This window comes from Mirounga leonina, unplaced genomic scaffold (genome assembly GCF_011800145.1).
Source record: "Mirounga leonina isolate KUSES-001 unplaced genomic scaffold, KU_Mleo_1.0 Mir_55, whole genome shotgun sequence".
NCBI lineage: Eukaryota > Metazoa > Chordata > Mammalia > Carnivora > Phocidae > Mirounga > Mirounga leonina.
The window spans coordinates 9,410,656-9,466,561 of NW_023270816.1; the positions used below are offsets into that span (position 1 = coordinate 9,410,656).

Sequence of the window (55,906 nt, forward strand, 5' to 3'; positions counted from 1 at the left end):
GGGGGAGGAGCATCAAAGCCCAGCCGAGGGTTAGACGTGCCCCCCGCACGGGGTGACCAGCACCAAGGTTGTCCATGTCAGCGGGGTGGTGGCTGCTTGTGTCCCTGTCCTTCATATGTCTTGTATGATTAAGTGCCACGTGACCTTTTTAGGAGAAGGAGCAAGTGGCCCCAGAGGGTCCGGGCCTGGGTGGTTCTGGACGGAAGCCGGGGGGCCCTGCAGAGGAGCAAGAAACACCCATGAGCACCACTGGGGTGCACGACCTTTGGAGAGCCAAGAGTGGCGGGGCCCCCGGCGGTGGGGCCCGGTCGCGGGCGGGGTCAGGTTGTGTGGGCTGCGGCGAAGCAGCATCAGGTGCCTCTACAGCCGTGAGGGAAGGAGGCTTTGTGTCCAAGTACTGTCCGAGTCTGACCCTTGCTGTGCTGGCCACGAGAAGAACGCTTGTTTACCCCGAGGAGCCAGCCTGCTGGACTCAGAGGCCGGCAGGATGCGGCTGGGACAGAGTCCGCGCCCCCGCGCTCCGGGCGCACCTGCGGCAGGCCTGCTGGGGCTGCCGGCGGCCCGGCCGGTCCAGAGAGCGTGGGGTCTGCGTGTCTGCGCTCCGAAGGGGAGGTCGGGGTGCGGGTCGCCAGGGGGAGTCTCCCCTCTCCAGGGGCTGCAGGCCAGCGTTGGTGCCCCTTAAAATGAGCACTTCCTCCTTTACACCCACTGACGTGGCCATCCGTCCGCCTCACCCACCGAAACAGGAGTTAAACCTCAGGGCTGCTTTTTAATCCCTGTTCCCGCATTGGGTGCCCTGTTGGAATAAATGAATGAACCAGCAGACCAGTGTGGGGTTGGGGCAGGGGAGAACATGGGGGTTACATTTTTTCCTGTACATTAGAGGAATACAAAATGTCATACATTTTTCCTTCATTTCAGCCGCAGGTAAGTAACACTGAGTACAGATAGACATAGGATTCCTACTCCATTGCTCATTTCTGCCCAAGATTTCCTCTCCTTTTTTATCACATTATAACATCTCATTTATCTAGGTCAGAAGCCAAGAGGTTTATGGCTAATTTAAGCTTCTCAGTCTTGAACCCAAAATTCAGTGGAAAACTCTATTCCCAATTAAAATAGACATCACCAAACCTGACATTGTACCGAATAAGCACTAGACCTTTCCACCTTTTCTCCAAGTGCTTAAATCCGTAACTGTATGTTTATTTGGGTGTTTGGACTTGTAAGACCATGACACGTAAGCTGTACTGGAGGAAAATTGAAATGACCGCTATTGCACGGAAATTAATTAAAGATAAAATAACTTCTATAATTAAGGCAGTGCTGGGTATTTTATTTGCACAGAGCCCAGGCTATTTTGCAGAGGCATCAATTTATGTTAATTGATGTCTATAATAAACAATTAAAATATTAACTTGCGCTGTACTAAGATTTAAAAGGCAAAGTAATGTGTTACGCCATGTATCATATGCAAACACACATGCGTGACATGAAAATAGAATATGACATGTTCATTATTTTAAAATATGTGCCACTCATCCAGGACGGAAGCGGAGGTCCTGGTCAACCTAACGGCTGTGGTTCTAAAGCGGAACGTAGCTGGAGCTCCCGTTGGAAGAGCTCTCGGGGACCACGGACTTTATCCTGAAAAGAGGCCGTTAAACATTCTCTTCCAGCCTGAAAACACTTTATTTGGAGTACAGTTCTCAGCCTCCCTGGGCAGTCACGCGGATGTATCACGATTGGCCCAGAAATGTGTCCAAGTAATAGTAATTACTAATAATATGTACTCTCCACCAGTGCACTGCAAAGAAATTATTATCTATACACAGCCATGTAGACAGAGTCGTGATCTCCCACCTGCATTTCCACGTGCTCTCTCCGTGGGATGCACGTGGCAGGTGCACGGCCACAGACCTGAAGACACTGGAAACAGCCCGTCCGCCAATGAGGCTTGAAGGATGAAGAGTCCCCGTGAGGCATTCCAAGCTAAGGTCAGCCTCCACATAAAAACTTCCAGAAGGAGACCAGAACGCACTCAGCTCCTCCCCGAAGGGAGGGGCATACCCCGGCCCGCAGGACGAAGGCCATGTGCTTTCACCTCCGTCAGGAGAGGGACGGGCTGTGACTGGGAATGTTGCCGGAACATTCCCAGGCTCAAAGGCCTCGTCTGGAGGAGAACACACCACACCTGGGACAGAATGACCATCTGACACCGTGTGTGAAGCAGGAGCAAGTAAAGGCCCAGAGAAGCTAGGGGACGCACAGCCGGAGACCCACGTCTCAGGGCAGGCCACGCTCTCGTGTCTTCCTTGGCTGGGACTCGGCCGATGTCATACTCCGCTTCGGAATAGCTGTAGCCTGATGCTGAGAAGCTGCACCCAAAAGTCTGTTTGGGTCGTTACTACAATCACGGGGCTTAATGATCTCTTAGAGCCTGGTCAGCCCCGGTCACGCTCTGTCCCGGCACACTCTTTCCCTCGCCGTGAGGATACCCCCCGGGCACGCGGGGCCCCGTTGCCATCACTGGGGGCCCACTGCTTCTCCTGGAAGACTGATTCCTGAGTGGGAATTCTCTGGGAGGGCCTAGCTCCCAGCGTCCCAGCCCTGAGGACCGCTAGATCTCACACTCTCTCCTTTCCAGCCTGGGACCCCTAGAGAGAATCGGGCACCCGGGCGCCCATTCTCTCTATGCACACCTCCTTTTCAGCTCATCCACTCCTGTGGGACGAACAACCCCAGGCCACTTCTGTGCGAACTGGTTTCCAGCTAGTGTTAAACGACGCGACCGAGTGCCACGAATGTCTGTTGTCATTGGACTGAGACAGGAAATATTTGGGGGTCAAGGAGAGGGATCCTCCTTGGATGACCCTGAAACCAGACACTGCAAGAGCAAACACAGATTCCACCCATGCAGAGAACCCGTTTCTTAAAGAACCTCAGTCCATGGGTTCCTCAGTGGTTCTGTTTACATCGTACGTGTACAGATGAAAGGAATAAAACCACACGTATTCCTGTAAAAAGGTCTCTGCTTTCAGAACCTCAACCATTAATTTCAAAAGCATCTGCCCTGCCTTCATTGGAATTACTGGGGATTTGCTATATGCAGCCTCGATGTTCATGTGTCCCACGTGGAAACATGGTTTCGTTAACTTGTTTCGCTGTGCAGTCTTGCCTTCAGCCCTACCGCAAATATGTAAGAACACACGCCGTCCTACTGCGCACACAACGGACACGTCACACCGCTCATGTGCTGTTCACACATGCAAAGCACTCTGTTCATATTAGCTAGGGACAGGCCGTGGCTGTGGGGTCCTGTGTAGTTCTAGGGGGCGAAGCCAGGTGCTGGAGGAGGGACCGTCCCCTGCAACCTTTTTTTTTGGGTGGGGGGAAATGCGTTGTTATTAAATTCAGAACAATTTTTAATTATTCTAAATCAGTGCCCATGTACTATTTTTTGCATTGATGATAGGTTCTGTTTTATCGCTAAAGCCATCAGTTCCCCGAGGGAAAAGGCCACATCCCATAACGCCTTACCCCAGACCCCTGAGCCGCACATCCATCTGCAGGAAGCACCAATGGAACAGAACTGACTTAAAGTGAAAATGTCCATCTTCCCGGGACTTGCGGAGCTGAATTTGCCCCTTTGCAAACTGCATATAAGAAGGTGGTGGTTTTCTCTTTTTTTGTTTTGCCTACTGGAAAGCCTTCAAAATGTCCTGTCTACGTCTGAAGGCCACACTTCCTAGCGTGGCATTCAAGGCCTTCCCATGAGTCCTCAGCCTCTGTTCAGTGGAACACACCTCCCGGCCCGACTTCCAGCTCGGCACGTGAGTGTTGTGAGCCCGGTGTCCGGCACCAGGCCCTCGCTGTGGCCTCTGTGCATCCCTACTTCATGCGCCCCCTCACCCCCCTCCTCTGGGGTCCACACCCTTCACACTCACCTTAGGGAAAACCATCCCCCCCTACGCTGCAGTACCAGGCAGCGTCCTGCTCTGCCCTGAAGCCGTGGCATCCGTCAGCTCTTGGAAAACACAGGCTGCTTGGGATGTTCAGCTTGACCGCCCCCTCTCACCATGGGGTGCCGCTGAGTTCCCTCCTTCGCCCACTTGTCACAGAATGTGCTTACCCTGTCTGTCCTCTTGCTGCAGATGTGCACACAGTAGGCACTCTATGTATTTTCTGGACGGTTGAAGCAATGCAGCCCAGCTAGGGACGGAGGGCTTTTCCTCCTGAGTCATACGAAGTCTGGAGCACAGGGGCCCCGCTGGTCAGAACGCACACTGGCCGTTCCTGGCAGCCCGGCCCCCTGAGCTCTCTGGGAGGAGTAGGTCCTGGGATGGAGGCACACACTGGGGCCCCCTCCAGTGCTGGGTGTGACTTGCATGCACTTGTCCCTGAGCCCGGCTTGGGGTGAATGATTCCAAGGGGGTCTGTGGTCCGCCTTTAGCCGCTGCAGAGCCCAGTTGAAGGGGCAGAACTGGAAGGACCCATGCTGGTCACTCAGTGATGCAAACCTGCTCTCCTCACAAAGGGGGGCACACATCATCTCAGGGGCAGGGGCTGAGGGCTTCAGAAGCCCTTCGGATATGGACCCAGGCTTCATTTGCATCTCCTCCATCTTCCTCCCGAGGATCTTCTGCCTTCTGTGGGGACTACATTCAGCCCAGGGCTCCGTGGCCCCTGTCAGCTGCAGACCAGAGTTCGCAGAGGGGCTCGGGGCGTATGACAGACGAACAAGAAGAGGCGGGTGAGCTCCTCTGTGGGGCTACCTGGGATCTCCTTGTGCTTTTCCCTGGTGGGATCTCAAAACAGATCATTTCCACATAAAAACAGTTGAGTTTGCAAAATGAATCTTTGTTTCTTTAAGCCAAGTTTATACCTGAGCCCCCAGTCGGCACCATCCTTCCTGCGAGGCTGTGCCCTTCCCCGACGCCCTCGTTCTGTCCCCCGGGGCCTGCGCACCACACCTGTGGACTTCGGGAGGACACCAAAGAAGATCCGCCCAGCATTTCAAGGCGAGGTACCTCGCTGTAGGATCTTTGTACTCGGCTCACCCAGGCTCCGGCGTCTTATTACTCTGTTGATTAATGTTTGATGTTTCGATGCCAAGTATTTAATTACAGACACTCTTACACCCTTGCAGGACCAATAAATTCCTTCACGTGATATAAGAAACTGCACAACAGAACAGCCAGAGACGTGTCAGGCGAAGGGAAACGCTGCAGATTTCCTAATTAGCAAACCAAGAATAAAAGTAATTTATTGTCTGTAGCCTACAAGGCATTTTTACTTTCTGGTTTGACATGTTCATTCGTAGTTAATTACCTACTGTTACCTGCAACCATATGTGCCGGTAAATAACGTTAAGAACAGAGTAACGGAGTCCTTCCCCCAGCTGTCTTCACGAGCATCAGATGACGGGGGGTTTGGCCATGGTTTTGAGAGATGCACAGAGACAGGGTAACTCTGAGAAAGGGGGGCAGGCTGTCAAGATCTAAGGACATTCTAAGGGCACACTTCCCAGATGGAACGTGTTGACTTCATCCAAAATGAGCATTCTTTCCCACATTCTTTCACTGGGTGGTTCCTCTGAATGTCTCAGTGGGCTCAGTTCTCCCTTGGCTCATGTTCCCTGTGGGTCCCGTCCCCCTCAGACACGGAAAGGCTTAGGGAAGGCTGGGTGCCTCCTAGTGGTTGACCACACAGACCCTGGAGCTTGGGCTCAGACGATGGAGTCAGAGGTCCACTCACGCGCTCGGCCGCGCCTCTCCAGAACCACTTACTCCTCTACTCCAGGCTGGAGCCAACAGCTTTGTGGTTTGGCGATCCGTGGCTCTGGGGCCTCATGAGTGTCCGTGTAATCTCACCTTCAAGTGCGAATGCTCCTTGTCCAGGACACATTTACCTCCTCTGGTAGGATCCAGAGGAAGTTGGGCTCATTATGATGTTTAAATCTAGAACTTTGGAGGAGTCCAAGGAAACACTGAACCAATAGGTAGAATTTTCACTTTTTTAAAATACCTCGGTCCTACCCACCAAATGAGCGCCAAAACTCATACCCCAGGTGGTTGATAGAAAAAGAATCCCCTCTACCATCTGCTGAGCCCAAGGGAGAGCGATGTGAAAAACAGCACGATCTACAGGAACCTGGAAATCTTTTCTGCCCCTGAAGATCTTTCCAACCAGTGACCAAGCTCTTGACACTTTCCAGTTAAGATTCACTGAAAACTATACCAAGCATAGCACCTGGTTCACTGGAAGGAGGGTGAATGTTTATTGAGAATGAATTTTTATTTATTACCAGGATCACTTCAGTACTTCTTGAAGGACATTTACAAACATAATACTTTTACAATAAAAGCATAATCAAGAGAGAAGTACAAATAATTAAGAACAACAAAAAAATCTATGGTTTTGGAAGTTGTTGCCCTTAGAGGAAGCCATAGACTGGGTCCCCATGGGGCTCCACTCAGGTGTTTTGTTTCCTGGTCTGGGGGTTGGTTATATGGATGTATTCAGTTTGTGAAATTTTATCAAACTGTACTTGTACAATTATACATTTCCTGTCTTTATTTTACAATTCAATAGAAAGCTCCAAAAAATTAAGCGCATATATCTCAGTTGAAGAATAGCATCTGGAGTTACTCTCATCAGCTACCCTTTTAGTAGAAAAATGACCAGGAGTTAAGAAATCAAGTTCTGTCCCAATTCTTCAACTAACCATCTCCGTGACATTAATCTTACTGACTGTTCTTGCTTCTCTCATCATGATCACGTAAGGAATCTGAACTAGAATAATCTTAATGCCCAACATTTCAGCTGTGTAATGATCCTCGACCCGCACCTCAGGCTCCAGCCACTGCCTCTTTTCCAGAGAAACCCTCCGCGAAGGGCTGGAAATCCTCCCTGAATCCACTTCTCTCCTCTTTTGAGATACTTGGCCCAGGTCTTCATCCCCAAGACACCACTGAGCTGCTCTGGCCACAGACACAGGGGACCTCATTGTGCCAAATCGGGGATCCGTTCCCCACCGTCCTCTGACCACACACCCCAGCGGCCGACACCAGAGCTGACCCATCTCTGGGACACGGTCACTAACTGGGCTCTGCCGTGTCACTCTCTCGGGGTGCTCCTTTGTCCCACTGGTCACTTTCTTCCAGGCTCCTCCTGGTTGCCCTGACCTGTAAGACTAGAAGGTGCAGGGATTCAGACCACAGGGCTTTGCTTTCGCCAGGCCCACCCACAGGGCTGGTCTCCTTCCACGCCATGACCTTGATATACTCTCTATGGTGCTGACGTCCCAGTTTCTCTCCCTCCCTACAGATTCCAGCCTCCAACGTCTCACACACTCCACCCCAGGCTCCTGATTGCTGTCCCATGAACCCGCTCCTCTGCCAACCTCCCCAGTCTAGGAAAGTGGCCACTCAACTCTTCCAAACTTCTGGAGTTTTCTGTGGCTCAGCTCCTCTGCCTTAGCACGTCTCCTAGACTCTGCCTTGCAAGCCCATCCTCAGTCTGAGCCCTTCACACCCTTTCCACTCCCTGCCCCTGGGTCCGCCCTGGTACCAGCCACAGTCCTTTCTTGCTCGAACGATTCAACAGCTTCTCGGTTCAATGGCTTGTAAGTCTCTGTCTTACTCCTGCGCTGACTAGTCGTCTTTGCAGCAGCCAGAGGGAGCCTTTGAAAACTAAGGCATATCATGTCACTCCTGTCTCTTGTGGGTTCTGTACTGGGGTGCATAGGTCCCCTGGAAATTCATGTCCTTCCCAGAACATTCTGAGGTCATTTCAGGGGTAGTTGAGACGAGGTCAGGCTGGATAGGGTGGGCTCTCACTCAGTATGCATGGGGTCCTCATCAGACAGGAGAAAAGACGCAAAGACAGACAGACACAGAAAACACAGACTCATGGAAGCCCGCCACGTGATGCATCCACAGGCCATGGGACACCCAGGACAGCAGGCAACACCAGGAACCGGAAGAGCAGGAAGGATTTTCCAGTACAGGCTTTTGGGGGGAGAGCGGCCGTGCCCACACCTTGATTTTGGACTCCCAGCCTGTAGACTGGGAAAGAATCAATTCCCACTGTGGTAGCCACTCACATTTAGTTTTGTGTGCTTTATGGCTCAGAATAAAGTCCAGAGTCTTACCTGGCCCATAGGCCCTCCGTGATCTGCTCTGCTTTCTGGCCTTGAGTCCGGCCTTTCCTCCCCACACACCCGTCTGGCCCCCGGGCTGCCGCGGGCTCTTGGCGGCTCCCCGTGCCTAACTGGGCTGTGTTCCGCTGGGCACCCGCGGTTTCCCTCCTCATAGCACCTGTCAGAGAAGCGGGACCCTTCCACTGACACAGAGGAGCGACTTCCCTCCACGGCTGCACCAGCGTCACTCCTGACGCCCGTCCTACTGCCCTGCTCCTCAGACAGACTTTCACCCAATGACCTATTGTACGTTCTCGGCTTAGAGCAAATTTCTTGAGAAGGGAGACTTGCTGTCAGGGTCCCTGCTGTAGGGAGCATGCGCAGAGCAACTTTGGGCACTTAACAAGCACTTGCTGAGTGCATGAGTGAACACCTTCTCGTTTGCTTACTGGACAATTTCCTCGTGTGGCAAGAGTTGTTCCGGGCAAACTGGGCCTGCTTGGGGTTTGTTGGGGTCGAGAATGGAGGCTGCACAGATCAGGTGAAGTCTCGCGCAGTATTTGCTGGGACAGCAGAAATCAGGGTTGTCATCTCTAGAAGCGTGTGGAGTGGAGGTGGCGGGGACGCCAGGCAGGAGGTCAGCGAGGGGCAGAGGGACAGAGCAATGGGGAGCATTTGGCTGGTGCTAGCGGAGGTTCTCATAGAATGAGATCCGTGGCCCTATAGTGAACGCAGATCCGCTTTTATTTAAGGGCATCCCACTCACACTGGCCTCAGAATTTCGTCCATGGGCTCTGCGGCTCGCTGCGGGTGTGGACAGGTCCCAGCGCCCCTGCAGCTTGTCCCCGGGAACCCATGTGGGTCTCCGCTGGGTCTCTGAGCCCCTGCAGGGTGGTGATGGCTGGAGCGGAAGAAGCTCGTGCCCCCGGCGGCCGGAGGCTGGAAGGAAAGAGCCCCTCTGTAATATGAATGCCTCGGACTTCAGGAAAACATCTGCGGGACACGCAGAGGCAGCTCTGCTCCACGGTTTGAATTCCTAGCTAAAGCGCTGTACCTTCCAGAGCAGCCTGGCAGGGAAGCTTCCTGCTGTTTTGCTGTGTTTCTGTAAGGAAGTCAGGGGCGGGGGGGGGGGGGGGGGCAGGCGAAGGGACATCACATGGAGTCAGGTTTCGGTTCTCTGTGAGAGAAGTAACCAGCAAGGCACCGTCCAGGAAGGCGGGTAGCACTCCAGAGAGGGGTCGGAGCGGGCTCGGAGGGCCAGGCGAAACAGGTGAGCAGGGGTCACCCTCCAGGGACGGGATGACAGGCCCTTCTCTGCCCACACGGCTGGGAAGGCGGTGGTGGCCTCCCCTGCCCGCCAGGGGGCACTGTGTGGCCGCCGTGCTCCCCTGCTCCTGCCCGGGAAGGGGGAGCCCCGCGGTGGGGTCAGAAGGTGGAGGACCTGGGGTTCCACACACTGGGCTCTCTGGCGCTCACCGGGCAGTGCGTTCTCATCCCACATGGGTGGGAGGGAAGAACAAACAGGGAAGGGAGCGAGGCAAAGGGCCTGATTGCCAGACTCAGGTACTCTCCAGCTGTGTCATCAGCCCACCTTCCTGCCCTCACGCAGGGAGGGGACAGGTCGTCTTAGGTGCCAGCATGGAAGAGAGGACAGAAGGCGCTGGGAACGCGTTGAGAGGGCACCTGAGGCAGGCAGGCTGCTGCCTGCAGGGAGCAGGGCCATTTTATAGGATCTCCCCGAAGAAGGGACCTCTCAGCTGAATTCTGAGCACTCCGTTAGCCAGACAGAGGAGGAGGACAGGAATTTTCGTAAAGCTAGCGATAACTGCGACATCGCAGAGATGAGAGAGGCATTTATGTTGCTCTTTGGGGAAAGGACAGGGGTGGGGGGCCAGGGTGAGGTGGGACAAGCTATGGGGAGCCCTGTACACCAGGTGAGGGCGTTGGGACTTCATCCTGAAAGAAAACAGTCATTGCTGGTGGATGGGGAGGGACAGCCGTGTGTCATCTTTACACTCTGAGGGACGGTCGGTCGGGTCACCCGCCAACAGAGGCCACAGGGAGAGACGGGGCTTAGAAGATTCCCAAATAGCAGGTGACCCAAACAGGGCTGGTGACTGATGGGGGGTGACAGCTGGGGTGCAGAGGCGTCCGGGAAGAGCCTCCAGCAGTGGGCCTGATGCCTGTGGGTAGCTCTTCAGGGGAGGGGGACCAGAGCAGCAGGGTGGTCACTGGATGGGCTGGACATTGGGATGCCCACCTGCCTGCAGGAGCGGGGGACACAGGTCATGTGGCCCGGGGAGGGAGGGGCTTCTGGGAGAAGTCTGGAGTTGGGCCAGTGGAGGTGCACGGAAGTGAGCCTGGAAAGGGTCTCAGGAGGAAGAAGCCTCTCTGGCTTTGATTTGGATGTGAAGCTGGAAGTGGGTGTCAAATACCTTATACTCACTCAGCTCTCATTTGATGGTACCATGTGTCTTCTCTCTGGCCGGTGTCATGCCCTGAATAGGAAGCCCAGGCTGGAGCAGACCCTCACCAGCCAGAGTTAGGGTTAGGGTTAGGGCTGGACCTCTGAAGGCCCTTGGCCCCAGCTCTGGAGTAGAAGCTTCTGGTCTCCTGCAGGGTAAAGCAGAGAGTGACCAGGCCCTCACTGAGTGCAGCCCCCTTCTCCGGCCTCCTAGCCCTCCTCGCCCCACCTGTTCACAGAACCCCATTCCCACTGCACGCCCTCTGCCTCTGTCAGGGGTCCCGGATGTCATACTGCCCTAAAACACACACAGACTTCTGTTGGACTGTGCTTGCCTGCATTCTTTGCTGAACATCCCTTTATGTTTTAGGATCCAGAAAATGATTCTCTTTGAAAACACTGACAAGGCTCCTTTCATCCAATAATGATGATTATATAATCTGTGGTTGTTTTTATTGCCTTGGCTGCCTGTGGACTTGGGCTCATTTTAGCAAATTAGAGGGACTCTCTAGATTTCTGACCACATTTCTCTTTATTAGGTGCTTTTTAACTTTGTTATTTCTACATTTAGCATTTTCTTTCAGATATATCTCCAATTTTCAGGAAGTTTTTTATGATATATTGTGACATACATCCCTACATTATGGATTTTTAAAATCTTGCCCCTTTTAATTACTCTAAGCAAGTAACACAAGTATGCATTTATTGCTGAGGCCTGGGAGTTGGGCCAAGAGAGTTGGGATTGTTGGATCAAATCCTAGGGCTGCTTGGGAAGCCCTGTACTTTAACCTTCATCCAGGGGTGGGACACCCCATCATACACAGCACTTCGCAGACGTCACAACAACACTTTGTCTTAATGATTCCTTACGAAATGCCAAGATTCTCACTGTAGAAAAGGAGCACTAAGAGCAAGATGAAATCACTTACTTTCTGCTACAATCCAATACTGGTGTGACCTCGGGCGCTGGCCATTCATCCTTCACCCGCTGACCAGGCAGAGACCAGAGCGGGGCGGGGGGGGGTGACTCTCTGTCCGGGCCCCGCATCGGGGTTCTTGGGCACATTCTCAAACTCTTCTCACCAAGAAGTTCGAAGCAGGAAGAGGAGAGAGAAGGCCCTCGTGCCGTAGGCGATCTTCCAGGGAGAGCTGGGGACGCAGCCGAGTGGCTGGCTGGGCAGATGGGAAGGTGCTATCTGCCGGGAACCTCCGCTGGCACCAGCCAAATGTTCCCCAAGCAGCCGCCGCCCGTGTCTGCATCAGGCTGACCTGCAGGCCTCCCGTCCCTCGAGGAGGCCTGGGCTCTGGGCAGCCCTGGCATCAGGCACACTTTCCCATGAGCATCAACAGGAGCAGACAGGATCATGTGCTCAGCGATCTGATCAGAACTCTGGCGAACACTCCGCATCGAGTGAAATCATCCACGGCAGCAAAATCCCTGCCGTGGGGACACTCGGAGACTCTGCGCTGTTGCTCGCAGTCCTCACCAAGCTGGCCTTTGCTCTCGGTGTTGGGACAAGGGTGGTCTTTGGGCCTGAAGTTTGAAACCAGGCTCCTCTGCCCACATTCTCATCTTCGAGGGTCTAACGGATCAGGGAGACCCTCCGGGCAGGGAGGGGCCGAGCACCCCTAGCACCAGGACAGAGAGTCCAGCTTCTGCCCTTTAAGCCAGGTCAGCCTATCCCCTCCCTCAGACACTCGACAGCAGGCGGCCTCTGGGTCAGGAAACCACAAGGTCCCAGTCACAGAGGACACATCCCCAGCCTTGCAAAAAAAATCTTTAAAAAAATAAAACAAAATAAATAAGATAAAATAACATAAAATATCAGGACAGCTTGCGTCCCCTCTGTGTCTGGGCTCTGACGCCGGACATGGGCTTGGACTGGTGGCCCTAGTGTTCTCTGCAGCGCTTTGCCCGTACTTCCTGGACCTACTCTCAGCCTGTGGGTCCTTTTCCGTGGACCTTTGGCTCAAGGCGCACTCCTCAGTGCCATCTATGCCTCAGCAGACTCCTAGCGGGGTCAGGAGAATCCGGCCCGTTATCTCTAGGACAATCTTCAAGGGCCTCTCTGGAAGGTATGAGGTATTCTTAAGTAAGTGAAGGTGTCTCACTTACAAAGGCTCTGAGCTGAGAGAGTAACCAAAGGTCAGTTGCAAATCAGCCTGTCTTATCCTGATTTGCATCCAGGAGCTGCACATCCTTTATGTCCGGAATCCTAAACCTCCAAGTTGGAGGGACCATGCTTGTCATCTACCCCTCGTGGAAGGCCTTCTATACAAATACCTTTGAGTTTTTGTGAAATAACCGAAACTCCGTGTTGGGAGATGGTCAAGAGTTCTCACAGACAAATGTGACGCAAAAGGGAAAACAACATCACGAGATTCAGAGAACATGAAGACTCAGTTTTGCTGAGACCATGGAGAGCTTCGAGAAGTCATAGGAGGCAGGATGGGAGGGCAGAAATGATTCAGATGGAGACACAAGGGGAGGCCCGGCCCCTCCCTGCAGAAGCAGAGGAGATATGAGGAGGATGCGAGGTGGGCAGAGGGTCCACAGAGGCCGTGGAGGAGCAAGTGAGCCAGCCGGAGGGGAACCACAGGACCAGGCTAATGGACTCAACTCATATTGACTGCGGGAGCAGGTGAGGGAGGCAGGGTTTGGCTGGAATTTCATGGAGAGACCAAGGAATGGGTGAATAGTTCTTTGAATTATTGATGGATTTTCTTCACTCAACAAACATTCACTAAGTGCCTGCTGGTATTGTATCCCAGACATGGCAGAGCTCAAGGTTCAGTTGAGGGAGATGCTCATACAAAAACTAAATACAACAGAATATAAGTTGCGTAGGCTTGTGAGGACAGTCACATAAGCTGGGTGCATTGGTGTGGAGGGGCAGGAAGGTTCTCAAGGTCGAGGAAGCGTGTGAGCAAAGGTCTGGAGCAGAGTGTCCTGGAGAGGAGCCTGGCAGCCTCCTGTGCGCCCTGGGACTGGAGACACTTGCCTCGTTGAAGAGGGGGGCACGAAAAGGTTTTAGGGAGATGATAGGACTTTGTTAAACGCCCAGAAGAATGCTGGGCTGGGGTGGAGGCTGGGGCCAGAGGGGGGCTGCCCACTGGGAAGCAGGAGGTGTGGGAATGTGCAGAAGGGCCACCTTCTTGGGACACGGATGGAGCAGCCTTGGTGAAGGGCAGGGACCAAGGAGGAAAGATGGCACCTCAGGGTGAAGGGGGAAAAGGGACACCCCAGGGCTTCCGTCAGAGGCGCCAGAGGGTGCTGAGCTCCAGGGAGAAGGAAGACGTCTCAGAAGGAGGCAGAAGCCAGCATTAGCAGGGGTGACAGACGACGAGGATGGGAATAGACTGTTGGTGGACGTGGGTCCTGATCAGAATGTGTACGTGTAACAGGTAACAAATCTGCCCACGGTCCAGGTTTATCTTGTTGTTAGCCTTACGCATTGTAGTCGCAGGCATGCTAACTCACTTATGTGATGACCGTGGTGTGTGTGAGCTAGGTGAGTATTTAGAATAAAAGTATCTGCATGGGAGATACGACCATCATATAGTTGCATTTATTTAGAAACTCATAGTCTGTAAACTTCAAGGGACATAAACTCTCATCTGCTTTGTCACTCACTGACTCTGAGAGGGAGTCAGCTGACTTGCTCGGATGTCAGTTTACCCATTTGTAAAATCAGAGTGTCCGACTCATTATTTTCACAAACAACAACAACAGTGAGTACAGCAACAGGTGGGAGCTCTTGGTTCTACCTAAGCAAGTTGCCGTTGGCTGATGATGCACTCAACTTTCTTCTTTGTGTCCGACATTAATGGATTCCTTCATGCATACTCTCCATCTCCACTGGTGACATGGTGGACTGAAAACTTGTTAGAATAGGAAAAAATTATACAAAAAATGTATCTACGTTCTGTCTTCAGGACGGCTAAATACTGCTGACACTGTTGTGAAGAATCAGCTCTAAAGCCTGAGGCCCGCCGGGTAGAGCTCTCTTGGGACACCCCATCACATGGCCGTCTCTGCTCCTGCCCCCTCCGCTGGCTTTGTCTGTTCTGAGGCAGCTGGCCTGGCCAGGTTCTTGGCCTCCAGGTACTCCACAGCCCCGTACGCCAGCATGGTCAGACTCAGGACTCCCAGGAGGATGTACAGTTTGATGTTGACGCACAGGAACGTGCTGTATCCAAATGCAATGACGAACCCCAGCGCTTCCCACAGGCGGTAATTCGCAAAGGCAGCCTCCTTGTTCTTCTCGAACAGAACGCCGTACAGAGCTGCAGAGGACACACCGCATGAACATGTTGCTACAAAACCTCAAATGGTTTTTTTCAATTATTGCTGAAAGCAGTGCAGCTTCTCCGCTGACCAGTTTTGTCAACAAAGTCAGGAAAGTTTCCTTCTTAAAAGGACAGAATTGTTTTCTGTTGGGGATTATGGACGTCTGGAGACAGTCGTTAGCAGTGAAGAACCATTATACATACAGTTCGGGACTCAGGCAATGTTAGCACTGGACGGAGTTAGTCCAGCCTATCACTCGGGGAGTGAGAACGTAGAAAAGTGAAGCAGAGCTTAGAGGCCTGGCCTGTGTCAGATGAGGCCTGGCCCTTTGCTGGAGTCCAGAAGCAAAGACAAACACAAGCAGTCCTAACCCCAGGACCTCAGGCTGTGACTGTATTCAGAGACGGGGCATTTAAAGAGGTGATTAAGGCAAATGAGGTCATTAGAGAGGGCCGTCATCCCATGACTAGTGTCCTTATAAGGAGAGAGGGTCAGGACACAGATGTGCACATAGGGACGACCATGTGGGGACACAAGGAGAAGGCAGCCGTCTACACGCCAAGGAGTGAGGCCTCAGCAGAGGCCAGCCTGCCCACCCCTGGGTCTCAGACCTCCAGCCTCCAGAATCGTAAGAAACAAAAATGTCTGTTGTTTAAGTCACCCATCTGTTGTACTCTGTTGACAGTCCTAGCAGGATAGTACAGTCTGATAAATGCTTCTAGGTGAAAGTAAATGATTTTTGTTCCAGTTTGCAGGATGGTAAAATATTTGATATACTTGGATGAGAACCAGAAGCTCCCCATCTCCTGAGCTGAGTGAGGTGGCCGATGTATAGAGGGGGTTAACAGCTAGGAAGCTGAGGCCCAGTGCTGGCCCATCCTGCTCTGTCGTCCTGAGCTGCCCGGGCCACCTCCCCTCCCCTCTGGCCGGTGGCCTCGCCTCTTCACCAAGGATACCTCCCCTTGTGCACTCCATCCACCGTAACCCGGAAAGGGCCCTGCACAGAGGCCCCCCTCTGCTACCGTCCCCTCGGGGACTTCACCCCATCATGGAACCCCTGTCCTGCACCTTCAGCCTGACTCCCTCTCTTACCTCCTTCTCTTCAGTCTAGAAACAAAGCCGGGTCTTTCCCACATGTCACACACGCTGGGTTCAGATCCCTTGTGCCTCTGTCTACACCGCTGCCTGTCTACACCCTACTGCATGGCAGGCACAGCACTGAGTCCTGCAACATGAAAAGGCATGACGCCTGCTGTCGAGGAGCCCACAGCCCATTAGTGGATTTGGACTCCGAACGTTTGGATCTCCTCTCCATGTGACCCACCTGTCTCGCCTGGACTGTTCACTGCCTTGTCTCTCGTCTGCTCCACACTGACCTATTTCCTCCTTTCTTGTCTTACTTTGCTCCGTGTTACTCCCCACATTGCGGCTAGGATGATCTTTGCAAAGTGCAAATATGTCATGTCACTCCCACTCGGGGAAGTCTTCGGCAACCCCGCCCGGCTCTGGGGTAGATCAAGCATCTTCTCCTCATGGGGGCAGGTCCCTCTGTGACCTGACCTTTTCACTCCAGGGCACCGCCTGTCACTGTGGAGCGTGCCCCCCTGCTTCGGGCCCACTGACCATGCTTCTGGGCCTTGTGCCTTTGCATGCGGCAGGCCTGGTGGGAAGTGCCCTTTGCCAGACCTCTCTGGTGATGGTCCCCCTGTGGTTCTTCTGTCAGGTTCTCCGTGATGCCATCCCACCAAGTGTCTCATTCTTACCCAGAATAATTCCAATGCTCTCATAGTGTCAGCCAAAGCACTTAGTGAATGACCAAGTGGACCAGTGGATGGACAGTGACTTCCTGAAGTCAGTAGGGCGCCAACGGGTAAAACCCCAAGCCCACATCCTGCGGGGTAATCGCAAAGGGAGCTGCCTGTTCGTCTTCTCTCCTTCTAGTTATTACCCAAAAGCCCACCCCAGGATGGAGTCGAGGTAACACAGGACGTGCAGCCAGAGCAGAGCACAGGCCAAGGTGCCGTGTTTGCCCATGAATGAGACAATAGGTAAACAGAAATATCAGTGTGGTCCTGTAGCATGCGGGGTGGGGGGAGAAGAACAGCAAGCCCTACGTCTGCCCCCAGCCCCAGGGGCACCAGCCATGATCTGCACCAGAGACTGTTCTTTCTGGGGCAGCTGGAGTCTGGAAAGTTGTAGGATTTTGCTAGGACTGCCCGTCCGGCAGGATGGACAGCTGTGGGAGGGAGAGCCCACGTGGAACGTTCACACACATTCCTTTGCCTGCTCTCATCCTGTTCTTACCCTTTGCCCCTTTCCTCCTCCCTACATTTCGCAGGGGAGGGACGTAGGGAAGAGAAGCCTCTCTGGCACTGGTTTGAGGCCAGCAGCAAGGTCTCTTGCAACCCTGTCTGGAAATGTCAACACTCAGAAGGTTCTTGGCATTTGGTTACTCGGCTGTTTGCCTACCATGGGAAGAACTCAGGAGGACGAGGCCATCAGAAAGATGTAAGATCAGATATACGTCATAAACAACATTCGTGTGCTTGGGAAAACAAGAGGCTGTTTGGAAGGCTCAGAAGAAGGTGCCCTTGTTGTCCGAGGCTGTGAAGTGCCACCTTAATGAAAGCACACCCACAATGAGAGTCTAATAACAAGATCTGGGATTTAGTAACTCCTAAGGTTATTTTAAAGATTTCTTGTCTTTCTACAGATGGCCAACAGATACATGAAAAGATGCCCATCATCAGGAAATGCAAATCAAAATCACGATGAGATACCACCTCACACCTATCAGAACGGCTAAAATCAATAACACAGGAAACAATAGGTGTTGGCGAGGATGCGGGGAAAGGGGGACCCTGGTGCACTGTTGGTGGGAATGCAAGCTGGTGCAGCCACTCTGGAAAAGAGTGTGGACGTCCCTCAAAAAGTTAAATATAGAACTGCCCTATGATCCAGCAATTGCACTACTGGGTATTTATCCAAATAATACAAAAATACTAATTCAAAGGGCATCCCTATGTTTATACCAACATTATTTACAATAGCCAAATTATAGAAACAGCCCAAATGTCCACTGACTGGTGAATGGATGAAGAAGAAGTGGTGTTTATATACAATAGAATATGATTCAGCCATAAGAAAGAATGAAATGTTGCCATTTTTTTTGGGGGGGGGTGGTGAAGCAGAGGAGGATGGAGAGAGAGAATCTCAAGCAGGCTCAACACCCAGTGCAGAGCCCCAAGTGGGGCTCGATCTCATAACCCTGAGATCATGACCTGAACCAAAATCAAAAGTTGGATGCTTAGCCAACTGAGCCACCCAGGCTTCCCCAAAATCTTGCCATTTGCAACGACATGGATGGAGCTAGAGAGTATAATGCTAATTGAAATAAGTCAGCTGGAGAAAGACAAATGCCATATAATTTCACTCATACATGGAACTTTCCAAGCAAAACAAATGAGCAAAAGGAAAAAGAGAGACAGAAAGAGAGAGAGAGAAACCAAGACACAGCCTTTTAACTATAGAGAACATACTGATGGTGACCAGAGGGGACAAGGGTGGGACGTTGGGTTAAACAAGTGATGAGGATTAAGGAGTACATTTGCGATGAGCACCGGGTGATGTGTAGAAATGTTGAATCACTACATTGTACACCTGAAACTAATATAACACTGTACGTTAACTGGAATTTAAATAAAAACTAACTCACTAAATAAAGATCGCTTGTCTTTTGTTAGAGGGTGACACTTAAAACTGGATCCAAACATGAGATGCTAGTGAGGAAGATCCACGTTTGAAACACAATGGCTGCGAGAGGTAGGTGTTTCCATGATCTGTGGCCAACAGGTACAAGGGTGCCTTTAGCAGATACAGAGCAAACACACCCCAATTCCATGAATATTCTAGTAATATGGCAACGCTAATTTTAAAGTAATGTGTTTGATCTATAGTTTGGCAGCTTTAGATTTCAAGATTAAATTTCGATTGTGATGATTATAAATTACCGAGTCGGGCTTTTCAGGAAATTACTCATGATCTGGATCCTATTTTACTCCGAACATAAAGAAAGCAACACATTAATTGTGTCAAATTCCAACAGTTACTTAGGGACATAGTGGGCAGAGGAGAAAGACATTCAAGAGAAAAACAAAGTAGGTAAAATCATATTTCAGCAATTCTGAAGTCACTTCACACGTAGACTAGGTTTGAACAAATAAGCAATGTGGCGCGCACAGGGGGAGCCGGGCTTCTCCTTGTCAGAGAGGGAAGTCACGGATCAGCAGGGGGAGGGCCAGAATGAACCCGTGGTGCTGGAGGGGAGCCGGGGACCCCAGTGGGGACTCATCCTCACTTGAGGTCCCTACGGACAGGCAGATGCAGAAATGCAGACGTGTGCGCATGTGGGTCAGCACGCACACATCCATCTCCCCACTCTGGCCCAGAAGCCTTGTCATCTCAGATGCAATGAGCATGCCCAGCATGCCAACCTTATTTTCTACCGCTGTTATCCAATCAAATGAACCCAGGGTCCGTGGAGAAACGGGTGATGCTAGTGCTGCCCCAGGAGATGGATCTGGAATAGTTTGTGGCACCGGGAGGTAGGGAAGTACTAAAACGGAAACAGATGGCTGGCAGAAGGCACAAGTGCCCCCAGAAAGATCCCAACGGCCAAAGCTAAAACAGTTAGAGCAACAGAACAAGTAACATCGGTTGGACTGTGACCCAAAGGGCATAATATGTACATGAGCCCATAGTAATGAAGACAAATGGTTGAGTAAATAACTAAATAAACTGGGGAGAAGGGACAAACACTCCCGATGAAGGAATTATACATGATTTTTATACAGACTCTCCCTCTAGTAAGTGGAGGTTTATTAACTCCCCCTTGATTGTTGGCTAGATGTGGTGACTGGCTCCCCAAAATTGGCTGTGGAAAGGGAAAAGCAGCAACCCTGCTCTGGAGAGGTCTGGCAGATACCGGGCTGGCCAGCAATCAAGGTTCACATCGTCAGTGATGGATGTGATGAGAAGAGCACTTCACCCTGGGGTCTTCCTACCCAAAGCCCATAACTCCAGCCTAATCATGAGAAACATCAGACAACCCCAAACTAGGGACACGCTACAATACCTGACCAGTATTCTTCAGGAGTGTCAAAGTCATGAACAACAAGGAAGAGAAACTGTCACAGATCAGACCAAGGACATGAGGCAACTCAATGCAGTGGGGACCCTGGGTGGCACCCTGGATGGGACTGCGGGGGGGACCATGGGAGGGATCCTGGGTGGGATCCTGAGTGGGACCCTGGGACACACAAAGTGGGAAAACTGGAGAAAGCCAAATAAAGTCTAAAGTTTAGTTGAGTCATGTACCAACACTAATTTCTTAGTTTTGACAAACATACCACTGTTTTGCAAGATATTAGCATTAGGGGAAACTAAGAAAATGGTATATGGGAACTCTCTGTACTGTCTTTGCCACTTTTCTGTAAACTCAAATTATTCCAAAATAAAAGGTTTATTTAAAAAGAAAAGAAGCCTTGCTCCCAGCCTCGTCCTCCCCAGGAAGGCGCGGGTGGGAGTGACCAGAGGCTGACCCCTGTCTGCGCATGAGGGGTGGACTTGGCATCGGGCAGTCTTGTTTGCTTGGAGAGGACAGGTCAGTGAACTGAGCATGTAACACAGGCAGATTTTCTGTGTGTATGAACCCGAGACAGCCCCTCCGGCGGCTACCAGGGCAAGCGAGCACTTTTAGACCAGATACTCTGAATCTCAAACGCAGCGCCTTGGTGTGCAAGGGTTTCTATGGCAATGGAACCCCTCTTTGCCGAACTGTCAGGGCGACTGACAGACTGGAGCCGGTGGCCCAGATCCGTGGCTCCCAAGGCTGCTGGCGCCCCAGCCCCGTGGGACCGTGGAGCAGCGGTTCCACAGCCCTGCCCCAGGGAGGAGGGCCGGGGTGCGCGGGCATCCGGTCTGCTTCCACGCCAGGTTCTGAACTGAGAGGCAATGGCAGAGAGGAGGGTTAGGTTGCACCGAATCCTATTCGGCCTCATTAATTAGGAAAGGGCGTGGCTCCCCTCACGTGTCCTCCCAAATGAGAGACCCACGTTCCGGGAGAATAAGATGACAATCCAACCTGCTACTTAAAAAAACAAAAATGAGAGAGAGCTGCTCTGGGGGGTGTGGCGGGAGCTACGCAAAATTTGCAGTCTCCGTGAATACAGGGAGCCCGAGGACAAGCCGCGTGGCCGGGAGCCCGGCGCAGTCAGCCCGCAGGGGACTGGGTGATGAAAACATCGCTCCCCGCGAGGATCACTGCGAGCTTCGACTCCAGAAGAAACGCTCGGATAATGAAAAGAACACTTTCCCCCAACAACCGATGTTTCCTTGAAAAAAGTTACTTTTTGTCGGCACATAAAGACAGAAATAATTCATTTTAAATTAGTACCCTTATTCCAGGGGGTCTTTCTTCAGCCACCCCCTGTGCTCGACTGTCCCAGGTGTTCCTGGACCTCACCTAACCTCGTCCGCACAATCTCGACAAGGCTCTGCCTGCCAGGCTCTTCTGTCCTTGGCAAGAAAAGGACAGTGAAAACCGTCGTCATTCCTGCGTCTCGGGGAGGAAGAAAGCCAAGCATGGTCACAGCAGTCGTCTGAAACATCTAGAGGATTACTGCATGTGGCATTATGTGACCCCGTACCCCAGTCCCCTGCCTGGCTTTTAATGTGTAAATGCTTTAAAATTGCCCGTGAGCTCAGCGGCCTCAGCTAACACCGTGGGAGGCAAGACGGCGCGCGCATGCCCTTGGGAACGCACGGGTCTCACTCCTGCAGGCGGAGGCTGAAAGAAGTTCTCTCCCGATGCTCCCCGGGGGGCGTGACTTGTCCCTGGTCTCCAGTTCTGGACTGCCCAAAAAGCTAAGGTGCTTCCGACTGCCGTTCCTCGTGGAATCGGTACTTCTCTGGACTGACCCTGCGGGTTTCTGCGAACAGTTTCTGTCGCCGCTGCAACCACATTCCATCACGGCTCGGAGTCACACACTCGTCTGTCACCTGCTTCGGGAGCTGACGAAAGCCACCTGTGCCCCCGAGGCGGTAGGGAGGCCGGGAAGCCCGGACGCCTGAATCCAGCAGACCGGATTTGTGCGAAGATGTTTATGCAACTGTTCTGTGAGCTGGCCACACGCGGCTCGTGAGGAAGGAGCCACCGCAGGGACACCGAGGCCACCGTGGCGGTAGGGGCAGCGGCCAGGCCCCGGCCCTCGTGCTGTTTGCGGATGGCCTGACCCACTCTCTAGCCCCCACGTGTTTCCCAGCGCGGGGCTGGCCGTGATGTCACGAGGGGAGGAGGCTCTCTTCGGAGCCAAATCCTGGGGCACCTGGCACCCCTTTCCCGTCCCAGGCTGGAGACGGGCCTGTGGGAAACTCAGGGCTGTCATTCTCGGTCACCTCCTCAGATGGAAGCCCTCGGGCAGCGGCCTTGCATGCGTGCCATCCACACCCCTGCTTCCTGCCCCCTCCTAGCGGCGGCCCCGACACCCTCAGCTCGTCTCACCATGGAGAGCGCGGCCCACGGCCAACACAGGCGCCCCCAGCACGCCCACCGCTCGGCTGCCGCAGACTCCCACATCAGGACATCAGGCCCCCCGCTCCGGTCGCCGCCAGGGCTCGCCGGCCTCCTGCAGGACCTCTGCTCGAGGCTCCGGCCACTCACTGCGCACCTGGTGACCTGGACGTCCCTCCTGTGGGCGGCCCCCCGTGTGGCGGGGGCGACCGCCTCCTGCGGGACTTCTGCTCCGAGGCTCCAGCCACTCACTGCGCACCTGGTGACCTGGACGTCCCTCCCGCGGGCGGCCCCCCGTGTGGCGGGGGCAACCGCCTCCTGCGGGACCTCTGCTCGAGGCTCCGGCCACTCACTGCGCACCCGGTGACCTGGATGTCCCTCCCGCGGGTGGCTCCCGTGTGGCGGGAGTGCGCTGTCCGTGCACAGCACCCCATCCAGAAGCCTTAGATCCGGCAGAGCCCAGCCTGGGCACCCCCGCTGTCAGGCCAGGCCCTCTGAGCCCTGTGCAGCCACCCGCCCCTCCTCCGCTGGGTCTCTCTCGCTGCCCAGCCCCATGGGGCCTTGTGTCCCCCACCCAGACCCCCGTCGCCTGGTTCAACCTCGGATAGCCTCTGTCCCACATTGTGTCCTGTGTAAGCTCACTGGTGGTGTGTCAGCACCTCCTGTCCTCCGCTCTGTGGGCGGTGAGCCTTGGGGGCACCAGGTGGCTCCACACGGGCTCAAAGCCCCCCCACTCTCCTGGCCAGCTCCCGAGACTGCCCAACGGGACGGCAGGGCTCTGGGCCTGCACCCAAATCCCAGCTCTGCCCTCAGAGCCCGCCCATGCAAGCGCCCCACCATCTGCGCTCTGCTCTGCGGCCCCACGCGTGTGGGGAGAGTGTGCCTGGCTGGCAGGCTCTGTCCGCTGTCCCCAAGGCTGACCGTGTAGCTCGGTAACGCTGTCTGTCACGGTTGCCGCTGCCTGGCGCTCCGTGGGAACCCTGCTGACTCCTCTTCCCGTGGTGACAAGGCTTCCTGAGCTTCTTCCTTCCCACTCCCTTCCCTTGGTCCCCCGAAAAAGGGCAGCCCTCCTCTGGGCCAAGGGGGACCCCTCTGTCCTCCTGTCCCCCCATCCTCGTCCTCATGTCCTCATTCAGCTGCCCCACCTTGTCCTTTACCGGCCCCGGCCCCCCATCTCCCCTGTCCTCATCGGGGTCCCCGACTCTGCATCTAAAGCAATCATGGTGAGTGGTGAACCCTACAAACAACCACCTCTCAGAGCCGAGTCCCCCAGCAGTGTCCTCTCTCGGCCTCCGCTTCGTCCCCCCACCCTGGGGACGCTGCCCCGAGGCCACACGCCCCGCCCACCAGCTGGCCTGGGCGCGTCCTGCCTCGACCCGCTTCCCCTGGCCTCCTGCTCTGCACTGTGCCCCCTCGGGTGGCTGTTTTGTCTTCCCCAAGTGAACCCGCAGCCCCTTGTCCCCCCATAATGCGATGGAGCTGACCTTGTCGTTTCCCCCCTGGACCCTTTCTGCTGCTTGCACCAACGCTGAGCAAAGCTGGACCCCTCCCCAGGCAGCCTGGGCCCCCCTCAGGCCCCCATCCTCTCCGCCTCACCCCCAGCACCCTGGCCCAGCCTGTCCCCTCGGCGTGTCCCATCCGCTGCGGCCAGAACACTTGTGCCCCAGATTCATAGGGTGAGCCCTAACCCCATGGTGACAGTGTTAGGAGGTGGGGCCTCTGAGGGACGAGGAGGTCTTACGGCGGAGCCCTCACGAGTTGGATCTGTGTCCCCGTGCGCCTGTCCCGAGCACTCCCTTGTCCCTCCCACCACGTGAGGGAGAGCAGGAAGACAGCTCTATGAACCAGGAAGCGGCCTCTCGGGACACAGACTCTGCACCGTGGTCTCAGACTTGCAGCCTCCCTCCCGGCACCCCGGCCTCCCCCCGGCCCCCCACGGCCTCCCACACTGCAGCCCTGCCTGAGGACAGCCAGCCGGGGCCCCACTCAGGCCTGACCTCCAGACAAGCCCCGGCTGACCGCGCCTCCCGCCCCCAACTCAGTTCCTCAGAAAACTGCACCCCGGTCCCCGTGCCCCTTGCTTGGTCGCTGTCACAGTGACCTGCCTGCTCTTCTACTCAGGGGTTACACACCTCTCTCCCCATCGGGGCCGACTGTGCCTAGAAGGCCCCTCCAGCCCCGTGGTTCCAGCATCTAGCACGTGGGCCGTGCCACTGCTCAGGGAAGCTCTTCAAACAGAAAGCCACGAGGGGGCCACCATTCTTAGGGAAGAAAGTTGTGCCCGCGGCTGATTTCCTTCTTTTGTGTTCTGGGTCTGAATAAATGCTCAAATCCACGTAGGCACCTGCAGCACCCTTGGCCCCCCTGCTTGCCTCCTGCTCTAGGCTTGCTGTGTGGTGCGTCACCTCCCCGGGGGCCCCGGGATGGCAGATCCTCTGCCACCACGTGTCCCCCACGCTGGCCTAGGTAGGGACCCCCGAGAGGAGACTCACCGTTGTTCTGTGTCTGCCAGACGGCGTCGGCCACGCCCCAAAGGCCAGAAAACACGAAGAACACAGCCAGCTGGTGGGGGTGAGGTTTCCACAGCAAGAGGGCGATGATGCAAGACAGGTGGGTGACCGCGCCTGTGGGCACAGAGGGCAGAAACCAGCAGGAAGTGAGCGCAGCCCAGGGGAGGCTTGGACCAGGTGACGCTCAGGGAACCGCTTTGTTTGCTTCAACATATAAGTAATCTTTCCTGGAAACACCTAACAGCCTTCCTCAATTGGACTTTGACACTGCAAGTGCCTGCAGACCGGCTAGTGTGCCCTTCACAGTCTCTCACTGCAGGGCGCACCTGGCGGGTGGAGACGCTCTGCTCATCTTTGGCCCCTCACCGTCCAGGCAGGGCTGGGGAGACGAGCCCCTGCGCCTTGCGGGGAGTGTCATCGTGCCCCAGCTGAGGAGACCCAAAGGGGCGGAAGGGAGTGCTGGGCTCTCAGTGAGTGCTGGGGGCATGGGGATGTCGCTGGGCTCCCCAGCAGGTGCTGATGTGAACAGAGAGGTGGGCAGAGCCACCAGGCTCCTTCCTCCTGACTTTACCCCAGTGTCAACAGTTCTGGCCTAGGGATGTCTGGGTGGCTCAGTCATTAAGCGTCTGCCTTCGGCTCAGGTCGTGGTCCCAGGGTCCCAGGGTCCTGGGATCGAGCCCCGCATCGGGCTCCCCCACTCCCCCTGCTTGTGTTCCCTCTCTCGCTGTGTCTCTCTCTGTCAAATAAATAAATAAAATCTTAAAAAAAAAAAAGAGTTCTGGCCTCATGATTCCTGCGGACACTGTGGCGTCTATGACTACAATGTAGCATGGAACAGCTTATGACGTTGCAGAAAAGGGAGCTGCCTACTGCATTCACCGTGGCTGTGTGGCCTGGGGCCACTCGCCACCCTCCTCTGTTCCCGAATTTCTTCATCTGTAAAGTGGGCAGTGTCCACCCAGGGCGATTGGAAGGATGAAAGGGGAAAACCTATGCAGATGCCGCGGCCCCTGGTGGACGCTGACTAGTGCTTATTGCTTCCCCTCCTCGCTGTGTCCCGGCTGCAGACACGGGAGCCTGGACTGGGCACCCGGGTCACAGGCTCGTCAGTGCCCTTATTATTCACACGGTCTCTGCTTCTTCTTTCTCCTCTTCCCAAGAGACACAGAGGGTGAGGCGTGCTTAGAACACAGTCTTGTCCCGCCAGGTGAGGACAGGAAGCCTCCCCGCCTGCCCTGCACACTCAGCCCACACACCCTGGCTGAGCTGAGCTGGGCCCCCGTCTGTGCCCCGCCGTCCACCCGCCACCATTCCCACCCGCGGGTGCCGTCGGGTCAACCTACCCAGCGCGTAGAGAGCGATTCTGCCCGTGTGCTGGGAGAGACTTCCGTACAGCACAGAGCACAGCGAGTTGGTGGCCGAGAAGCAGATCATCATGTACCCGACAAATTGGATCCCCAGGGCGCAGGTGGTGTAGGACTGCAGGGGAAGCACAGGGGAGGTTACCCGGCCGCGTGTGGTGTGCTGGCAAGTCTGGGCCAGGGATCACGGGTGACATGCGTTCTGCGGTGGGACGGCCGACGTGCTGGGCTGGCCCGGACCTTCGCCTAGGCCTCCTGCGCGCCCCCCCTCCACCCCCGGTTCCGGGGAGGAGAACACGCCCAAGGTGGGTGGGAACTAACAAGGACAGACACCTGCACACAATTCTCCCCACGCAGCCTTTGCTGTGTGTTGTGGGGTTCTTAGGAATTACGCGGGGCCCATTGGAGCCGTTCCCGGTGGAGTTGGTCATTTCCTGTTCTGCTCACCAGACAGTTGACAGAGGGTGGGGAGGCATGAACAGGGGGAGCACAGAGCACTCTCGGGGCAGCAAAGCCTCTCGGCGTGACACCATAATGGTGGACGCGTGTCCTTACGCACGTGTCCGTACCCACAGAGTGCAAGCACCAGGAGAGACCCCTAATGTGGGCGATGATGACCTGTCATGGCAGATTCACAGGTTGGCACAAGTGTTCCCTCTGGGCAGGATGTTGGTAACGGGGAGGCTGTGCATGTGTGGGGCCAGGCACCTCTGTCAACTTTGCCATGAACCTGAAACAGCTCCGCAAATAAAATCCTAATAGAAAGGAAGCAGTTGTGAAGAAAATGAACAGGCTCTCTGTGCAGACAAGAAGAAAGAGGGGAGCTCCTGCACCAGATGGTGGGGTACAGAGTGGCCCCAGCCTGGACCCGGGACAGCGTGTGCTACCACGGCCCGCGCCCTCACACCCACACCCGCCACTCCTGTCCTCAGGCAGAATCAGGACAGACACACAGACGAGTGGGCTGGACAGGAAGCTCTGCTGCTTTGGGATGGTGGGGGCTGTGGCTGAGGTCACATGCCACGTGGTCAACAGCAAAGCCCACGGGAGGGGCCGCGGCCAAATGCCAAAGGACTGTTTTGTCATTTTTGTCTTTAGTCTTTGGAACTCCAAGACTCTCCGTCAAGACTGTCCCAGGAGCGGGGGGGACCAGAGAGAATCTATGACGCACGCATCCTGCATGGAGCATATGTGTCCTAAAAGATATTTGTGGTTAACCTGAAATTCAGATTTAACTGGGCATCTGGCTAGTTCGGCACGTCTACCTGGGAGGGAGCTGTGGTGGGCACAAAGCTAGAGAAGTTTCCTGGTCAAGGAAGGGCAATCCTCAAGGAGCAGCCTTGGTCCTGGCTCTCCGGCCCCTTGGCACCCCAGCTCCCAACCAGCACTTCCTGGAAAAGGGGGTCTCCGCTCTCTACCACCCCTGTCTGAGGCATCCCTCCCATGGCACCCCAGGACGATCTTCAGGACACAAAGCACGTGGGTGGGGAGCTTTGGAGGCAAAACCTCCGTGAGCATGCCGCGGCCACGAGGGATGGTGGTGGACGGTGGCCTCGCATTCCTGCTGTGCCAGCCCTGGGGGACAGGTGTCTCTCTGCTGGCCTGCCCCCAGAGAGGCCTTCCCTATGCACGACGTGGGCAGGCAGGCGTCTAGGGAGAGACAGGGCGACAGTGCCCGAGAGCCAATCCATTGCCAGATTGAAAGGCATAATTTGAAAACTAGCATGGGAAGGAATTCCAGTGTTCCTCGTGGGTTTCATGTCTTTCCCTAAAAGAAGGGCAAAGCGTGAGCTGCAGGCAGGCTTAACACAAGGAAGTATTACAGGTGATGACTCCCGGAGAGCTTGGGCCCTTTCCCTGAAGATACCTCTGCAGTGAGAGCTGGTCCCTGGAGATGAGGCCGAGCTCCGGGGGGACGGGGGCAGTGACCTGGACGCTGAGCTCCTGAACCGAAGGCTCCGCTCTCCAGCCCCAGCAGCTGCGCCCCCCACCCGGCCCCAGGGCAGGGGCCCCGAGACGCACGGGTGTTGGGGTGTGCGTCCCGTGCAGTTCTCTCGTACCCTGGTGTAGTCGCCCGCGAGGAAGGCTTGCTCAAATCCGCTGTACAGAGGCAGCAGACCCAGGAGGCACAGGCGCTTGTCTCGAAGAAGCCTGAGGGTGGACAGCAGGGTGGACCAAAAAGGTAACTTCTTCTCTCCTTCACTTTCCTGCTGAGCATCTTTGATGGGTTCGAGAAACATGGCAATGAGCAGGACCGCCAGGATGCCGCTCCCTGGAGGGAAGACAGAGGGCTGGTGCTGGGGGGCTCACAGGAGCCGGGAGCCACCGGCTACTCCTCTCCTTTGGGGCATTGGTTTCAAATCCTGCTCTAAGTGAAGCAAGGCTGCCGAGCCCGAGCAGAGCCTCCGGCCCGCACCACACAAGACACCGGGGCCCTCTGCGCCCCTCACCGCCACTGTTCCCTCATCCTCACCCTCAGGTAACTGCCAGCAAGAGCCAGTCTCCCTTCTCGGGACCACAAGTCCTAAGAGGTTATCACTTGCTGAGCTTTATGTTTATTGTTTCCCCACAACAGGGGAGGGTGGGAACTGGGTGCATCCCGAACACAAGGGGATACCGCTCGTTCGAAGACAAGGAACGAAGCAGCTCCTTATACGCTAAGGTGGGCAATCCCCATGGGGAGCAGCTGAGGGAAAGACCCATGCAGAGCTGCTTGCCTTCAGGGAGGAAGGGCGTGAGGCACGCTGTCACACGGCCGCTGGGTCCAGGAACGACCGACTGGGGGTGGTCTCGGCCAAACCGGCCAGGAGGAGGGACAGAGGGGGCTTTCCCTCTCCCTGGGGGTGCGTTTTGAACCACGTGAATGGGCTGACTATGCAAACACACTCCATTCAAGACAACTGTTCGCTCCCCCAGAGGTACACCTGTGCCCTCCTAATCCCACGGGTGTGACTGCCCCTCTTTCTGCACCCCTGTGTTATTTGGATCGAGGGCTAGTATTTACTCCTTTTCCTCTTTACCCAGAAGCCCTCTCAGTCCTCCCCGGTTTTAGGATGTCCGTGTACCAGTGTCAGGTTTCCGTCTCTGGCAACTCTAACGACACTCAGTGCTCTGGGAGCCACAGATCAGCCAAGAGCCTGATGCTTTTCCCGCTTCTCTGAAAGGCAGTGAAAACCCCTCAGAACGGTTTTCAGCCGCCATTATAGTCTGAGAGCTTAGGCCGATCATCCTCTAAAGAGGACTTGAATTATTTTTTCTCTTTGCCTCATCTCACCAGCCTGATGTGACACCGTGTGGCGGCCGGGGGCTTCCTGGGACCACCAGGTTCACAAAGCCAGCCCCTCCCAAGCTGTGGGCAGAGCTGGTGAAAGCACGCAGCGGGGAACCTCATGTGGGGGCTGAGGATGCAGAAAATGCATTTCCATGGCCTGGGCTGTTCCTTGAGACCAACAATCCCCACCGTTGTAACTTTGGAACAGTATTTTTAATTTGTGAATAAAAATATAAATAAGCACACATGGCCACTGGCTACTGTATTGAACTTTGCAAAAGAAAAACGATTCTATCATCACAGGAAACTGTTAGATAGCCCTGTTCTGCTGTATTTGATTTCATATGAAGAATACCTGAGTGCAACCCAGCTGAACACATTTTGCAGGAATACTTGCACTTTGGGAAGATACTGTTTTTCAACACAGGAAAGAGTTAGGTTTGCTTTCCCTGGGGCTCCACCCTCTGTGAGCACGTACCCGTGTAGATGCCCAGCAGGGTGTAGACGAGCATCTGCGAGGGACGCTGGGTGCTGTTGGTGGACGCCGCGGCCATCAGGCAGTCACTGGCCCCACAAGACAGGAGCTGCTCCTCTGGGATGGCCTCTGTGCCATCGGAAGCAAAAAGGTGACACGAGAACACAGGAAACGGATAGGACCAGGGGCATGAGGAATGAATTGCGTGGCTAACAGGAGCCTGGACACCCCACAGGCAAGAGTCACGATAGGTCAAAGTCAGGGGATGTGGGCTTGTGTGACCAAGTACCTCAAAACACACTTCCTCTTGGGCACACATCTGTAGGCGTGATTTTAGACACGAGACAAATGAGCCATAAATGCTGGCTGCTTGTTGTATGACTTTCTGGACATAAGGAAAATGCTCACCGTTTCCAAACTACTCAAGAAGAAATAAGGTACATTAGCATTAGAATAGGCGTCAGACTCTCAGACCACGTCAGAGTCTCTGGAGAGAGGGGGGAGATGTCACGGGAGAAAGAACAGTTGTCATAATAGAAATCTCATCACATAGAACTTGGCTGGTGATGTCTGCAGCACAGACAATGAGAGGCGGGTTGGAGGGAGGCGGAGGAGCCTTGCAGGGCTCTTGGGATGCCTCACTCCTCGGAGTCTGTGTCTGGAGATCGCTTGGAGAATTAAGCTCACTTGCCTGAATGTCTTTAAAAGTAAAGCTGTTCACTCCATTTCACACCAGTTGTGTTATAGAGGCTGAACCTTAATCCCAGTTTCTGTTGCATTACTGCTGACCTTGATAAGCAATATTGAGTAAAAATGGGTCTCCATCCACCCGATGGTTTCCCTTCTTCAGATGCACTTAGCAAGTGATGACATCACATGAGAAACAGGAGAAGGAGGCTTTTGGAGTTTCCCAAAGGTGGGACTTCATAGGGGATGGCAGGATGGAGGACCAGGACAGAGAGATAGGGATAATCCTGGTAAGAGTCAGGAGTTAAGACCTTCCCCTTCGTCTCACCCCATGAATAAAGGTTGCCTGTGAGAATTGGAGAGATTTATTTCCTCTGCCCTTGGTTTAAATCCTCAGACATCAAAGGGTGCAGACATTAAACAGATACACACTTTACAGCCATGTCTGGGCAAGGTCAGGTAAAGACGTGAGTTAAGACATCAGCCATCAGATGTTGAAATCAGTTAAGGGACAACTGGTCTTATGTGGAACATTTAAGACACTGGACAGTGGATCAGTTCAGTGGGACAATAAATCAGTTGAGCCTGTTCTTGGTCTAAAAGGATAGTGATGGCTCCATGAACCCGAGTTCCACTGTCAGTGGCCCTCCATTTCCCACGGGCAATGCTCTGCAAGTGTTCCGCCTGCCCCTGGGAGGGCAGGGTCAGAATTGCTGGGGCACTTGTGGACAAGACAGACCCTCAGACCTGCACAGACTGTCCTGGAGAACAGCTGGGAACCAGGAGAGGCCGGGGCACAGGCAGCTGAGAACCACGTCTTTAGGTAGTTCACCTGCCCGAGTCATGGAATAAAGATGTGCGTGAATGGGGTGGGGGCCCCTCTCAGGGGCCATCACTGAGCCCTATTCCCTTTTACCTTGGGTAGGCATCTGGCCAAACACCAGGGATGAGATCAGGTTGCCCCACACACCGGATGACTGGAATATGAGAAAGAAGATGCCAAAGTACTGATTCAGCACGTCTCTGCCAACTTTTCCCACCTTCTCTGCTTGTGTGTTTCCCGTGATGGTGAGGTACGTGCACTGAGCGGACCACAGCGGGGCTGCTCCAAGACCCAGCAGTATGGAGGTGGGAATCAAGGTGTACCTGTAAAGTAAAACACAGACAATGCCTCTTCTCCCTCCGCTCTTCCGCGCTTCTGTGGAAAGGAGGCTCCGTGCCTAGCACATCATAAGCATTATTATGTCGATGGATTCACCATCCATCAGACTCAGATAAATGATGAAACCCAGTGCCCTTTCTGGTTCAGGTTCATTAGCAAGAGAGAAATTCACTGCCAGTGAACTTCTTTGTGTTTGAAAGCAACTACAATGAGCTGAGATTACAAGTAAGGCTGGGTGGCTTTTGAGTATTTCCGACAGCTGTACGTTTAAAATGATTTATTCATTTTTGAAACATTGATTGATTGATTCACCCTCTCCATTGAGGACTCTGTATGAAAACTCTAGGGCAGTAATAAAAAGAAGAATATGAAGTCACCGTAATCATTATGTCCTGGATGATAACGGGCATCCCTCCAAAGAGATGTTTGACAGGTGTGTTCTTGGGAATAAGAGCGAGGGGCTGGTGCCCTTACGGCGTGGTCCCGGAGGATCCCTCTCAATCAGGGAGTAAGCAGGGCTCAGGCTGGGCCCCTGCACCAGCTCCAGCCCTGCCATGTTCACTTTCTGTGATGGGATGAAGGTATGGTGGGACCAATGGGTCCATTGGTCACATTCTGCTAAATCCCCTGAAATTCACCCTGGATATCTTAGGGTCTAGCTCTCATTGCTGGAGCCACAAAAGTGCCCTGGTGCAGGGAGGGAAGCTCAAGGCCCACAACAGACTTGAGGGAAGGTCATGGCTGGGAACTGGTGGGAGGAGATGGGCCCAGCAAAAGGGACAGAGACATCTTGATGAGAAAAAAATGGGAAGAAAACCTCCACATTATCCTGTCCAGGAGCAGAGAGGAATTTCAGGAAGCAGCACTCATGTTAAAGGGGATGCAGTGGGGTGTCATCGGGCAGCTGAACCTGAGGCCTGACCCAGAAGCAGGGTGGGAGCTGTGCGGGCTGTACCAGCTGGCGTAGAAATTGCCCAGGGAGAAGGCCACGTAGCAGCACATGGAGATGACGATGGTCCACTTGCAGCCAAACTTCTTAATCAGGAGCGGCGGGAGGAACATGGAGGACAGGAGCACCCCGCCATACAGCGTGCTGAGTGCCGTCACCCCCAGGCCTTCCTCACTGTACAGGCTGCTCTGTGGGGGACAAAACCACCCTGGTCAGAGGGGCCGGTGGCCAAGGGGAAAGAGCTCTAGGTCAGCACTAGTTTCCTGAGACCACCAGCAATAGGCTTTCCCTGGCGGGCGGCCCCCTCCCAGCTGACAGGTGCAGTGTGGGGGGAAACCAGCACAGTCCCAACAGAGAGTCAGCTGCTGCTAGAGACTAGGGAGGGGAAACCTGAGGCCCTCGGTGCTGGGGTCACGGTGGGGCAGAGGGCCTCATGCCCTCTGTGGCATCTGCTCCCGTCTATAGAACAGCTTTGCATTCCTCCCCTTTAAGGCTGAGAAATGGGTGTGATTTTCCCCATGGAAGAGATAAAGATGGGGACATTGTCTCCTTGTAGATTCATATGGACAGCTAGATAGTTAGATGATCTGGAAGCTGGTACTTTAATGCCTGGACTGTTCACATTCCTTCCTATCTGGTCCCCCTTCTGACAAGACAATGTTCTGAGGCAAGGTAACCTGCACAGGGCAGGTGCAGCCCCCTGGCACTTCCTCACTGTCATTCTGTCTACTGTGGACCCCAAACCCTTGGGCTGAGTTCTGACTGCATAGCACCCACCACTCCCAAGATTCTCTCTTCTTTCTCTCTTCCTTTCCTGCCCCACCCCTCGACGTGCTCTGACCTTCCTTGTCCTTGCTTTTCAAAGGGTTCCCATTCTTCAAGTGTAGATCAAGCGTCTCCAAGGGCTCCAGGATAACTTCATCCACAGAGACCGCTGCTTTGATCCTATGCTAGAATTTCACCTGACCTCTAGCACATGCCACCGGTGACCCGCGATGTCACCCCAGCTGACAACGATCCCCCAACATGGGCAATATTCTATTCTTTCCAAATCTCTCCCGATGCCTTGCCCAAAGCGGGTACATAACTGTATTTGTGGATTATTTGATACTGAAAGTAACCACAGCTAGTCATGAAAATTCTGAAATCTGGTTGGAAGATGGAAATTGAGCACTCTGCTCTGACTTAGGGGTTATCTAGAAATTTCCGCTTATGACTCTGGTTGCTAGGAGTGTGGAGTGAGAGAGTTGGTTCAACCTGAGCCTTTTGTTTCCTTAATACAAACGTATGAAATTCTCCTGTGTTACTGAGCGTGGCTCCTCGTATGTTCATGAGAAGCATGCAGCACTTCTGTGCGCTGGAATTTCTCCTCCACACCCAGTGCTGCTACAAATCAGCAAGGTATGTCGGTCACTTAGAATGAAATCTGACTGCAAACCACTGAAAAGGAAGACAGATTTCAGTAGCCAAAGTGGGAATCAAATTTTAAAAGCAAATTTCTTTTCTACGTGAATGCCGGTGTTCAAACACCTGCGTCTGCGTGTGTTAGAAGAGCAGACCTGCAGAATACTGTATGCGGATGAGTACGTGTGCGTGTGAAATTTGAATTATGCAAGACCTGCTCACATAAGCAAGTAGGACATTCACTTAAGTCACCCAACAAATACATCCTTAAGCACTTACCAGGAGAGGCTCTGTGCACTGCTCTAGCGAAACCAAAGGAAATTACAACAGCCACTGCCCTCCAGGTGTGCATAGTAGACAGGAGCTGACGGGGGTCAGTAACACCAACGAACAGGCCATTGCAACTGGGCCTGAGTCCTGCAAGGGACGCTGGCCCAGTGCAGTCAGGAAGACCTTCTAGAAGGAGTGAAGACCAAATGAGATCTGGAGGATGAGGGGGTAACCTGAGGAAGGGGGGGAGGTGTGGGAGGCAGGAGATGTGGGGGATGAGTTTGCATGGGCCTCGTCCTGAGCTGAGAGGCAGCAGGGAACATTTAAGTGCTTTGTCCAGAGCCTTGAAGCTCTTCTGGGAAGATGAGGCTGGGCAGCCTGCCAGACTACAACATGAGGAGTCCCGGCTCAGTCCTGGGGAGTAGGGTCAGATCTTTAAGCCCGTGGAGAGCCTGGGAAGGTAGGTAAGCTGGAGATTAGCATGCACCGCTGACTTTCATGCACAGAGTTATCCACTGATTGCCTCCTGTATGTTGAGGACTGTCTTAGTCAGGGGAACATGGTCACGGAGAGTGACCATCCTTCTGGCATCAGGGACTCACGGGCTTACTGCAGAGCCTGCCACAGCACCAGGGGAGTACACACAAGTGTGCCCCATCCAGACTTTGGTTCCAGGGAGCAGGGAAGGTGGAGAAGGGGGGGACATCCAGTGGAGACCTGAATGACTAGTAGGAGACCATTAGCCACAGGAGTGAGAGGGCCGCAGCAGGGGGATGCTTGTAGGTGGGCGCCCGGGTCCAGGGGTGAGTTCGGATCAGGGCTGGGACCCTGGAGACACCTGGGACCATCTGTACCACCCCCTGGAGGCCTGAGAATGAAGCTGAGCAGATGAAAGCCAAAGGAACAGGCAGGTGCCCCCAACATCGTGGGGACACAGCCATGCCTAAGGTCACTTCTGTCCATGTCATTGCATTCTTTTGCTTAGGCCAGTCCTGACTGATGGAGACAATCCTAGTTAAACCATGTTTACATATTCTGGATCAGCAAGCAAGGAAACATGTTGGGTCAGGTCTAGGAAAGAAGGCAGAGAAGTGGGCGGGTGGGGGGGATTGCCCCACACCAGAGTTGGAGGTCTGGTTCCCTAACATCTCAGGTCTTCCAAGGAAGGAGGGGCCCCAGCAACGATTGTGGGTGCTTCTACTCCCAGGAGCCCAGGCAGACTGGGGAGGACCTGGGTGTGCGGGGGGCGGGGGGGAGGGGGGAGTCGTCTGCTCTCCCTGGACGGCTGCCCCTATGCCAAATACATTTAAAAAAAAAAAAGTAACTATCTGGGGACATATATAGCAAATCTACTCCCAGGCACATGTGACCCCTGCCACAGCTGTTTAGAGAGGCCCGAGGAGGAAAGAGTACCATAGGGGTCAAACTTATAGAGACCACTTTGTCCAAATTCACTGTATTGCTTAAAGAGGCTTAGCATCTATATAATTTAGTGAAACTTGATAAATTCACATTACTACCCCAACCACAAAGCCAAAGTCCTGGAACCATAGAATTCACCATGATTCATCCTGAGTCTCTATCCAAAGGTGAAGAATGTCTTATCACATCACTAAGTCGACCCACACCCCTTGTCCAAGGGTCAAGCACACGCTCTCTGCTGTGTAATCCTGCTGGCGGGGTGAGGCTGTGCGTTGCAAGCTCGCATATAGAAACCACTGTTTGAGAGGATTTGGGGGTGAACTGGTTAATCAGAAATTCTACGTTCCTCGTCTTCTGTGACCATGGGGATTCTTGAAGGCCAAGAGACAGACGTTCACGCACAAGTGTTCTCACTTACCTGCAGACTCTGCAGACCTCCATAGGCTGTAAAGAGAAGCAGAAATCCAAAAGAAACCACAAGGACATTCTTCAGGCTTCTTTCCATCATGCCGATTAAAGGTGTCAACCATCAGTGGACACATAGATTCGTAGTTCCCTTAAAGAAACCAATCGGGGCACAGGAAGAGCAGTCTGTACCAAGAAGTCCCCTTCTCTCTCTCCTCTGTGTGAGAGGCACGCAGGTCATCAAGGCCCCTGTGTGTTAATGGACTTGGTTATCACTGACTCCAGGAAGCACCATGGGGGTTGTTACTCATTCACCTTCTCTGTGATCTACAATAACCACTTTCTTTTTTTTTTTTTTTAAAGATTTTTTTTTATTTATTTATTTGAGAGAGAGAGAATGAGAGAGAGAGAGAGAGCATGAGCGGGGGAGGGTCAGAGGGAGAAGCAGGCTCCTCGCCGAGCAAGGAGCCCGATGTGGGACTCGATCCCGGGACTCCAGGATCATGACCTGAGCCGAAGGCAGTCGCTTAACCAACTGAGCCACCCAGGTGCCCTACAATAACCACTTTCTAACGGGGCAAAAGATTAGGACTTTTATCAACTTGTACATACTTGCAGTTTTCCCCTATTAATTTCTAGATAAAGTCCTTACAATAAAATAATCATTTTCATACACACACACACACACATATATAATATATATATATGTGTATATATATATATATATATATATATGATGGTACCTTTCGCATTAAAAGAAATCGTCAATAGTACAGAATGTAGATGTATTTCAGTCTTAAAGAACAAAGTATAGGGGAGCCTGGGTGGCTCAGTCGTTAAGCGTCTGCCTTCGGCTCAGGTCGTGGTCCCAGGGTCCTGGGATCGAGCCCCGCATCGGGCTCCCTGCTCGGCGGGAAGCCTGCTTCTCCCTCTCCCGCTCCCCCTGCTTGTGTTCCCTCTCTCGCTGTGTCTCTCTCTGTCAAATAAATGAATAAAATCTTAAAAAAAAAGAACAGGTGTAAATGTGGGATTCAAGATATATAGCATAACTTCTGAAAACGACAACATGATTGGAAGATTCAAGGGCCAAAGTTTTGGTTATCTCAAAGACTATGTGATTTTACAACATTGCAATAATTAAAAAAACAAAACCACAACGCCTCCTGAGTATAGCATTTTACAATTTGCAAAGGACTTTACATGCATCATTTTATGTTGTCCCAAAGGGAGCTCTGATGATTGTCACTGGAACTCTCGGACCTGACTAGACAGGGAGCTGAGCTTCAGAACAGATCACACATTTGGGATTTTTTGAATAGAGCTGTGCTGTCCAAGAGAACTTTTTGCACTGTCCATGGCAGCCACAGGCTAGATGTGGCTACTGAGCCCTCGAAACGTGGCTCATGCAACTAAGGAGCTGAACTCATCACTGCATTTCATTTTAATTAATTTAACTTTAAATAGCTACCTGTTGCAGTATCTCCCACATTGGGCAGCACCCATCTGGTTTTAAAGAACTTAACCATATCTCACAGTTAGTAAGCTAAATCATTTGTTTATCCATTTGTTCATTCAATTGTTCCATTCAGTTGTTAGTGAACTTGACATTTGAAGATTGTTTCCAAAGTTCTGTGAAATTAGCAATTTTCATTTATTTATTTATTCATTTATTTATTTATTAAAGATTTTATTTATTTATTTGAGAGAGAGAGAGACTGAGAGAGCGAGAGCATGAGAGGGGGGAGGGTCAGAGGGAGAAGCAGACTCCCTGCCGAGCAGGGAGCCCGATGCGGGACCTGATCCCGGGACTCCAGGATCATGACCTGAGCCGAAGGCAGTCGCTTAACCGACTGAGCCTCCCCGGCACCCAGCAATTTTTATTTAGTCTAGACTGATGGTGACCTAACATGGTTAGGTCACTGGCCACACCCGCCATTCATAGGAGCATGTCATTCCTTTTGAAGAGCACGAGAAAGCCCTTGCAGCTTGATTTATTCTTGTGAAAATAAAATTTTTAGGAAAATAATGGTTTTACATACAGACAAAACGTGGATTGTCATCTTAACACAGACATGCAAGCAACATCGTCCCTAAAAGACACCAACATGGAAACAAATGAGACCAGTGGGTGTAAACCCTAACCCGTCACTTCTCTGCCCAAGAGTCTCACGGGAATCGCACCACTTTCCAAACTCGCTTTCCTCTTGAGAGGGGAGAGTTGCAAAAGTTCAGGAAGCTAGTAATTGTGAAGGCCCCCCGAATAGCCCTAACACATAGTCATCACCAGGAAATGTTAACTGGCTAAGATGACATTTTAACTTTCACAGAAAATACCACTTGGAACAGTTATTTAAAGAAATCTAATACTTAGCATAACATGCACTTTTTTACCCCAGTCTTATCGATTAATGAACTCTGGTTTCGTTTTTATTTTCAGCAACATTCTAGCTTACTTCAGTGCTGGCCTGTCTACAACTATTCACAATCAACTTCCACTCTGATCTTACAAGACCCAGCTGAGCTTTTCTTCTGTTACCCACTGTTCAAACGTACCAGAACCACCTTCTGGGATTTGCTCACTGACTCTTGGGGAACAACTCCAGGGAGCTACCCTTCTAGCTCTGTGCTTACGTCACGAAGCCTCAGTCTGCTCCTGTCTTTGCAAGCCACGTCCGTCCCTGTCCCTCTAACTGTCCTTCTGGTAGTCAGGAGTTCACATGGAAATAATTGCTTTCATCCTATCTGCTCCCACTTTCCCTCCTGGTTCTGCCCTTTTATCCTTCATAATAGCGGCTTTTTAAATGAACAGCATTTTACAATCTGCCTTGGCTCTCTAGCAGAACAAAATGCTCCCCCCACCTTTTAATGCGAAATAATTCACATACATCACTGTGTCATTTTGAGGTAGGCAGCATGGTGGTCTGATTTACCTTTATTATAAAATAATTACCACAATAGGTTCAGCTACCATCCACCGTCTCATATAGATACAATAAAAAGAAAAGGAAGGAAAGAGAAAAGAAAAATACATTTTCTTGTGATGAACTCTTAGGATTTGGAAACTTCCCTGTATTTCCTAGACATACGTACAGCCGTGTTAGCTGTAGTTGTATGCTCTACCTCACATCCCTAGTAATTATTGATCTTGTGATTGGAATTTTGTACCTTTTGACCACCTTCCTCCATTTTCCCATCACCCTCTGTCTCTGGTAACCACAAGTCTGATTTTTTTTTTCTATGAGTTTTTAAATTTTAACTTTATTTTTTAAGATTCTACATGTAAGAGAGATCATACAGTATTTGTCTTCCTTTGTCTTATTTCACTTAGCATAATGCCTTCAGAGTCCACCCATGTTGTCACAAACGGTAGGAGTTCCACATTTTTTATGGCTGAATAATGTTCCATGGTATCCATATACACAACTTATCTATCCATTCATTCATTAATGGACACTTAGGTTGTTTCCATGTCTCGGCTGTTATAAATAATGCTGCTTTGAACATAGGGGTACAGGTATATTTTTGAGTTAATGTTTTCATTTTCTTTGGATACACACCCAGAAGTGAGATTGCTAGATCATACTGTAGCTCTATTTTTTAACTTTTTGAATAACCTTGATTCTGTTTTCCACAGTGGCTGCACCAGTTCACGTTCCTACCAACAGTGCATAAGGGATCCTTTTCTCGACATCCTGCCAGCTTTTATCTCTTGTCTTTTTGACGATGGCCATTCTAACAGGTGTGAGGTGATATCTCATTATGGTTTTGATTTACAGTTTCCTGATGATTCGAGATATTGTGCATTTTTTCATGTACCTGTTGGCTTTTGGTGTATCTTCTTTGGAGAAATGGCTATTCAGGTCCTTTGCTCATTTTTAAATTCTTTTTTGTTTGTTTTTGTTTGTTTGTTTGTTGCTATTGAGTGTATACATTCTTTACGTATATTGGATGTTAATCCCTTATCAGATACATGGTTTGCAAATATTTTTCCCCTTCCATAGGTTTTCTTTTCGCTTTGTTGATGGTTTCTTTTGCTGTGCAGAGCTTTTTAGTTTGATGGAGTCCCACTCATTTACTTTTGATTTTGTTGCTTATGCTGTAGGCGTAACATCCAGACATCACCACCAAGACTCATGTCAAGGAGCTTTATTCTTGTGTTTTCTTCTAGCAGTTTCATGGTGGCAGGCCTTATATTTAAGTCTTTAATCCATTTTGAGTTAATTTTTGTGTGTGGAATAAGATACGGGCCCAGTTTCATTCTCTTACAAGTGAATATCCAATTATCCCAGCACCATTTATTGAAAAAACTGTCTTCTCTCCATTGAGTGTTCTTGGCTCCCTTGTCAAACATTAGTTAACTCTATAATGCTTGGGTTTATTTCTCACTTCTGTTCCATTGGTTTATTCATCTGTTTTTATGCCAGTACCATACTCTTTTGATGACTACTGCTTTATAGGATAGCTTGAAATCAGGAAGTGTGATGCTTTCTGCTTTGTTCTTAGGATTTCTTTGGCTTTGGGGGGCCTTTTGTGGCTCCATATGAAATTTTAAGAGTTTTTTTCCTATTTCTGTAAAAAATGCCTTTGGAATCTTGATAGGGATTGCCTTAAATCTATAGATGTCTTAGGGTAGTACTGACTTTTTAACAATATGAATTCTCCCAGTCTATGAACCTAGAATACTTTCCATTTATTTGTGTCTTCTTTGATGTCTTTCATCAATGCCTTGTAGTTTTCAGAGTACAGATCTTTCACCTCCTTAAATTTATTCCTAAATATTTTATTGTTTTTGATGCTATTGTAAGTGGGATCAATTTCAATTATTTCCTTTTCTGAAAATGTGTTGTTGTGTATAGAAACGCTTACTTTCATATGTTGATTTTGTATCTTGCAACTTCACTGAATTCATTGATTAGATCTAATAGTTTCTTGGTTGAACCTTTAGGATTTTCTATATATAAGATAATGTCCTTTGAAAAGAGAGATAGTTTTACTTCTTCCTTTTTAATTCTGATACCTTTTATTTCTTTTTCTTGCCTGATTGCTCTGGCTAGGACTTCTAGTACTATGTTGAATAGAAGCAGTGAGAGTGGGCACCATTGTCTTCTTCCTGATCCTAGAGGAAATGTTTCAACCTTTCACCACTGAGCATGATATTAGCCATGGGCTTGTCATATATGGTTTTAATTATGTTGAGATATGTTTTTTCTATGCCTAATTTGTTGAGTTTTTATTGTGAATAAATGTTGAATTTTGTCAAATGTTTTTCTGCTTCTATTGAAATGATTATGATTCTTTTCTTTTATTCTATTAATGTGATGTATCACAATGCTTGATTTATATATGTCGAACTATCCATCCTCACATTCCAAATTGTAAATCCTATTTGTTCATGGTGAATGGTCCTTTTAATGTGCTGCTGAATTTGGTTTGCTAGTATTTTGTGGAAAATTTTTGCATTGATATTCAGCAGGGATATTGGCCTGTAGTTTTTATTTTTGTTTTTCTGGTAGCATCCTTTTTTGGTTTTGGTATCAGGATAATGCTGACCTCATAAAATGAGTTTGGGAATGGCCCACCTCCTTGATTTTTTGGAAGAGCTTGGGAAGAATTGGTGTTAGTTCTTCTTTGAATGGTAAAATTCACTGACAAAGCCATCTGGTCTTGGGCTTTTCTTCATTGGGAGATGAGGAATTACAAATTACTAGTAATTTGTCTGTTCACACTTTTTATTTCTTCCTTATTCAGCCTTGTTAATTTATAGATTTCTAAAAATTTTTCCATTTTATTAGGTTATCCAGTTTGTGGGCATATAGTTGCTTATCACAGCCTCTTATGATCCTTTGAATTTCTGTAGTATCCAGTATAAAGTCTCCTTTCCCATTTATAACTCAGTTGACTTGGGTCCTTTTTCTTTTTTCTTTGGTTAGATAAGGGTTTGTAAATTTTACCATTTCAAAGAATGAAGTCTTACTTTGGTTAATCTTTTCTATTTTTTTTTCTATTCTCTATTTCATTTATTTCTGCTCTAATCTTAATTATTTCCTTTCTTCTAACTTTGTGTTCAGTTTGTACCTTAAGGCGTAAAATTTGGTTGCTTCCTTAGGATCTTTCTTGCTTCTTAATATTGGCATTTATTGAAATGAACTTCCCTCTTAGAACTGTTTTTCCTGCACCCCACAAGTTCTGATACGTTGTGTTTCCATTTTTGTTTGTCTCAAAAAACTTTCTTATTTCTCCTTTAATTTCTTCTTTGATCCATTGCTTGTTCAGGTCAGTGTTGTTTAATTTTCATGTATTCATAAATTTTCCAGTTTTCCTTTTGTTATTGATTTCTGGGTTCATGACATTGTGGTTAGAGAAGATACTTGATATAATTTCAACCATTTAGAATTTGGTAAGACTTGTTTTGTGGTCTAACTTATAGTTTATCCTAGAAAATGATCCATGTGCACCTGAGAAGAATGTGTATTCTGTTGTTGGATAGAATGCGCTGCATATGTTGTTGTTCCAATCTGTTGTTCCCATATTGATTCTCTGTCTGTATGATCTCTCTATTGTTGAGAATAGGGTAATAAAGCCCCCCACTATTATTGTACCCACTATTATTGTATTCCTGCTGATTTCTTCTTTTAGCTCTGTTAGTTTTTGCTTCATATATTTAGGAGCTCCAATGTTGGTGCAGAAATATTTACAATTGTTATATCTTTTTGATGTATTGACCCTTTTATCATCATTTAATAATCTTTGTCTCTTTTTTACCATTTTTAGTTTAAAGTGTGTTTTATCCAGTGTAGGTATAGCTACCCCTGCTTTTTTATCGTTGTTGTTATCATTCGCTTGAAATGTCATTTTCCATCCCTTCACTTTCTGTCTATGTGTGTCTTTAAGGCTAAAGTGAATCCCTCCTAGACAGCATATTGTTAGATCTTGGTGGTTTTTTTTTTTATCACCCAGCCATTTTATATCTTTTAATTGGAGAATTCAATCCCTTTATGTTTAAAGTAATTACTGATAAGTAAGAACTTACTATTGTCCTTTTGTTAACTGTTTTCTGGTTATTTTATAGATCTTGTTTCTTATCCTACTTTTTTTGTGTGTGTTTTAATGTCTTTTGGTGTCAGTATGTTTTGACTTCTTTATCATGTACTTTTGTACAATTACTACAGGATTTTCCCTTGTGGTTATCATGAGGCTGACATAGAATATCTTTAATTTATAACATCTTATTTTAAACTGATAATAACTCAACTCCAATAAAATTCATAAACTTTATACTTTTATTTCTTCTCCCCTTCACATTTTAGCTTATTGCTATTGCAATTTATATTTTTTATATTGTATAACTAATAACAGACTATTGTAGTTATGGTTATTTTTAATACTTTCTTTTTTTATTACTTTTAAACTAGAGGTGTAAGTGAATTAGGCACCACTATTACCATATTGCAGAATCTAACCATGGCTATATATTTATCATTACCAGAGAGGTTTGCACTATCTTTTTATGTTTTTGTTGATGTTAATTGCATTCCTTTCCTTCACTCAGAGAATCCCTTTAACATTTCTTGTAAGGCAGGTCTGGTGGTAATGAACTCTCTTGGCTTTTGTTTGTTTAGTAAAGTTTTTATTCCTCCTTCATTTCTGAAGCACAGCTTCACCAGGTATAGAATTCTTGGTTGACAGTTATTGTCTTTGAATATTTTGAATATGTCATTCCATTTTCTCCTGGCCTGAAAAATTTCTGTTGAGAAATCTATTTCTAGTCTTCTGGGGCTTCCTTTGTAATTTCCATTTTTTGTTTTGCTGCTCTTAAAATTCTTTTTATTTTTATTTTTTTTGTTTTTTACTGTTGATAATTTAATTACAATGTCTCAGTGTATCCCTCATTTGGATTCAACCTATTTGGGATCCTTTGGACCTCATGGATCTGGATGTCCATTTCTCTCCCTAGGTTTGGGAAATTCTCAGCCATTGTTACTTTAAATAAGCTTTCTGTTCCTTTCTCTTTCTCTTGTCCTTCTTGAATTTCCCCAATGTGAATAATGTTTCTTTTCATTGTGTGCTATGATTCCCATAGGCTTTCTTCACTCTTTCACTCTTTTTTCTTTTTGCTCCTCTGACTGAATAATTTCCAATGTCCTGTCCTCCAGGTCACTGATTCTTTATTCTCCACGGTTGAGTCTAGTTTTCAAATCTTCTACTGAATTCATCAGTTCAGTTATTGTATTTTTTTGACTCCCAGATTTCATATGTTTGTTTGTTGTTTTGATGGTTGCTATTCCTTGTTGAACTTCTTGTTTTGTTCATGCATTGTTTTCCTAATTTTGTTTAGTTGTCTGTTTTCTTGTAGTCCACTAAACTTCCTGAAGAGGATTGTTCTGAATTCTCTGTCTGACAGATATCCATTTCTTTAGGGTCAGTTATTGGAACTTTATTAGTTTCCTTGGTGGTGTCATATGTACCTGATTTTTCATGATCCTTGATTCATTACATTGGTATCTGTGCATCTGAGTAATTGAGCTCCTCTTCTAGATGTTACAGGTTTGCTCTGGCAGAGACAGCTCTTCACCAGTCAGCTCTGTTTGGGTTTCTGGGTGTGTCTGCTGGTAATGTCCTTGGGGAGATGGGTCCTGATATTATGGCCTATTTTTGGCAAGGAAACTTTTCCAACTCTGTGGTTGGGAATGGGGCTGTGTTATTGGCTGAGAATAGTTGAAAAAGACTACTGGTTTGGTTCCCTACCCCTCAAGTGAGGCAGTAGGATGGGCTCCACAGTTGGCTGGATTCTCTGGTCAGGTTTACTAGATGGTCAGGATTAGGTACTACATTCAGTACTATATAGGGCTATGAATTAGTTTCCCTGCCCTGGCAGGACAACAAGACCAGAGCCTGTATGGCTCATGGTTTGGGGACCTGAATCAAGCCAGAATTCCCTGGTTAGGGGAGGCCCCTTGTTTTGCTCTGCAGATGGGGAAAGTCACAGGTTAGGCTCTCTGTTCACGTGCCACTGTACATAGGACTATTAAATAGGCTATGCAGCTTCCCATATACTTTGGTTAGGTTGCTTACAGGTTGAAGGCTGTATTCAGTGATGAGCTGAGCCATGAATTAGATGTGCAGGGATGGCCAGGAACAGCAGGGGAAACCACTCTAAAGATGGTGAAGTTCTTTGTTTCTTGCCTTAACTCAGGCCAACCCACACCCCAAGCTTCCTGGAAGAATAGGGCCACGAGCTTTGCTCTGCAAACTGTCAGCTGTGCCTGTCCTTCCCTCCACTCTAGCACTGCTGGGTCACACAGCTTCCAGGAGTTGTCACCAAGCCTTCTGGTTATATGAGTCTGGAAGACACTCTGCACAGTGGGCGGGGCTCTGTCTCAGCCCCTGTGCCTGGAAGGGAAGGGGAAAAGCTGCTCTCAATTTCCCAAACAAGCTCTCTGGTTGGGCGGGGCTGGGAGCAACCCAGGGACTTGGCATTGTACTCATTTCCCTGCTTGTGTGCAGCACAGGAAGCATCCATGCTTGGTACTGGCTTTGTCCCGGGGGCCATTAGCCCGCCTGCTTGCTTCTCAGCTCATGCACAGCTGGGCTGCACAGCTTTCAGCCAGATGGGGCTGGAAGGCCCTCTTCACAGGGGGTGGGGTTGTCTCAGTCCCTATGCCTGGGCAGGAGCTGCTCCAGGCTACTCTCAATTTACCAAACAAGCTGTCTTGTTGGGAGGGACCAAGAGCTACCCTGGGACTTAGCTGTGTGTAGATTTCCCTGCTTGTGCATAGCTCAGGAAGTCACTACGTTCAGTAGTGGCTTTGCTCTGGGGGCCATCAGCTCTGCCTGCTGGCCTCTTGGCTGGAGCACCACTGGGCTGCACAGCTTCCAGGAATTGTTGCCAGTCCTTCTGCTCAAATGGGGCTAGAAGGCACGCTCCACGGTGAGTGGGGCTGTGACTCAGCACCTTGCCTTGGCACGGGCAAACTGGGCTCCAGGGCTGGCAGAACTCCTTGTTCGAGGATCCAAATCAGGCAGATCTGCACCCCACTAAGTTCCCTGGTCAGACCATAACCCCGACTTGGTTTTGCAGATGAACAAAATCTCTCGTGGGGATTACTACTTGGGCACTGCAATTATGAACTAGATCTCCCGAGATCCCAGCGCTGGTTGTGGCAAGCCCCTCCCCCCTTCCCTTGCACAGTCAAATTCCCAGTGGTTGAGTCCCGCACATTCCCCTGCAATCCCCATGGTATGAAATCAGATTAGGGGCTCCCACAAAATGACCCACAATGCTGGGGAGGCTAGTTGTTACCCTGGGTTCCCCTTTCCCACTGGAGGAACCAGCGGCTCAGGGGAGACCTCTCCATGTGGGGCTGTGCTGGCCTAAGGGAGGGACGATGTAGTAACATGTGGCCACGTGGCCGTGTGGCGGCTTCTCTTGTCCGGCTGACGCAATCTGTCCTGGTCTCTGAGGTGCAGGCGGTGCTTCAGCCTCACGCCCGTATTCTAGGATTCTCTCAGGGGTGCTGTTCTCTAACAGTTGCTAGTTGTTCTTCTTGGGAGAGGGGAGGGAAGTCAGAGACAACATATGTCATCATTTTAGTGATGTCGCTCTCCCAAAATATTTCTTAAGAGATGCCCACCAGGACTGTGCCCAAACTGTTCATGTGATGAGGACAAGTTTAGATGAAGCTACAATACTTTCCTCATAATCGGAGGGACCCAGCCTCAGAAGTGTGTGTCCACTAATTTATACATTCCTGCAGGTACGTGGCTGGGACGGGGACAAGAGTGGGGAATTCCAGAAACCCAAAAGCTGATTTGGCCTGTCAGCCGTGTCAGCATTATGAGCAACACATAACTGGCCTGGGGGAGCTTCCAACGGCTGAAAACTTAGGTATAAATGGCTCAAGATACTAATAACCACTTCATTCCTTACAATTAACAACACCTTATCACTTAGAGGAAGGAAGATGATTTTGTAGATCTGCTTGAATCCTCACGATCACTTACTGGGTATTAAATGAAAGACGCCATCTCGCACATGGCTGAGAATGAAGGTTCTGGAGACTCACGGGGTTTGACAGGCGGGGATTTTACCAGCCACTAGATGCCACTGTTTTGCCGACACGGAAAGCTCCTGGAGGTGTGAGTCCTACAGGATCACGTTCTGCATCAGTAAACTTCCTTCTGAGAAGCTAAAGATCGCTTTCACTTCCAGGGAAGTCTCATCAGTGATTTGTTCTTTTGAAGAAATTACTTATATAAGCAAATTGATATCAATTTTCTTGACATTTAGACCTGATATCTTTGTTAATAAAAGCAGCCCACAAATTCAAATTTGTCCTATTCATTAGTTATACTTTCTTCTAATAAAGATGAGCAATGTATTTGTAAGGAATGGAGCAAATTATTGCTGATGTTTGGAATTCTTACTCTTTGGAAATAAATGTATTTGGTGCTTTTTTTCTTTTTTAAAGTCAGGGCAATTTATATTCTCTCAACTCTGGCTTCAGAAAACATTCTGTTAATCTCTTAGCAAGTGTTTCAAAGCAGCTGAAGCCTTGGAGGGGCAGGCTGGCCTGCTGGCTGGTGGGGGAGGCCGGCGGCTGTGAGGACCGAGCTGGCCACGGTGCTCTGGACGCAGCTGGGGTCCATCCCGGATCCCGTCCTCCCCCAGCCGAGGTCCCTTCAGCCCCTTCCCATCACTTTTCCGAGAGAGCCGAGACCCTCCTCAGGACAAACTCAGTGGAATCAGGGCCCAGAGAGAGACCTGAAATATTCCGAAATATGTTCACGCTCACAGTGCTCACGAAGCATGTCAGCCCTGGGAGCCGTACTGAGATCCTGGGTCTTCCCTGCCCCTGGGGTCCTTCGCATGCCTTTCCACTTGGGCCACGTGAGCGGCCTGACTGCAGCCCGCATCCTCGGCAGGAATCTGCGGGGCCCCCGAGCCACCATGTCTGGAAAGGCCACGGCGCCTCATCTTGTCCCAGAGAGAAGGAGACAGGCAGGTCGCTGTGAGCGCTTGGGATGCCCTGCCAGTGTTGAAACATGAAGGAGTCGGAGAGGGGAAAGTCCTCACGCCACACTCGCGTATTTGGGGGGGTGAGGGAGGCCCCCGTTTAGTGCACACTCGTGCGCGCACATGCATGCACACACGCCTCTTTGTTTTCCACATGCACTGTCCCTTTCCCTCCGGTGGGCCTTCTGCTGCCTGAGCGGCCCAGCCGCCTTCTGCAGGCAGTCAAGCCGCTTGCCCCGGCCTGCCCTGTGCCAGAGACAGCTCTGGGTGCTGAGGCCAACAAAGTGTTGGCCGGAAAGGGCCCCCGTTCCCACGGAGGTTTCATACCACTGAAGGAAACAGGCAGTAAACCACGAAGCAAATAGAGAAATCACAGCAGTTCAGGTGGGGTACCCACTGTCGCCTAAAGAAAGCAGGTCACGTGATAGAACGGATGGGGAGGGAGAGCCCATCGGCCCCCTGCCTCACATTTCCACCAAGATGACAGAGCCCACCACCCGCAGCTGCTCAGAGCCGCAGGTGCTGAGCCGGACCAGGCTTCTCCCCACAGAAAGTGAAAGTTCCAGCCCTGCGTCTTGTGAGCCCAGCAGACCAGACCCTGAGGCCCTCTGATTGAACAGGGTCCCACTGAGCCCCGGGAGCGGCTGAGAAAGCTGGACCTATCATTGGGACAGCCAAGGGCCAAATGCACATTTGCCCACGATCCCAGATGAGGGCAAAGTGGTGATTACGCGAGAATGTTTTGGGTATTTCTCAATCCATTATGTTGTCTGCATGGGCAAAGCTGCAGGGATGTAAAATTACCTTGGTAAATCTCCAAAGATAATTGTGTGCCTTTGATCCCACAACACACAGATGTCCATAAAGTTTGCATTACGTCTCCCCAGACTAAATAACACCACGCGTGACGATTTTACCTAGTTTTGTGCCTCCTTAGTTCCCATCATTACCATGGCATATGCCTTCTTAGATCTTGGAGGACGCTGGACGTTTTCCTGGTTTGCTTTTGGTGGCAAGGAGAATGACTGACTCTCCAAAGCGCCTTGGGAAATCATTCACAATACCGCCTTCGCAAGTGGCACGACCTGTTTGCAAAGTACAAGTCTGCAGGTGGCTGCTTATCTGGGAACCACTTGACTCTCTCTGGGAAGGATTTGCCAGCGAGATGTGGAAAGGCAGACTAGGAGAGAGCCTGGTGTGGTTGAGGACATTTTATAAAGTCTTCTCCTGAGGTCTTGGTTTTCACACAAAAACAGCATAAGCTCATTTTAATAAAAAAAAAAACATCTCGTGGAATTTAAGAAACAAAACAAATGAACAAATAAAGAAAAAAGAAACAAATAAAAAAAACCAGACTCTTAGCTGCAGAGAACACCCTGGTGGTTATGGGGGAGGAGGAAGGGGGAGGGGTGGGGGAGGGAAGGGGAGTGGGGGTGCATGCATGGTGAGCACTGTGTAATGTATAGAAATGTTGACTCACTCTATTGTACACCTGAAACTAATACAACACTGTGTGTTAATTATACTTCAATAAAAACATTAAGAAATTAAAAGAGTTAAAAGAAAAAAGAAAAATCATGCACATATAGGTATATGAGAATACAAATACACACACACACACACATCTGTGCACAGCTACATACAGGGAGTCTACAGGCAGGACTCACACCAAACCCTTCGCTGGACAACAGAAATGTGGCAGTCCGGGGCATGTGTCCTCTAGTTGATGCACTTGTATACTATTCCCATATGTCTAGAAAAAGCATATAATTTTATAAAGAATAGAGGTTTTTAAAGGAAAATGGACTTACCTAAAGAAATTTTGTTATGAAGAACTCTAAACATTAAACTAAGACTCCAAATTATTTTCAGGCTTCTGATTTAATCATTAACCTGTTCCCCTCTTAGCTTCTCCTGAACGTCCTCGGGCCCCACCTGCTCCCAACACCAGTGGTTTACGAAGCGAATGCAAACAGGTGCCAGGTATCTGCCATCTGCTCCCAGCTTCCTGCGTTTCCCGACGGAGCCTAGCTCTGTCCCCTGCCCTGCCCCGCGTGCCGTGCAGGCCATCCTTTGCCAGCATGGGGATACCGCCACCGTGATCACCTAGCCTCGAGCCGGTTTCCCACGGGATCAGCAGCTCCCTGAGGCCTGGTCTGTCTGTGCCGAGCCGGAAAGAAGCGAGACGTGCGGCTGGGGCCCCCGAGGCAGCGTGGCAACCAGCGGTGCAGAGGGCTCCCCCGCATTCGGCTCCCTGTTCCCCGAGTCCTGCAGGGAGACGTGCGCTGGAGAGAAGGCAGGCCCCCCTCCCCAAGCCTGAGACCCGCGCGATGGCCTGCCCTCAGTGGAGGCCAGCACGACTGCACAGTGTTCTCGGCCCCCCAGGACCAGCTGCCCCGGCTGGGAGGGGACCACACACCTCCTCGTGCTGTTCAGTCAAGAAGCACCTCCTGCCCCTCAGGGACGGGGACGCCCTGCAGGACCGCAGGCCATGACAGGGTGGGGAAGGGCGCTTCTGCTGCGTCGGGGAGAAATCAGGCTGATGATGTGTTTTGAGAACCGGGAGGGATTGTGACTCACAAGATGAGTAAGGGTTCTGTGCTTAGGGCGTATTGCCTGCAGGGCAATTCGGCCTTTGGGAGCCTGGGTTCGGCCCCGGGGGCCGTGCGCCCCGCGTTCCCAAAGCAGGACGCCCAGCTGCTGTGGACCCAAGAACCTCCGCACAGAGACGTCTCCCGAGTGTTCTTAGCCTGCCGAGAGCGGGCAGTGCACCTGCTGGGTCAGCTGGCCTGAACCCGACAGCTGGCTGCCCCTGGACTCGGGACTGAGTTTTCTTGGGAAAATGGGCTGTGTGTGTGGGTTCTACATGCAAAATCGTGTTTTTCCGAGTAATCCCTAGTATCCTGGTTTTTTGAACATGGTGAATTCAGTTGATGTCATGGTATTTCACTGCATCCCTGCTGTCCGAGCTCTGTTTTGTGAAGTGGGTTGGGAGCAAGGACTTAGGGGGAAGCTCCTGCTCCAGGTCCTCACACTAGTTTCTCGTCTGCATCTTTCCCTCGCCCTCCCCAGCCTGGATGCGCCAAGTAGCTCGTCCTCGCTCCTCCACCATGCGGTTCTTTTGTGTTCTGAGAGTCCTTCGTTGTGCACGCAGTCTGTGCCGCCCGCTGTCTTCCAATCTAACAGTGCACAGATGGCTCTGGTGGGCTGGGACGGATCGCTAATGCAGCCTCCCGGGGCTCCCACCTGGGATGTCCTCTGGGGCAGTGATGAGCCTCAGTAGAAGCTTCTAGAGAGGGGGTGGGTTTGCTAAGGGCAACACGCAGCGCTGGAGTTCACTTTGGATACGATTCCCCAAGCTGGCCCATCGTGGCTAAGCTGAGTTGCCACAGTGAGGTCAAGGTGAGGGCCCTTTGATGGGCACGACCAGGGCCAGCCTCGATGAGACAGGTTACCTGATTCAGCCACTGCTCTACTCATGTTTAAACTTTTTCTTTCAATTCCATCCCTAAGCAAAGGCTGCTTCAGTTCTCACAGTCCCAAAGCAAAAGTCTTAGGGCAGAAAGAGGCAGATTGGGACCAGCTTGAGTCAGATTTCCACCACTGGTCCGATTCCCCCACGGGTGTGGCGGGGTGTTCAAGGAGCCCTCACCTGGCATGAGGCCATCCGCGTGGCTGGGACGGAACCCCTCGGGGAGAGCATATGGGGTCCCAGGGCCCGGCCACACCCCGATGGCTTCCCCTGCAAATGGACTTCAGGAGAGCTCTAGTCCCCGACCTCTCTGTTGAGACCGGTGGGGACGTCTTCCTGTCTTGCAATATCATGGTTTGGAGACCCTTGAGGATCTCTGTGGACGGATAGCTCATCGTACCAGTTCTTTCTTCACTTATCACTCAGCTACCAGCGGTCGTGCGTCCCGAGTCACGTTTGCTTTATGTTTTCAAGCACTAAAAATGTAACACAAACTTACTGGCAATATACCCTTGCCTCAGAGAAAATTGTACAAAAAAATCCTGTCTCTTCTAAGGTTTGACTCCCCAGTCCCGGGTGCATGGTCAGGATTCTTTTTTTTTTTTTTTTTAAAGATTTTATTTATTTTTTTGACAGAGAGACATAGCAAGAGCAGGAACACAAGCAGGGGGAGTGGGAGAGGGAGAAGCAGGCTTCCCGCAGAGCAGGGAGCCCGATGTGGGACTCGATCCCAGGACCCTGGGATCATGACCTGAGCTGAAGGCAGACGCTTAACGACTGAGCCACCCAGGCACCCCATGGTCAGGATTCTTGCCAGAGCCGTCGTGCTCACGTCGCTCCATCAAGGAACTCAGTTGCGACCGTCACTGGAAGCCCTGTGTTGGTCTCCGATCTGAAGACAATTGTCTTCTGGTTCGCCGGGGGTCCTGCTTGCAAATGTGACTCTTCCTACCACCCCACGGGGCTCTGCAGCCCTGCCCCGCTCTCTTCCACCTGCGCAGGCCGCGGGAGAGGTGGCTTCCCTCCTCCCCACCATCTGGGCTGCTTCTGCAGGAGCTTGTCACATACTCACTTCCCCGAGTGCTATTTGCTCATCCAGGGAGCATGCACTTGCTGGGTACCAGTGAAGTGCAGGAGCTGCGGAAGGACCCAGAGATAGAGCTGTGCAGAGTCACCATCCTTGAACATTTAGCAGGAGATCCAGACAAATTTCTACTGAGATGAACCACAACGTAGGACCTGCAGGCACTCCTGAACAGCTAGAAGGACAGGTCCAGGTGGAGGACGAGGGCCCCACAGAGCAGTACTGAAGCCGAAATCTGAGGGGCACCTCAGGGTGGAATGGAGTCAGATCCACAAGCAGAAGGAATGGTTCTGAAATAGGCAGGAGGATCCGTGGCTCCCCAGACAAATCAAGACTCAGTGCGGCGGAAAAGTAACCGAGGCTCGTCCCTGTTCTGGCGAGGAGCATGCCCTTTGTTAATTCTGGCAGGCGGGGCGGTCAGGATTACTGTCCCTGACACCCCCCTCTGTCCCTGGTCCTATTTTATGTCTGTCTTAACGCATATGCAGACTTTTTTTTTTACATAGATGGAATTATTTTCTATACTTTTTAAAGAAGGTAGACCTCACATTAACTATTCTTACCAAAATAAAACAGAATAACCAAACTAGCCCTTCTTTTGTTTAATGCTGTACTTGGCCATGCACAGATTTTAAGATTTAATTTATTAAACATACAATGATATATTTTTTTGTCGTGTTTATGAAAACCACACCAAATATATTTTATCTTTTCTTTTTGTTTTTATGTGTCTTTTTTTTTTTTTTTTTACATTTAAGTCTTTGATCAACTGGAATTTATGTTGGTAAAGGGACTGACTTCACTTTTTTAAAAATCATTAGCTTTTTGCCTCAGTGATGTTATTGGATAATCCATGCTCTTCACACCATTTTGCACAGACGTTTGATCAGGTGTTAGTCTCTTACACTTAATACTGGCATGCATGCTGTCCCAACACTCTGTCTCTGCAGTAACCTCTCACTGTTCGTGTCACCAAAGCACTATTATGCGTCCTGATAGCTGGTCACTGTCCTTATCCTAGGATTTTCCAGGTGTCCCCGGGAAGCAGACACCGAGACGGACTGTTTGCAAGGCATGTGGGGAAGGAAGCTGGACAGGGCAGTGAGGAAACTGGAGCAGGGAGGAGTGGAAACGGAGGGGGGAGCCCAGGTGGTGTAAGGTGTGCTGATCCCATCGGAGCAGGAACACCACCTGCCACGCTCTCAGGATGCTTACCCCTCCGTGCCCTCCCCTAGGGCTCGTCTCACTGCGAGCACCCAAGGAAAAGCTCATACTCCAAGAGGGAGTGTGGGGGTGCTGGCCAGCCTGGGTGCAGGGCCGCGACCCCCGAGTCACTGGCTCCCCAGGGTCCTTCCCTGACTTGACCCTGACAGTGCTGGTTGACATGCTTTCTGTGCATTCGGGGCCCTGGGCAGGAAACAGGCTTAGCTGTCCAGCTGTGCACTATACCAGCTCCTTCTAGCAAAGAGCATCCAAATCAAGACATTGCCAAAGGCATAGAATTTTCAAGAATTTTGCCTTTCCACAGGTCCCTCTCCAGGAAGGCCGAGTGAGGGATTTCAAGGTCTGCTTTCAGCTCAGGCACACTCTGCACTTTCCTGGAAGGCCCAGCTAGGAAGGAATGCTGGATTCCCACCAAAATGCCTGGAACCAAGGCCCCAGCTTGCCCTGACTCTGGGCTGGCCCTTTGGAGTGGTCCAGCTGGTCCGGGGTGGGAGTGTGGCTAGGGGTGACCTCTTGGGCTGGGGCCGGTCCCCGCGGGGCGGGGGTGGGGACGAGGACAGTGTCCATTCCATCAGGCTACATTTACTGCATCATCCCTTCTGAAAAATTACAGATGACATTAATTGAGCCAGCTGGTGTTCTCAACACTTCCAAATTTTTATGTCTCTTAATGTAGTATAATTTATTATATTTAACAAAGGCCTGTTGGCATTTTCATTGGGATGGTGTGCATTTATACATTAATATAACATGATATCAGTGCAGACTGGAGGAGAGGCTGGGTTCATGCCAGAGCTCAACTGTGAGGCCACGTTCAAGCTGGAAAGTGAGTTACAGTTACAAGTCCTGGTCATGAGATCTGTGAAGCATCGCAGGTGTTCAGCTTTGAACAGTTGGCGTGAAGCCAGCCTTTTAATATTTTATTTGTTGGATAAAAGTTAGTATTTGATGATTTCAGTTGTCCCCAGCAGAGGCGATTGTCAGTGCTGTTGAAGAGGATATCTTCCATGGTGACTCAGCTTGTGACCAGAATTCGGGTCCTCCTGCGTGTGTCCTCTGCATGCATCAGCTAAGGCTAGGCTTGGCTCTGAGGACCATAAATGCCAGTGGCTCATCCTGTGAACGGGTCCTCCTCTCTCAGCTAAAAGGAGAAATCCCTTGGGGGCAGCACCTTGGCTGTCAGGGATCCAGGCTCCTCTGTCCTGGCTCACCTCTCGGCTCCCAGTCATGCCTTTGCTGGCTTCCAGAGCCACCCAGACACCTTCCAGACAGCAAGGAGGACCAGAAGCCTGATCCCCGGTGCCCGGGACCTTCTTGAATGCTCTACACATCGCTTTTTCTTTTCACACTCTCTAGAGACTCAGAGAGAAAGACGCTTCAACCCAAAAGAGGGCCCAGCAGGGCCAGCTTCCAGAAGTTGTTCTCAGCGATAGATTATGGAGGTGTGATTTCCCGCCGTCATGGTGTGCGAGGCTGGGACTGCTCCTCACCCTCCGAGCCACGCCTTCCTCAGGACACGTGCCAGATGTCACCCAGTGCCGCGTGGACGTGGGTGCTGTGTAGACGCAGGTGCCGTGGATGTGGGTGCCGTGGACGCAGGTGCCGTGGATGCAGGTGTCACGTGGATGCGGGTGCCACGCAGATGCAGGTGCCGTGGATACAGGTGCCATGGAGGTGGGTGCCGTGGATGCGGGTGCCACACGGATGCGGGTGCCATGGACGTGGGTGC

At 51.0% G+C, this 55,906-nt stretch overlaps 1 protein-coding gene across 1 annotated transcript; it reads right to left on the bottom strand.

Moving 5' to 3' along the window:
- Positions 1-14,628: 14,628 nt before the first annotated feature.
- LOC118001929 (protein unc-93 homolog A-like) lies at positions 14,629-36,484 on the bottom strand. The gene is made up of 8 exons (XM_034992113.1): positions 36,398-36,484; positions 32,890-33,071; positions 31,689-31,918; positions 30,089-30,214; positions 28,400-28,611; positions 26,322-26,457; positions 24,961-25,092; positions 14,629-14,894 (listed from the first exon to the last, which is right to left on the bottom strand). Exons 1-8 carry the CDS (start codon positions 36,482-36,484, stop codon positions 14,629-14,631), a joined length of 1,371 nt encoding a protein of 456 aa, XP_034848004.1.
- Positions 36,485-55,906: the final 19,422 nt, after the last annotated feature.

Excerpts from the sequence above, each read along its gene's own strand:
- LOC118001929 (XM_034992113.1), bottom strand. The coding sequence starts at position 36,484 with ATGGAAAGAAGCCTGAAGAATGTCCTTGTGGTTTCTTTTGGATTTCTG. Across the intron at positions 33,072-36,397 it reads GAGGTCTGCAGAGTCTGCAG|AGCAGCCTGTACAGTGAGGA; the intron begins GTAAGTGAGAAC and ends TGTCCCCCACAG. Across the intron at positions 25,093-26,321 it reads AATCGCTCTCTACGCGCTGG|GCGCGGTCACCCACCTGTCT; the intron begins GTAGGTTGACCC and ends CTGTGCCCACAG.